General features: G+C 30.7%; 1 protein-coding gene across 1 annotated transcript; it reads left to right on the top strand.

Annotated features, from left to right (window-relative positions):
* Window positions 1–2,639: 2,639 nt before the first annotated feature.
* LOC122851980 (GAS2-like protein pickled eggs) lies at window positions 2,640–60,249 on the top strand. The gene is given in 7 exon segments (XM_044151521.1): window positions 2,640–2,833; window positions 2,960–3,114; window positions 3,116–3,476; window positions 3,591–3,792; window positions 4,039–4,117; window positions 48,562–49,018; window positions 56,227–60,249. Coding segments are annotated over 7 exon segments (1,563 nt in total). The 5' UTR covers window positions 2,640–2,662; the 3' UTR covers window positions 56,365–60,249.
* Window positions 60,250–72,089: the final 11,840 nt, after the last annotated feature.

A 72,089-nucleotide genomic window follows, 5' to 3' on the forward strand; every position in this document is an offset into this window, starting at 1 on the left:
CGTGTGAGGCTTGGTAAAACGGGCTTGACACAAGGCTCGTGTGAGGCCGGGGAAAACAAAAAAAACAGGCTTGACACCGGCTTGGACTATTGAAGCCTGTGTGAGGCCGGTTGAAAACAACGGGGACAGTCTTGTGTCAAGCCTGTGTTAACAAGGCTCGTGTGAGGCCGGGGAAACAAAAACACAGGCTTGACACCGGCTTGAATTATTGAGGCCTGTGTGAGGCCGGTTGAAAACAACGGGGACAGTCTTGTGTCAAGCCTGTGTTAACAAGGCTCGTGTGAGGCCGGGGAAAACAAAAAACACAGGCTTGACACCGGCTTGAATTATTGAGGCCTGTGTGAGGCCGGTTGAAAACAACGGGGACAGTCTTGTGTCAAGCCTGTGTTAACAAGGCTCGTGTGAGGCCGGGGAAAACAAAAAACACAGGCTTGACACCGGCTTGAATTATTGAGGCCTGTGTGAGGCCGGTTAAAGACAACGGGGACAGTCTTGTGTCAAGCCTGTGTTATCGAGGCTCGTGTGAGGCCGGGGAAAACAAAAAACACAGGCTTGACACCGGCTTGAATTATTGAGGCCTGTGTGAGGCCGGTTAAAGACAACGGGGACAGTCTTGTGTCAAGCCTGTGTTAACGAGGCTCGTGTAAGGCCGGAGAAAACAATGGGCACAAGCTTGTGTCAAGCCTGTGCTCCCCAGGCTCGATACACGACCCTCGCACAAGCCTGGCACAGTTGTTCAAGCCCGAGAACTCCTACCTGGGATTTATTCGATCAATGTAAAATCATGTTATTAATTTTTTCTATAAGTGAATGTTTCAATAAATTCATTGCTGATAGAATTGTTAAACCACATCTGGTAAGTGGCTGATGAATTAACTAAGCCTACAACACAATTCATTTAGTTTCATTTTTTTTTTCAATTATATTTACCATAACAAATGAAATCAATACTGGCAAATGTATAAGATATCGATGAAACTAAATACATTGCATTGTCATATTTATGAAGTACTAAGGCATTTGCTATAATTATCTTAATTTATAACAATATAAAAGCTATATGTACGCTTCTAACATAACGATCATCCAAGTAAAATAAAAATTGTTTCTTGTCAAGTTGTGTTCGTGGTTAAATCGATTAAAGCACGGTGTTGGGAATACGTAGAATTAGGTAGCGTTTAGAGTTTAGGGGTTCGATTCTCGGCCGATGTCAGTAGTCATACAAAAAAAAAACAAAAAAGAGAAAATATCACGTGCTATTGTCTCGATTATATTTTGCTTTTTGAACATTCAAAAACTGTAATTTTTACTTATTAGAGTAACACAAACTTCACATATAAAAAATGTAAATTTTACATTTTTTCGGAGTAACACAACTTGAACGCGTCGGAAGGGGAATTTAACTTTTTGTTCTCTGTAAATTTTACATTTTTCATCGGCATTAGGACATCAAGATGTCATGTATTCTTATAAATGTAAATTTTACATTTTTTCGCTATCATACCTAAAACTACAGAAAAAAAATGTAAAATAAACTTTTTATACTGTAATATCTACAGTATTTTTTTCTCCGTGTATGCGGGAATAAAGAAATAATGATACCAGTAAAGGCTAATATAAAATTCGAAGACGATGAGGAAAATGAAAATATAATAAAGAATAATTTCGAATTGAAAAAATACAAGAAATCATCTACCAAATAATTCATCTGCAGGTAAAATTATTTTAGCAAAAAAAAAAAAAAAAGAAAATCTTTCAATGCTGATAATGTTATTATATAGATATCACCGCAGTCATAATAGCAATAAATGAAGTAGAATTTATATATGCAATGACAGGACGGTTATTAAAAAAAAAAAACAATAACATTAGCAGACGACAGTGATTATGAAGTAAAATAAAATTTGAATAAAAAAAATTTCATAAACCAATTAAAGACACTAAATTTACTAAAGAAAATATGGAAGGAACAAACAAAATAGATGAATATCTTTTAGTTGTAACAGTAATCATTTTAACAATAGAGAATAAAATAAATTTGTAATCACGAATTTCAATAAAGAAATTAAAATTCCCTCTGCAGGGCAGGCACAGTTGCTTCAGCAACTGCTTCATCATTTTTTTAGTTTTGTCAAAAGAAGTTTATGTAAAAATATTATTATTATTATTATTGTTGTTCTTAATAAATTATTGCCTAAAAGTTATCTGTTCATTCATTTGATTTTTATACGGCGTCTTAAAGTTGTCAACTTTGACATCAATTATCTAGAAAAAGTTACATACAAAAATTTGGAAAAACTATTAATGAATGAAAATTATTAAGGGCTGCGTGTTAAAGTTGTCAGCTTTGACATCAATTATTTAGAAAAAGGTACATACAATAATTCGAAGAAACTATTGAAAAAATAGATAATTATTCTAGCTTTTATATAGGATCGAAAAATCAAAAATCGTATAGTTTGAAATTCTATTTACTTTCAACTATAATCCGTAGTTTGTGATCCGTTCTTTTTTTTCTCTTGTATAATTTTCTATTTATATCTTGCAGTGTTTATCAAATTAAAATTAAAAAATTTATAAAAAGTTCATAAATTCAATTCTGAAATAATTATATAATCATGTTTTGATTTCAGAAAAAGTGAGAAAATTACTTACAAATTAAATGGCTGTGCTACTTGAAGCGAGGCCTTACAGGCCCTTCAAATCATCTGAAGAATATTCAATTGCTATGAAAGAAGATCTTGCTGAATGGCTCAACTCACTTTATCCAGAGCTCAGACTGACACTCGAAAATTTCATGGACAAACTTGACACCGGAGTTGTTCTTTGTAAGGTAAATGTGACTTTACAATACATCCAAAACACAATTACTATTTTTGAGTGAAAATTGTTCTAGTTGCAATTTCAAGTCTGCCTACTAACCTATTTAATGAAAGATAATTAAAATGATTTTTTATAGCATGCAAATAACGTTAGAAAAGCAGCAGCAGAATATGTGGCTCGTAGGCAAGCTAGAAAAATGATGACACGTTCAATAACATCATCTTTAGCAATGCCAATAAGTGAGCTGAATGATGTTGCTTTTTTGCCAAACGCAAAAGCAAATACATTTTTCACGTGATAATGTATCAAATTTTATAAGTTGGTGTCGCAATAGTCTTGGAATTATTGATTGTTTATTATTTGAAAGTGACGATTTGATAATGCGAAAAAACGAAAGACATGTTATATTATGTTTACTTGAAGTTGCTAGACGTGGTGCTAAATTTGGGATGCTTGCACCAATGCTGGTGCAAATGGAGCGACAAATCGATCGAGAAATCGCTGCTGATAACAAAATAATAATTGGTGATGTTCATGATGGAAATGATGATAGTGATGATGAATATGAAGAAAGGCCCGAAGATAAACCATGCTTGATTTATGGACCTCAACCACAAATCGTAACGAATGATCTGAAGAGTCTTGATGATATGGTAGTTATGCTATTTTAAAATTTTTTTTTTCTCATTAAAATTTTTACTTGATCACTAATGTCATCACTATTTTTTTACTTGAGTAAATAAATTACAAACCATTTGTTCTTATAGGTTCGTGACTTGGTTGAAAATTGTACTTGTCCAAGTCAGTTTCCAATGATACGTGTTTCAGAAGGCAAATATCGAATTGGTGATACGAAGGTTTTAATTTTTGTGCGGATATTAAGGAGTCATGTTATGGTTCGTGTAGGCGGAGGCTGGGACACACTCAGTCATTATCTCGACAAGCACGATCCTTGTCGATGTCGTACATGTGCGTTTCTTTTAAAAAGATTTTTTTTTTTTGTATATAAGTAACAAGTTTGATTGTAACTTTATATATTTATTTATTCATTTATTTATTTATTTATTTATTCATTTATTTATTTATTTTTTTGATTATTTATTTATTTATTTATTTATTCAAATTCATAGATGATTTTTCACTTAATGTTAATATTACTGTAATTGTATTCTTGAGTTGAAATTAGAAAAATTGAAGTTTCATTTGTCTTTCCAGCACATCGATCAATGATATCTGCAAAACTAATACCAAAAACTGGTGGAAACATTGACAACTCTCAAGTTTATTACGAGCGGTAAGTTAACAATCATACGCATCAAATACTTCTCATCAGTTGTTGATTTAATGTTGAATTATATTGTTTTAAATTCATAAAAAGTTTATTGCAAAAAAAAAATAGGTCAAATGGATATACAAATTATGTAAGCAACTGGTTTCAAATATCAATTTTACGTAGGCGAAACCTATAGTATTGAATTCACTATATGAATTTATTAAAATGGTCATATCTCCTAAAATAATATAGTTAGAAAGTTCGTATTAGAACCAAATTGAAGGTTGTGAAAAATGCTATAATTCGGTATATGATATAAATTATTATAATTATTTATTTATTAGTTATCAACAGAGCCGGGAGTGTCTGTTCATAGTTGTAATATATAACATGGTGAAATATAGTTTAAAAAAAAGACGATCTGAACCTCGTACATGGAAAAAATGGCCTCAAAAAATGGCCTTTTTTTTTGGCCTCTTAAAAATGGCTTTAAAAAATAGCCTTATGTTTTTGGCCTCTTTTGGCCATTTTTTAAGGCCATTCTTAAAAGGCCAAAAATATAAGGCCATTTTTAAGAGGCCAAAAAAAATAAGGCCATTTTTTGAGGCCATTTTTTCCATGTACGAGGTTCAGATCGTCTTTTTTTTTAACTATATTTCACCATGTTGCCATGGTATTTACGGCAAGCTGAAATAACAGACGAACTTCCCGGCTCTGGTTATCAACAAAAGAAGAATTTCCAAAAATTTTGAACAGAGAATATTAAGAAAACTATAAAAACAAATCGTGGATGCGATTTTTTGCCTAGACATTTAAAATTGCAAAATCTATATAATTGAGAGGTAGTTTTTTTTTTGCTATTGTTAGAAATTTGTTAATTAACAAAAAAACAAAATTTGCGTTTTTTTATACCTCGCATAGCTTTTTAAAAAATTAACTTATATACTTCCATTTGATCTCAAATTGTTGGCCTTTTAAATACCGAGAGCCACACTGTCTTGATAAAAAACGCTCCGAACTCGCGTTAATTAGTTATCAACAATTGTTTATAATAATAAGTAGTGTCTGGTATGTTCTAATAAAGAAATATCCATGAAGGATTGCTCTCAACGATTTTTTAGAAGAGGGTGTGGCTCTCAGAAATTTAATCAGGAATTTTTTGGGCTTTACAAAATTTTTTTATGTTCATTTGTTCATAAGTTATTGAAAGTATAAAACAACTAACAATTTAAATTTCAACACTGTTTTTTGACAAAAAAGGGATGCGCGCATGCGTAAAAGTTTTTTTGCTGTTGTTATAATTTGCTTGATCGATAAAATAGTTAATTAAATTATCACGTTATTAAAAGAAAAAAAAAAAATTGCTATACGGAACAATTTTTATAAATAAAAGTATTAAACAAAATGATTTGAAAAAAAAATTTGTTTAGTTAAAAAAAAAGTAAATTGAACGATTTATTTTTTTAATATTTGTATTGATTTATTTCTTGAACAAATCTAATAGAATCATTGATATTGATACCTCCATGAAGTATAACCTCAAATTTGTATTATCTGTATTTTGATTTGTGTACATAATTTGACAGCGCACGTCAGGGCAAAAAAAAAAAAAATTCAATTATACATATAATTTAAAATTGTAAAAAAAATTAAACTGTAACGAATTTCGAATAATCGAGATAAACCACACAGGCTTTCGCCGGAGTTTTGAAAATTTTCAATTTTCAATAGAACGAATTCGTTACTAAAAATTTTTAACATATCATTTTTTGATCAAATTGGAAAAAACTGTTTTTTTGTTATGACCAAAAATATAAAAAAATAAAAAAAAGTCCTCATGCATGAAATGTTAAATCCCTTAAAAAGTTACTGTGTTTAGAATCAATTATCTCTAAAACGAGATGAGACATAATTGTAAAGTTAAAATCATTGGATGGATGAGAATTTCAAGATTCATGTAACAAAATTCCAGAGAATAGGTACACTGAGAACAAAAAACAACAAAAATTGTTGTGACAGCACAACAAACTTGAGGCGAAATTCTATCCTGTCACTTTTTGTTGTGCTGCAACAAAAATTGTTGTATCGTTTAACGAAATTTGTTGTGCTGCAACAAATTTTATTGTATCGTTGAACAAATTTAATTTAGCTGCACAACAATTTTTACCATCCAATAATATTTGTTGTGTTGCTCAATAATATTTGTTCGGCTGCTCAATAAATATTGTCCAGTTTCAAGGCAAATTTTGCCGTGCTGCACAACAATGTCGATGTCGGTATTGGCACATTATATGGATGACCCGTACAATTAACGTAAATATACAGGCGTAAGTTACCGAGAGATAAGAAATGCGGGAGTAATTTACCAATCCCGAGCTAAAAAATCTCAGTCTTAAAAATGTCGAAGTCTTAAAACAGTCTTTATTTGCCTAACTAGAAAGACTTCGGAAGACTTCCAATTAAAGACCTCAGGCTCACGAAGTCTTCCATTTGAAGACTTCGTAAGCCTGAGGTCTTTCAGAGGAAGTCTTCCATTTCAAGACCGTAGGCTTCCGAAGTCTTCCGTTTTTTTATTTTTTTTTTATTTTTAGCCGTAAAAAAAGCAAAAAAAAAAAATCTACGAAGGAACGATCGTAGGTCTCCGGTGTGAAAGTCAGATAGGCTAACCTTTCAGCCATTTGTTCAATTGATATTGATAGAGATTATTTACATTATAAACTTTTGACTTCTAATTTTTGTTATTTGAATCAATTTTATATTATAAATACTTGAATAAATATTCAAAGTAGAATTTAATACTAGATCTATTAAAATTAAAAGAGCTTAATTTTTTTATCTTAAAAAAGATATATAAATTTTAAAAAATTATGTAATAAAATGAATTAGGTGATAAGAGCAATATCTTAGTACGAATTTACGAGATATAGTTGTTTTTAGATATAAATTAATTAGAAACTTGATAACTTTATATCGGGTAGTTTGAAATTTTTCTAAGTTCCTTAATTTTTGTTAAAATAAATTTACAAGTCTTTAATTTCAAGATCGCAGGCTTTCGAAGTCGTTTTTCTTTAAAATTTATTTTATTTTATTTTAATTTGAGGGTGGACCCGAAAATGAATCCCGCTGTGATATTAAAAAATTTTAGAAAACCTGGAGGCTTCCGAAGTCTTTCAAATCAAGCGTTAACGCAGCTTTGAAAATTATCAAAAAAAATTGTAATTTACTAATTTTATGTGAAAGATTTCGGAACACTAATAAAGCGCGTTTTAAGATTTGGAAGACAGTTTAAGTTCAATAAAGCGCGTTTTAGGACTTGGAAGACCTTGGAAGACTGCGATTGTTAACTCGGGTTAACTTACTATTTTGTAAGGTTTTACACGGAGAGAAATCCGCAGCAAACAATGCTGTAGAGTATCAAACAAATTTTACTGTAGTCTACTGGAAATTGAGAAGTTGCGTAGGGAGGCCACCAGGATCGACTAGAATTTCCTACTACACTACAGTAATTTTAATCAAAACAAAACAAAAAAATTACACAAGAAATTAAATAAAACCTTATTGTTTAAACATCAAAATAAAAATGTAACGTGTTTATTCATTTTTAAAAAATGAACCATTTTATAATTTTCATGTGTTTCACCGCATTTTTATTTAGATTCATGAATAAAATAAAAACAATAAACTTTTCTAGAAGAGGTTAGGAACACACTTGATTTCCAATAAATATTGTAACGATTCTCGTTGCCTTAAAGGCTAAGCCACATAGACAATGGTTCGACTCTTCAACTAGCGACATCATCAACATCAAGTCACATTAGAGTAGGGCAAATCCCCCCTTTTCGATTTGTAAAATTGAGTAAAATAATTAGTGAGTGAAAACTCGCTCTCTTGTCTTTGAGACGTCAGACTGACTGGACCTTTGTTTTAACCAGTCGTCTGGCGACGGTGAGTTTGAGGTTATTTTTCTGTATGTTGGACATGGTGGATCAACCACCATGTGCTACCTTTTGTTTAACTTTGATTTTATGACCAACTCAAGGCGGATCCTTGAGTTGATTATGATACTTTTGATACTTTTGATTATTAGATTTAGCTTCTTAATTATTAAATAATTAATATTTTGTTGGACGCGGTCCCCTTTAGATTAGGATTTTTGAGATATTATTGGATTAGTTATTTTGTATTTGAGTTACGTTGGCTATTTGAGTTTGTTTGTTAAATAAATATAAAGTAAATGAATTAATTGTGTTTCTTTTGTTATTATTTTTGGGGTGTTTATTAATTATTATTTTCAGAATTTAATTATTATAACAGCTTTATCCGGCCCTTCTACCAAAACCCACACACTGAGCGACCCTGTGACTTTCCTCTAGATTGCTTGTTTCGGTTGTTTTATTCATTGTTTGATTATATTATTGTCCAGGTATGAATGTGTTCTGAGCGCGAGATTGTGTTAGGTCTTTTTCCGGTTTTAAGGTGATTTGAAAACCCCTGATTTTAATTATTACGTTTTTGGATACAAATTATTATTATTATTATATTGGATTTATTGGATTTTAGTTTGGTTTGTTAAAATGAACAATTTTTAGGTAAAATGACGGTAACAAACGGTCCGAGAAGATAACTGGCAGAAATGTCATGTTACAATATTCGTGTCATCTGGCGGAAAAACCTGCTGTACACTTCAGTAATTTCTGGCGTAAAGTATACCATTAACTCAAGACTTCCAAAAATTCCGGTAGACTACAGTAAAAAACTTAGATGAAATAAAGTAATAATAATTATAATAAGTGGAAATTAGTCGCTTTAATGACGTCAGCTATGATTTTTACGATACCACTACGGTAATATATGCTGCGGATTTCTCTCCGTGTACCCGTAGTTTTTTAAATTTCCCTTTGTTAAATATTTCCTTCCACTGTCATTGCATATCTTGCAAAGTTAAAATACGGAATTAAACAAGTCCAAGGGCCAATCGCACGTTTAATTTAAATAATATTTTCAAGATATTGAAAAGCATCTGGATTAAAAAATTGATGTAATTTTTTCAGTAAGTAGTTACTGACACTTTTACTAGCAATTGCATCAGAAACATTGTCTTTCAAGTAATTTATATCATTGATTGTTATAACATATTCACGATTTGAAATATTTTCTACTATATGTTCTTCCAATGTAATCTATTGTAAAAATTGTCTCATTTTACAACCTAATTTTTTTTTTTTTGAGAATTTATGTGCATAGAAAGTTTATGAAAGAGAATTTATGTGCAAAGGCAATTTATGTGCATAAGAAAGACCAATTGGTTTAATATTGATAAACCTTGTGGAAGTCCTTTTGTTTTTAGTGGAATGACTTCTAAATTCTGTATCGAATTACTAGGTGATGCATCATGATATCAAAGTTGAATTATCATCAGATATATAGTTGTGACAACTATTTTATTTTTATCAACATTACTTGCAATTAAATTTTATGCAATACTTATTTCTTGGATTGGAATTATCTTATCCTAGTATATATGTATATTGAGTTTTATTTATTATTGATTCATTTCCATTATTCTCAACATCACTTGTTATTGAACTGTTGTCGTCTTTTAAGTTTACATTTACTTGATTATTTGCAGATTAATGACAACTATTTAAGGGTATTTCGTATTCATTTGTAATTTCAATATTACTAAGTACCGATGTATCATTTTCAGCGGATGAATTATTTTCTTGTGCAATGAACTCATTTGTAATTTTAACATTGATCAGTACCAATTTATTATTATCAGTTTCAGCTGATGAATTATTATCAAAAATCATGAGGGGCCAGAAGTAAGTACACATATGCGAAATGAATATAATAATAATTGTCTCAACAGTTTTAAAATTGAAAAGATCATACGTAGGGCTTTTCGGGTGTTATCGGTAAGACTCGGTCTAGGTCGTGTGCCTCCCCTAGCGAATCCGTCGACACCTATTCGATCGGGATTTGACTCTCCAATGTAGCACTCAGTCGACAGCGATTTGACAGCTATTTGACAGCATATATGAAACGTGATTCACGAGCGCCGAATAATCGATATGACTTGGAAAAATAGAAAAGTCATGTAAGAATATAATCACAACAACTTAAACTGAAGAAACTCTTGACTAGTATATGTATTAAAATATTAATTAAGAGTTTAAATCATACATAGTAGAGAGGTTAGGTTGACATGATTCACATATCTACTGGATTCAGAAAGCTGTCGAGCCTCAGACCATTCATCGGTAATTGACTCGGTCATTATTACCGAGATATTTTGTCACTGAATCAACAGACTTTCGACACCGAATTGAGAGGTGCTTAATTTATTTATTTTTCATTGTTTTAAATTGTTACAACATCATATTGAGCTTTATTTATGATAGATTTGTATTTTTTTAATGAAAATATTAATAAAAAATATAAGAAACTTGTATAAATTGAAAAAAAAAATTTTTTTTTTGTTAATTTTTGAGTCTATTGTTAAAAACAATCGCATAAAAAAAACAAACTCAAACTGTATATGAAAGCATTGAAAGATCAAACAATTGCAAAGAAAAGTTTTTTTTAATTTTATATCACTATATGAGCATTGACGCTGTCTCGACACCGTTTTGATTGCGTTTCGACAGCATTTTGATCAAAAAATTTTTTTTTTCCAATTTTCAGAAGTTTTTTATATTTTTTATTAATATTTTTATTAAAAAATACAAATATATCATTAATAAAGTTATATTATGATGTTTAAACATTTTAAAACAATGAAAAATCAATCAATTGAACATCCTCTCAATTCGGTGTCAAAAGTCTGTCGAAAAGCGGTCGAAATGCTGTCGAAACGCGATCAAAACGGTGTCGAGATAGAGTCAATGCTCATATAGTGATATAAAATTGAAAAAAGTTGTTTTTGCTATCGTTTGATCTTTTAATGCTTTTATATACTGTTTAATTCTGTTTTTTTTGATGCCATTGTTATTAACAATAGATTTGAAAATTATTGACCAAAAAAAAGATTTTTTTTTCAATATTTACACGTTTTTTATAATTTTTGTTAATATTTTTATTTAAGAAATACAAATCTATTATAAATAAAGCTTATCATGATGTTTCAACAATTCAAAACAATGAAAAATGAATAAATTAAGCACCTCTCAATTCGGTGTCGAAAGTCTTTTGTCAAAAGATTCAGTGACAAAATATCTCAGTAATAATGACCGAGTCAATTACCGATGAATAGTCTGAAGCTCGACAGCTTCGTGCAGAATTTTATTATTTTGATAAACGGCTGTAAAGGTAATCTAAGCTACGTATTCATTGATTTGGAAACATTCTTTCCTTAGATACATTTCCCATAATTAATTAATAAAAAAAGCTATTGGCAAATGGTTCTCGGGGAAAAATGTTTCTAAATAAATTAATTTGCAGTCTAGATTATTTTTACAGCCATTTGACACAATAACTTTTTTTCAAATAGATGATAAAGCCGTCAAGATAATCTAGACTGCAAATTAATTTATTTAGCACCATTCTGTCCTGAGAAACATTTGTCATAATTGATTAATTAAATGGCTATCGGCAAATGTTTCTAATAAAAGAATGTTGCTAAATAAAATAATTCGTAGACTAAATTATTTCTACAGCTATCTGACACAATGTTTCTTTTCAATGGAAAATAATGCTGTGAAAAAATCTGGACTCCAAAATAATTTATTCGGCAACATTTCTTTCTTAGAAACATTTGCCAATAGCTATTTGATTAATTAACTATGGCAAATGTTTCTAAGAAAAGAATGTTGGCAAATAAATTAATTTGCAGTCTAGAATATCTTGATAGCATTATTTTCTATTGAAGAAAAATTATTGTGACAAATGGCTGTAAAAATAATCGAGACTGCGAATTAATTCAATTGGCAACATTCTTTCCTTAGACCCATTTGTCGGTAACTTTTCCATTAATTAATTATGGCAAATGTATCTAAGGAAAGAATGTAAGGTAAGGAATTGAGGTTGCCAAAAAATTATGTTTCAAGGAAATAATGTTGCTCATGTATTTTTCTTATAAAATAAATCGAAATCCCGAGGAAAAGCAATAGCTAAGAAAAAGATGTAGCTAAGAAACTGATGTTGCCAAAAAATTATGTTTTAAGAAATGAATGTTGCTCAAAACATAATTTTTCAGTGACCTTAAGGGAGTACCTCCATCGATTAGTTTTCTTACAATTTTCCTAATTTTTGGATATATAAATCTTGAAATTCCCCTGCATCTAATGATCTTAATTTTGTAATCATGAACAATCTAGTATTAGAGATAATTGAGTCTAAACAGGTGAACTTTTTACGTGGTTTAACATTGCAGGTATAGGATTTTTTTTTATTTTTTTATATTTTTAGTTCTAGCAAAAAAACGGTACTTACAAATTTAAAAAAAATAAATATGTCAAAATTAATATAATTTAGAAAATTTTGAAAAAAAAATTAAATGCTTGAACTTTCTATAATCAGAGATATTGTTAATTGAAGTTTGCAAAATTTATTAATATTTGACATGAACGTGAGGCTGAGTGGCAATATGCGTCGCGCGCAGCTTTACACCTATCATATATATCACACACATTCATACATACATCCTGAAAAATAAACTTATCTATGAAAATAAATTGAAATTTTTTAAATCAAATTTTCCTATTTTTAAACACATTAATTATTTTAACGAATTTATTTTTAATATTTTTAAACGTTTATTGAAGTCAAATTCGACAGCTGTCACTACACAATCATCATACATTTGCACCCACACAAGTATATATTCAAACGGTCTTGGCTGTGATTGGCTGGGATTGGTACAGTATTAGGCAAAAACTTTAATTTACAATATAGACTTTTTGTTTCAATTATCACTAAGCTGTGAACAAAACTTTCTATTCCGATTCTCGCTGAGGTACTACCTTAATTCCTTAGCTACATCTTTTCCTTAGCTACTGCTTCTCCTTGGGATTTTTATTTATTTTATCAATGAAATACATGTAAATTTATTTCTTAAATAAAATACATGTGAATTTATTTTTTAACAATAAAAATGTCCAAGGAAAAACAGTAACTAAGTTGCTCATGTATTTTATTTATATAACAAATAAAGATCCCAAGGAAGATCAGTAGCTAAGAAAGAGATGTATCTAAGAAACTAATCTTGCCAAAAAATTATGTTTAAAGAAATGAATGTTGCTCAAAACATAATTTTTTGGCAACCTTAATTCCTTAGCTACATCTTTTTCTGAGCTATTGCTTTTCCTTGGGATATTCATTTACTTTATAAATAAAATACATATAAATTTTTTAAGTGAAACTTCTTCAGAATGGGCAGTAAATAAAAAAAAACAAAAGATGGATGCAACGAAAGTAACGGTATGAAGGTAAGCAATTTTAAATTATTTTTTATTTTGTTTTATTTATTTATTCCCTTGACAACGATACGAAAAAATTTGTTTCAAAATTTTAGTTTCATGAAAAATTTAAGAGACAAAGGTGAATATTAAGGTTAAAACTTTTATTATATACAATATATAATTTATTATATTATTTTTTAATATAATGTGTGTTTAAAATTATTCTGTTAAATAAACAAATAATACACAAGATAATGGTTATTCAAGTGCTTGATATAATACGACAGCAACATCATAATCACAATACCAAACGACAATAAATAATATGTGGATGAAATGTGGTACCACGTGAACGTAAAGATAGCAAAGATGGTAATTTAGATTGTATAGGATTCCAAGAGACAATTAATGACATTGAAATATTATTAGAAACATGTGATGAATGTACTGGTAATCCTAAATCAGTAAAATTTAAAATACGACTAGATCCTATACCAATGTCTGGTAATTTTCATGAGACTTGTACTGGTAGTTGTAATAATATTTTTAATCGAATAATGAGTATCGAAAATGAATTTGTCAAATAAACAAATAAAACCCAAGATAGTGGTTATTCAAGTGCTTGATATAATACGACAGCAACATCATAATCACAATACCAATAACAGCAATAAATGATATGTGGATGAAATGTGGTACCACGTAAACGTAAAGATAGTAAAGATGGTATTTTAGATTGTATAGGATTTCAAGAAACAATTAATGACATTGAAATATTATCAGAAAAATGTGACAAATGTACTGGTAATCCTAAATCAGTAAAAATTAAAATACGACCAGGTGCTATACCAATGTCTGATAATTTTGATGAGACTTGTACTGGTGGTTATAATAATATTTTTGAACAAATAATAAGTATCTAAAATAAATCTGTTAAATAAACAATTAATACACAAGATAGTAGTTATTTAAGTGCTTGACATACACGGAGAAAAATTTACATTTTTTTTTAATATAATACCATAGCAATTTTTGCGTTGTGTTACAGTAAGCTGGAACCATAAGAGCATCATATTAAATTTTGAGACAGGCCATAGCAATTTTCATTGAAAAACGCCACTTATTGGCCGTACGACCTTTCGCGATGTACCATAGTAATTCTTGCGATGGGCAAACGCAAAATTTATTATGTTTATAAACGCTCGTAAAAAAATATTGTAAAAAAACATTTTCAAGCCTAGGATTTGAACCCCATATCATCGGGATGCAAATCCTACGAGTTATCCGCTGCGCCACAACAACGTATCTGTAAGGGAAATATTATTTGTTTTACATTAACAATTTGAGAATAAGCAAAGTCACGCCTGCGCAGTCGACTAAAAAGTGGGGCAGTTGACATTTCTGAGTCCTTCATCAATTTTGCTATGGCCCATTGTAATTTTAAATATGTTGCTTTGTATTTGTTAGTGACACCTACAGGAAATCCAAGAAAGTTATTAAAATTACTATGGTACATTGTAAATTTTCAGAGGATCATTTTAATCTTGTCCATAACAACAAAGTAAAATTTAGAAATAAACAAAGCAAAAAAAGAAAAAAATATTTTTTGCTATGGTGCAATGTAATTTTTAGACTGGATTATTTTAAATTTTAAATTTGGTTTCTGTAAAAATTTCTTTATGCGTTGTAATTTTTTCATCAGGGAATAGCAAAAAAAAAACATGACAAAATCGCTATGGTACATTTTAATTTTTCAAGACTACAATTGTTTTTTTTCGTTGAAATGACAGTAAATTTTTTAATAATCATAATATGGTTCTATGGTAATGTGGCACCATAGTAATATTGAGTGAAAATTTTTCTCCGTGTAATACAACAGCAACATCATAATCACAATACCAAACAACAATAAATAATATATGTGGATAAAATGTAGGTATATAATAAATGTGGATAAAATATATGTAGATAATATAGTAAAGATAGTAAAGATCGTATTTTAGATTGTATAGGATTTGAAGAAACAATTAATGACACTGAAATATTATCAAAAACATCTGATAAATGTACTGGTAATCCTAAATCAGTAAAATTTAAAATACGACCAGGTGCTATACCAATGTCTGGTAATTTTCATGAGGCTTGTACTGGTAGTTGTAATAATATTTTAAATCAAATAATGAGTATTTGAAATGAATCTGTCCACTAAACAAATAATACACAAGATAGTGGTTATTCAAGTGCTTGTGCTTGTTATGATCGTGCTTGTCATAATCGAAATAAATTCAAGATCTTGAATGAATTTGTTAAGGACAAAAAAATGGAACAGATGATTAAATATTAGATCATTCAATGAAACAACAACAACAGGAGTAAATAATAAATAAATAAATGATGTACCAAGTGGAAATCAAAATAACAACAACAATATTGATCATATATAAACAACAGCAATCATAATAGAACAAATACAGGGTGGTGGTGGTGGTGGCAGCGGCGGCAATGATGCACCATCATGTGTTTGTGGTTAATTCGCTCATAAAAAAGATGTTGAAAAAATCGATCAATGCTTGACATTAAATTTTTTTAACATCAAATAGTTCGTTTTGTTTTTTTTTTTTATTCAAATCTTGAGGAGATAGCTACTAAATTAAAATCAAATTTATTTCCATTATAATTTGTATTAATTTTATTCATATTTTTCAGGCTATAACATGTCAGATTACGAGGCTGGAATTGACTCAATATTCAATAATATTGGAAGCTTAAGTCATCTAAAGTTGATATATCGGGAAAATATTAAAAGATATCATCAAACAAAATCCTGAAGATAAAAGAGCAACTGAAAAAACTCAGTATTTCATAAATATATATGAAAAGAGATATTTCTCAATTGGTAATTGATATTTTAATACAATAATCTCGACATTTGAAGATATAAATTTTATAGTGTTTTCTTTTATTCCAGTATAATAGTTGAAGAACAACAACAGCAACAACAACAGCAACAGCAACAACATCAGGAACACCAGGAACAGCAACAGCAACAACAAGATTATTTATATGACCCTTTCAATATTGATTCCGATGTTCAAATAATTTACGAGTCATACGATCAACAACAACAACAACAACATGATGATTTATATGACATTTTCGATATTGATTCTGATGTTGAAATAATTTGTCAGTCACACAATCAACAACAACAACAACAACAACAACAACAACAACAACAACAACAACAAAAACAAACACACGTGTATCGTCTTCATCAGCAAATCAGAAGACTTAAAAAAAAATTCGACGTCAATATTCAGAAATACAACGACAGCAAGATAAAATAAATAAATATAAACAATTAAAAAAAAAAAACATTTATATACAACATGAAACTTAAATTGAATTCAATATTATAATTTGATAATTTGCTATTAAATCATAAATTATTTATCTTATTTTTCACAAATTGTTTGACATAAATCTTTATAAAAAAAATAATGATGCTGTTTTATTCATATCCTTCTCCAGATATCACGAAAGCTTCTACAATTTATCTTAATACCTGTGATTTTTATTTTTTCTGCCTGAAAAAATGAAACGACGAATAGAAAAGACGTCAGTATTAACTTAGAAAATAAGTAGCAAGTCCAAATCGAGACGTTTGCCTAGTAAGCAAAAGACCTGGGTTCGATTCCGGCGGGGAACTTCTTTATTTTTCTAAGTTTCTGTATTTTCATTTCATGTTCATTTCATATTCAGAGATAAAATTTAGCCGGTTGAGATACTAAAATACTTACATATTGTCCTATACTTGAATCTTTCTTGAATATCGAGAATATATATATATAAAAGTAATATATAATGAAAAGATCATACAAAGAAAACAGGATAAGAATAATACTGACACTAAAATTGATAAACAGTCAAAAGAGAAAAATTCATATGAATTGCTTATAATATTATAAAAAAAATTTTGTCGATTACTTATTCAGAGTATTAAATATGATCAAATAGAAATTATAGAGTATGACAAGAATTCTCATTCAATAAAAAGGTATTTTTCGTTGTTCAAAGTAAGAGATTTTTAGAGAACTACTTTATTGTTCTTGCAGAAGTAATCACTTTATTGAAAATGATCGATGAAAGTATCCGTAATGATTTTTATATGTAAAAAAAAGAAAATTTAAACAATCTGGACAGAAAAAAATTAAAAAGAAAAAGAAAAAGTATACATAAAATAGTAATAGAATTGTTCAGCTGACTAGTTGTTCAATAAATAAATATTTATATAAATTATTCTGTGTTAAGTTTTTAAATTAGAATTTCATTTACATACACTCAGAGAAGGATATGTTAACAGTTAACATACCAATATGTTTACATTAAACATACAAAAGTTTAATGTTAAGATATATATATTAACAATAAACATAGATATCTTAATACTGTTAACATACGTATCTTTACGCGGCCAAATATTTTGATGCGCTAGTCTACTTCTTGTAATCTTTTTTTTTTGACATTATATTGTGATACTATTCTAATAAATTGTAATATAATATGTACTCGTGTTGTCATAAATTTATTTAAATTTAGTTTTTTTGTAAATTCATTCTTAAATTTACATTAAATTTTCATATTTACATACGTAAATGTCTTCAACTATCAACCTGACCTTCAAATTGTGTCAATTACAGATATCTTAATAGTTAACATACATATTAATTAAAGTTACATTGTATGTTTTAATGTTAATATATATATATCTTTGATGTAAACTTATCAGCCACCACCATTTAAACATGGCATATGTTAAGGTTGCTTACAAAGGTTATAGTGTACTATTATTTAGGCTTGGAGGACTCGTATACCACTACGTTTATTTTGTGGCCCTCTTTAAAATTTTGTTACGCTTTTGCCTTTAAAATCGTAGTGTGTGTGTAAACAAATAGGCACCAACACTATTCCACAAGCAAAATGGAAATCGTGAGACACTGTATTTTTTATATATACTACCACTACTATAGTGCATCATTGTAATATGTCACGTTGGTGTATAACATCCCGCTTTCGGCAAGTGAAAAGTAACAAGGAGAAGAGTGTTGCGGATCGCAATACTCTCATGTCCTTTCGTTGCGAGAAGACGAAAATTTCAAAATTTAACATTAAATATCTTTAAAATCAACGTCAGAAAAATTCAAATTCTTTATCGTATTCGTCTTGTCGAGCACTACAATTTGATAGTAATTTGAAAATTTTAGTGAAAAAGAACTCGTTAAAACAAAATGTACGGTATATCAACTTATAGTCCTATCCTCGCGTATAAAAGTTGTCAACAGGCATTAATTATCTCAAAAAACGACGTCAGAATTGAAAAAATTGAGGTATTAATTTATTTCATTTTGAAAATGAGCAAAAAAAAAAAATTGAGTGACGATTTAATTATTTATAAGCAACCTTAACATTAAACAGGATATGGTAACTGTTAACATATCATTCTCTGAAAGTATGAAGATATAATATTATAACTAATCAATAAATTCAAAAATTTCTATCATAATTATTAATGACTGAATGAACATAATAGTTCACTCGGAAGAAGAGCGAAAAAGACAACTAGTCAAAATATATTAATGCAACAGAGATCTTTTAATTACTATTTATTAGAATTACAAAGAAGTTTCACTTCCCTGTGCGTGCACAATAACACACATCTTTTTTTTTTTCAATAAAATACATGTCAATTTATTTTATAATAATAAAATCAAAAGGAAAAACATGTAGGTAAGAATTAAGGTTGTCAATAATTATGTTTCAAATGGAAATAATGTTGCTCAGATATTTTATTCATAAAACAAATAAAAAACCCAACAAAAAACAATCCAAATTCCTTAGTTACTGCTCTTCTTCGGGATTTTATTTATTTTTAAATAAAATACATGTAAATCTTATTTTAACAATAAAATGTCAGGAAAAGCAGTAGCTAAGGAGAAGATGCAACTTAGGAATTGAATTTATAAAAATTATGTTTTGAGGAAGATAAATGACTAAAATAAAAGTTTGAACACAACTTTTAAACGGTTGTGCCCGTAAAATTATTGTGTTTTGTACGTATTTATAAAATCCGAATTTCTATCCGAGCGTAAACTTTTTTTTTTTAACCCACGAAAAAACAAACTGGAATGAAACGACAATACCGTATTTATACGAGAAAGTTTTTAGTGGCTACTCCGTAGTTATAAAAATTTTAACTTAAAAATATTTCGAAAATTCTCTCAGTGTAGCTTAGATTATTTTTACAGCCATTTGACACAATAATTTTTTCTTCAAGAAAATAATGCGGTTAGAATTAATCTACACTGCAATCAACTTATTTGGCTCATCCTTTTCCTTAGATATTTTTAGCATGATAAATTAATTTTATTATTTTATTTTAATCTATTTCAAAAGTTATTGAAAATACTTGCAATGAAAGCACGGTTAGACACTATGCTCCTTGATTCATATTTTAAATACCTGCGCTTTGTGTACACGCCGTATACGCAGTTTAAATAGTCAGATAGAAATTTATAGACGTGACACGAAGTCAGCAATGCTGACTACACGGTGTGTGCACGATAGATGGCTAAAGTCAACTGAGCGAATGTTACTATTTAGCATGGAGGTGTATAAGGAGGGTAATCTCCTATGTTAAAGCATAGGCTGTTGGTGAAGCTCACGGAATGGAGCAAGTCAGTACCTTTTTTTGGCGATGGTGGCGCTTTTACTACAACAGTTCTATGGTCACATGGTATTTTTGTTTACATTTTGGCAATCTCATATACATGACAATGTGACACATCAAAGTATATGATCATTAAAAATTAAAATTACCGGTGTTTACATTCAATTTTTTTTTATTTAGTTCGAATGAATCATTATGGTCTACAGTCTGAGTTGACGCATGTATCATATATATGATGATTTAGTTGGTACATGAACATTACATTGCATTGGTACATATAATTGTACTCATCTGGTACATGAACATCAAGTCATTTGTTCATGAAATTACATTGCATTGGTACATTAAATTCATGCTCATCTGGTACATTAACACCAGGTTTAATTGATACATGAACATAAGGATTAATGATGCATCAACGATTAGTTATTTGGTACTTCATCATTCGCTTTTATTGCCTCGTTATCACCCTTGAATATTGTATTATCTGAAGATGAACAGACGTCTACAAAGATATAGGGACAGCAGAGTTTCAATCGTTTTACTACGAGGATATATCCACGTTTCTGAAGGTAATTTTGATAAACTGTGATATTATATCACTTGGATGAAAAATGTTTTCAAACCAAACTTGATACACTCATGGGAAATTCCTAACTTTGGGAGATTTGATTTCCAAGCATCAAAGTTTAGGATCCTTAAATTGTTAAGAAAATACAAATTAGTATGAAAAATAATATATATGTAGGTATATAAATATATATTTCATTAAATAATACCTTTGGTACAGAAAAAATAGAAATACCATTTTATTTGCCTTTAATGTTTGCATTCGAAAACAATACATTTTTGTACCATTTTCGTGCTAAAAAAGAACACCAGTGATAATAAAAATAATTTTAAATATTAGTTATAACTGTAATTAAAAATAATATTCGAATATTTTAACATTAAAAACTACAGAAAAACAAAAGTTGAGATATCTATACTTATATCTTATTATAAAAAATAAGAACTAACTTACTTTTTTAAATGCAGACTTATTGATAGTTTTATCAATTTTATTATATTATGATCATAGTTTAAATCGTCACATTAATTAATAACAATTAATAAATAATTATCTTTTAACTTGTCAATATCATGAAAAAATATAAACAAAAATAACATGTGACCATAGAACTGTTGTAAAAAGCGTCATCACCGGCAGAAAAACGCTGACTTGCTCCATTCTGAGCTTCAGTAAATTTCGAGATTACCCTCTTATTCACCTCCATGCTATTTATTAAGGAATGAGCCTTCAATACTCTTCCTTAAAACATTTGATGTAGGTAAGGTCTCCCAAAGTAACATTCGCTTCTCGTATCTTACATTCAGTGCATGCACTGGCGTGTACAATAGTGCCTGCACCTTTGGCTATTTGGGAATACTATAGTAAAATTGTTTGGAATGCACCATATTGCCTCACAGATAAGCTTTCACACAATAAATGTGTGCGTGAGCGACCAAAGTCCGCCCATAAGTCAGATCCTTATAGTTAGAGAGCCCATCAGGCTTTCACTTGACTCATCGCATACCGATTAGAAACACGTTTATTAGATGTATTTTGGTAAGTACAAAAAGCGGCTATGGTGGCTGGCCATTTTGGTAGACGCCAAGGGGTGGTGTATAGTCAAAGTGGGTGGTGGATGCGGTGAGTGAACTTACCCCATCGCATAACGATTTGAAAAAGGCTCAATCTTATTTGGATAGGAACATTTTGATGGCAGACAGACAAACTACAAATATTAATAAAAAAATGATAAAAATGAGGTAAGTCAACTGACCTCATCGCATAATAATTTTAAATGGGCCCATTCTCTTAGGAATCGTTCTGATGTATACTATAATAGCCTTGACTTGGTAATCTATTGGAAAAAAATATATACTTTAGTATCACACGTTGTTTATTTCATCAAGAAAAATAAATAAGTAGAATAAAATTTTTTCTTTTTTTTTCTACAATGACTTGAAATTTATTGCGTAGCCAAAAAAGGAATTTTTAATTAATTAATGCTACACTGAGAAAAAAAAACCACAAAAATTGTTGTGAGAGCACAACAAACTAGAGGCGGAATCCTATCCTGTCACTTTTTGTTGTGCTGCAACAAAAATTGTTCTATCGTTAAACAAAATTTGTTGTGCTACAACAAATTTTATTTTATCGTTGAACAAATTTTATTTAGCTGCACAACAATTTTTACCATCCAATAATATTTATTGTGTTGCTCAATAATATTTGTTCGGCTGCTCAATAAATATTATCCAGTTTCAAGGCAAATATTGCCGTGCTGCACAACAATTTGATTTTCGGGTGTTATCGGTAAGACTCGGTCTTGTTCGTGTGCCTCAGTATATCTACATGGCATTGTGTGGAATTGTCTAAGTCAGTCTATGTTGAGATCAGCTTTTGTGTGACTGACGTTTTAAAAATAAATTAATTAATCCCAAGATGTCAGGTTGCAATAACATTTTAATAATTGAATTATAGACTAAAATATTTGTGAGCAATTAGATAAATAACAAAACTTGATATTTAACAAATCACATCAACAATAAAGTATGAAATTATATGAAAATGACAAACATAACCTGCATCTGTCATTTTAATGCAGAGATTTTCTATTATAATCTTCAATAATTATTGTTAGAAATATATATTAAAAGGTTAATTTCCACTGTTCATAGGTATGACACAAATAATAATGGCGCTACGGTCATATAACTACTTGTGTAATATACACCTTTATATCTTTATCTTTTTTTTCTATGTATTATGTCTTCTCTCTCTAACTACTTCTTGAGTCTAAAGTTACTCCAATAAATCTGTTTATTATAAACATTTAAAACCTGAGTATTGTGTCAATTATTAATTAATCTATAAAACCTTAATTAATCATATAATAAAACTCAACAGGTTATGGGCCCAGTTACTTATTCCAATTACTGCGAATAATTATTAATAAAGCGGTATAATCTAGTATCACAAGATTATAACCAAAAAGAGAAAGGCCACGTGTAAGAAAGAAAATTTATTATGGAAGACATACAAATAACCTCTTCAAAGCTGAAGTTAAGAGGAGCAGAGAACTGGGAAATGTGGAAATTCCAGACAAAAATTAAATTGACAGCAATGGAAGCTTATGGTGTTGTAACTGGAGATAAATTAAAACCAGTTGCACCAGCTGCAACAACAACTGCAGCAGCTGGAACATCAGATTATGCAGAGCAATTGCGTAGTTGGGAGAAACTGGAAGGTAAAGCACAAGTTGAAATAGCAACCTCAGTCAGTGAAGAGGTAATAACTCATATTTGGAGATGCAATACTGCAAAAGAAATGTGGGACAAACTGTTAGAATTGTATGAAGGGAAAAATGAAGCAACAACATATCTCATTAATCAAGAATGGAGTATGCTACAAAAGAACAACACAGAAAGCATTACATCATATATTTGTCGTGTACAAGATCTAGCACATAAGCTACGATCAATTGGTCAACAAACAGATGACTTGACAATTATCATGAAGATTATAATGACATTGCCAAAAAGTCTCAAGCATTTTTTCTCATCGTGGCAAGCAACAGCTGCTGCTGATAGAACACTTGCTAACTTGGTTGCAAGGTTGGAGCTTGAAGAAAAAATGTTGAATGTTAATAAAGAAAGTAGTGATGGTGAAGCATTATTAGCTAAAAGAACAAAAAATAAACCAGGCAAATGTTTTTCATGTGGAAAGCCAGGGCACTGGGAGAGAGAATGTAGAAACAAAAATAACATGCAAAGTAATAGAAAAGAAAGGGTAGATGTTTCAACAGATAAACATAAACCAATGTATCAACAAGATTCTACACAAAGAAAAAGATATAATCAGAATATCCAACATAATCAAGATGGTGCTGAAAACAGTGGGAGCAGACGCAATAGAGCTGCACTAGTGACACAAATGATACTTGCAACTCAACCAAATGTGTCAGTGTCAAGTGACAATGATTGGTACCTGGATTCAGGTTGTACACAACATATGACATATAAAAAGGAATGGTTTAATGAATTAAAACCGTTAAAAACAAGAGTTGAAATTAAAGTAGGAGATGGAAAGATATTAAAGTCAGAACAATATGGTACAATTGATATACTTGCATATGATGGCAAGAATTGGGTCAACAAATATCTTGACAATGTGTTGTTTATACCAGAATTAAAATTCAACTTGTTTTCGATATCATCAGTAATGGAAAGAGACCCATTGAATACAAAAATTGAATGGACAAACGATGAATGTTTAATTAAACGACATGGTAAAATTATTGCAACAGCAACAAAAAAAGAAAGAATGTACCTCATGGATATTCAAGTCCAAGTAAATAAAAACAAAGGTAGTAATGAAACTATAAAAAAAATCACAAATAATGCATTAGTCAGTCAAGAGATGAGTTTGTTGCAATGGCACAAGAGGTTAGGACATCAGAACATGGAACATGTCAAAAACTTGCTGAAAATAAAAAATATTAAAGTGAAAGAAGATAGTGTACAATGTGAATCATGCATTGTTGGTAAAATGCATAGAAAATCATATAAACCAAGTGAAACCAGAGCAACAAAAATTGGTGAAGTAGTACACACTGATGTGTGTGGGTACATGGACACAACATCAATTGGTGGCTCAAGGTTTTTCTTATTGTTCAAGGATGATTATTCATCATACCGAAAAATATATTTTTTAAAAGCAAAAAGTGAAGTTGCAACCTGCTTCAACAATTATATAAAAAGATTAAAGAAGGAAACAGGTGAAGAAGTGAATGTGTTAAGATCAGACAATGGAAAAGAGTTCGTGAATAATGAAATGAAAAAAATAATGAATATAAATGGAATTGATCATCAAAGGTCAGTCATTTATACACCTCAACAGAATGGACGAGCTGAGAGGGAAAACAGGACTGTTGTAGAAGCAGCACGAACATTGTTACATAGTGCTGGTCTACCTGAGACATTGTGGGCAGAGGCAGTCAACACAGCTGTGTACATCCTGAATGCAACTGGAAAAAGCAGTGTACCAAATGTAACACCATACGAGTTGTGGCACAAAAAAGAAACAGACCTAAATAAATTTAAAATATTTGGTTCAAAAGTATGGGTAAAAATACCTGATGAAAAGAGAACAAAGTGGAATAAGAAAGCACGAGAAGCCATATTTGTTGGTTATGGAATTGGTGTAAAAGGTTATCGAGTTTGGTATAAAGATGTAAATAAAATAGAAACAGCAGCAGATGTAGTGTTTCAAGAAAATAAAATAAATATTATTAATGTCATGAACCAAGATAGTGATGATAATGAACAGAGTGATACAGAAAACAACACAAATAATCAAGTAAATCAAGTGGAAAGCAGAGGTGAAGAGAACAATGAAAATGACAATCATCAGAGTGGACCAACAAGTCCAAAAAGTCAACCTGAAGAAGATGATGAAGAATGTGCATCAATAAATTGTGTAAATCCTGAAGGAAAACGTGTAAATTGGATACAATGTGATGGACAGTGTAACCAGTGGTTCCACATGATTTGTGAAAATGTAAATCCAAAAGACCACGTAGATGAAGCTACTAAGTGGCAGTGTTCAAACTGTGTAACTGAACATCAACAACAACTAGCAACTGTAACACAAGAAATATGTGCAATGGCCATGCTTGAAGAACCACTGAGTGTTCATGAAATTGAAAAACGTCAAGATAAAGAACAATGGTTAGAAGCAATGAATGAAGAAATAAGAGCTTTTGAGAAAAATAAAACTTGGGAATTAACAAAAGTACCAAGTGGTACAAAAATACTTACAAATAAATGGGTATTCAAGATAAAACCAAGTAATGATGGAAAAATTGACAGATATCGTGCAAGATTAGTGGTAAAAGGTTGTCAGCAGAGGGTTGGACTGGATTACAAAGAAACATTTAGCCCAGTGGTCAAAACAGACTCACTGAGAATGTTACTGGCAATTGCAGCATCAAATAAACTTCAAACTCAACAGTTTGATGTAAAGACAGCCTTCTTGTATGGTGAGCTGTCAGAAGAGCTTTACATGCATCAACCTGAAGGCTTTGAAGATAAAACAAATAGAGTATGTAAATTAAAAAAGAGTCTATATGGATTGAAGCAAGCACCTCGGTGCTGGAACCAAAAATTCATTGAGTGCTTAAACAAGTTTAACATGAAAAGTATAGACAGTGACACCTGTGTATTTAAATCACCAGGTGACATTAATGATTCAATCTTTCTTGCTATATACGTAGATGATGGATTAGTAATGTCTAAAGAAGAATTAAAAATAAATAAATTGTTGGAACACTTACGTGTTGAACTAGAAATAACAAATACAAAATTAAGTTTGTTTCTGGGCATGGAGCTGAAACAAAATAATGATGGCTCAATTGAAGCACGACAAACAAAATATACAAAGAAAATAATTGATAAATTTAAAATGACAAATGCTAACCAAGTCAGTACACCATCTGACAATAACCAACAATTAACAATGATGAGTGGGAGTGATCATAAACGTGTACCAACTGTTCCTTATCGAGAAGCAGTTGGGAGTCTGTTGTTTTTGTCACTCATGACACGACCAGACATATCATTCTCAGTAAATAACGTAAGCCAGTTCTGCTCAGATCCAAGTAAAGCCCAATGGGATGGAGTAAAAAGAATTTTTAAGTATCTAAAAGGTACAGTTGATTGTGGTATCAAATTTAATTCAAATGGTAAAATACAAGGTATTAATACACTAATACAAGGTTACTCAGATGCTGATCATGCTGGTGACAAAGCAAGTAGAAAATCAGTATCAGGTTACATCATCAAGCTGGCAGATTCACCAGTAATTTGGGGCTCCAAGAAGCAACTGTCAGTTGCATTATCAACTGCTGAAGCAGAATTTGTTGCTGCTTGTTGTTGTACAACAAATTTAATTTGGGTAAATAAATTTATAAATGAACTTGTTGGTAATACTGTCAAACCACCAACATTATTCATAGATAATCAGTGTGCAATAAAGTGGATCAAAAATGGCCAGTTTGAAAACAAGTCAAAGCACATTGATGTAAGGTATAAATTCATGTTGGATGAATATAAAAAGGGTAATATTAATCCATGTTATCTAAATACCAAGTCACAAATTGCTGATATATTCACAAAACCTTTGGCAAAAGAAAGGTTTGAACAGCTGAGAGAATTAATTTGTATTTAACTTAATTAAATAATTAATTTAAATATAACAATAACATTGTTATAAACATTTAAAAAAAAAAAAAAAAAATTAATAATAATAATAACAATAATTAAATATATTAATTAAATAAAATAAACAAGGGTGTAAATTAAAGTGGGAGTGTTAGAAATATATATTAAAAGGTTAATTTCCACTGTTCATAGGTATGACACAAATAATAATGGCGCTACGGTCATATAACTACTTGTGTAATATACACCTTTATATCTTTATCTTTTTTTTCTATGTATTATGTCTTCTCTCTCTAACTACTTCTTGAGTCTAAAGTTACTCCAATAAATCTGTTTATTATAAACATTTAAAACCTGAGTATTGTGTCAATTATTAATTAATCTATAAAACCTTAATTAATCATATAATAAAACTCAACAATTATAAATATGAAAAATAAATCAAAGCATCGTAATTTGAATTAATTTGTTCCTCAATTACTTTCCTTCTTATTTTTAATTATCATAATGAAAATTTATTCCGTAATTTTGAAAAAAAAAAATTTAATATGGTTTTAGAATTTTTGTTATCTGGAATAATAAAAATTATTAAACTGAATACAAAAATTGTTGTATGTTCAACAGTTTTTGTTTGGAGCATAACAAATTTTGTTGTATGTCTATTAATTTTTGTTTGGAGTATGACAAATTTTGTTAAACAGCACGGCAATTATTACTCTGCCAGATGAACAAAAACTGTACTACCGGCAGAACAAATATTATAGAGTTTCAACTTCGCCTCTACTTTGTTGTGCGGCACGACAATTTTTGTCCTGTTTTCTCAACAATATTTGTCGTTTTTTTTTCTCCGTGTAGATATGTATATCATAAAAGTTCTGTGTAATAATATGACTAAGAGACGGATGTGAAAGCAATTACGTTGCATTGCCGATGCAATTTCTATTCAATTTTTATTTTTTTTTATGTTAAAATCAATCAATTATATAAAAATATAAATAAATTCTGAATAATGTTAATTTATGAATTTTGTTTTTTTGTAATTTTGTCTTTATTTATTTTTGTTTTTGTAATTTTGTCGTTATTTATTTTGGATTTTGCACGGAGGAAAATTTACATTTTTTTTAAATATAATACCATAGCAATTTTTGCGTTGTGTTACAGTAAGCTGGAACCATAAGAGCATCATATTAAATGTTAAGATAGACCATAGCAATTGTCATTGAAAAACGCCACCTATACTGGCCGTGCGACCTTCCGTGGTGTGCCGTAGTAATTCTTGCGTTGGGCAAATGCAAAATTTACTCTGTTTATAAACGCTCGTAAAAAAATAATATAAAAAAATGTTTTTTTTATAAAGAATAATTCTACATTTTACATCAACAATTTGAGAATAAGCAAAGTTACGCCTGCGCAGTCGATAAAAAAGTGGGGGGCAGTTTACATTTCTGAGTCCGTCATCAATTTTGCTATGGCCCATTGTAATTTTAAATATGTTGCTTTGTATTTGTTAGTGACACCTACCGGATTTCCAAGGAAATCAAATATTTACTATGGTACATTGTAAATTTTCAGAGGATCATTTTAATTTTGTCAACAACAACAAAGTAAAATTTTATATAAAATATTGTTGAGCAGTATATCAAGAAAGTTTGTACAAATTTTTAGATATTTGTCTTAATTATTTACTGAGTTATTAATTTAACAACAACATTGTCACTGACACGTTACTCAATTTTTAAATTTCTCCGACTTTTTTTTCATTCAAAGTTAGACAAATTGAATTTTTCCTCGACAATAAACAATCATATAATAAAAATTAAACTTTTTTAACTTTTTTTTTGTTTTTTGTCATTTATACATATCAGTCATTTTAATACATATTTTATCATTTTAATTAATCACATATATTTTAATAACTAGTTATGTATCAAAAATCGTAATACTTTTTTGTCAAATATTAAGTTTTTTTTTTTTATTTTTTTTTAAACTTCATAATAAATATAACGAAAGTTTAATTAATATATAAATATTATCATTTATATCTGTATTATTATTACTTGTACTTCTTTTTTTTGTACTTGTAACATTTTTAATTAAAATACTTATCATATCACTTTTTTCCAAATACATATTATCATTTTTTTTAAACTTTGTTTTAAACGGTTTAATAATTGTAATGAAAGTTAAATTAATATATAAATATTATTATTTATATTTGTTTATTATTTGTACTTTTTGAAATATTTTTATTAATATTAATATTTTGTATTAATATTTGCACTTTCTTAAATATTTTTACTTTTTTTTTCATTCATAAAGTACCTTTAATGTATCTGAAAATATACCACTAATAAATGAATCTGATTCATAAAACAGTAGCTTGTAAATAGAGAAGAGAATTAATTTGCCGTTATAGACGAAGGAGAAATGAGTCGGAGAGTGGGAGTATAGGTCTACCGAAAAATTTCCTCTTCTTTTACTCATTGACTATCTTATAAAAAGAGTCTACTGTATTATTTTTTTTTTTCTGTTGTATTATTACGCAGAAGATTTTTTTTATTTTTTTTTATTTTAGACACACGCTGACCGGGGATCGAACCGACGAAGTATAGATCGACGTGGTAACGGGTACGCTAAGACGTCTAAGTACCGCTCAGCTACGGAGAGAAACGGAAATTAAGAGAAAATTGACCCTTTTCTTTTGTATTTCGTCTTTCCGAATACCTTGCCATGTGAACATAGTAAATTTCACTTAAAAGTTTGTAATTGATATAAACCCACAATAAAAATTAAATCGTGAATCGTATTTTTTTAAAATCGATGAGTAGTACAATTAGTATTTTCAGAACTTGCGTACTGAGTGATTATTTAAACGAGCGCTTATTGTCAATTCTACTATGTTAACATAATGAACATTAATTTACACATAGCACTTTGTAGCTAAGATTTATTGAAAAAAAAAGATTTTATCAGTACTTTTGACTATCTCTACAGTAAAAAAAATCTTGCTGCAGAGTTAAATTGGATATGATTGAATTTACTATGTGCCTTTATTGAAATATATCGTGTAAATAATAAAAAATAGATTAAATTAAATGACATTAAAAATCCGAACACATCCACCTGTACCATAATAGCATAGTAAAACGTAATATTTTTTTCTCTCAGTGTAATGTGTGAAATTTATAATTGAATAAAAAGCTATAGGAAAAGTAGTAGCTCAGGAAAGGAAGTTGTTTACCTGTTAATTCATAAAGAATTAATTAAGCCAAAGAAGTTAACACCTAGTCAACTTCATTTCCTTAGCTACCATTTTTCCTATAGCTTTTTATTTAATTAAAAAAATAAAAAGCTATGGAGAAAATGGTAGCTAAGCAAAGGAAGTTGTTTACCTGTGAATTTACAAAGAATTATATAAGTCAAAGAAATTAACACATTAAAACCAGTGAATGCCGGCATTTGTTGCCACTCTTCGGCTGGCTCTCGCAGCTTCCTGATTTTACCGGGACTGAAGACAAGTGGTGGTTGGCTTCTGGTGAAGCTGGCTGATTCTTTGCTAGTTTTTTGGTGATGTCAACATGTTTTTAGGGTTGATGTCACGAGCTGATGTCACTGATGAAGCTGCAGACCATGCTACCGATGTATGGTACATGCTCTTGTAGGTGATGTAAGATGTCGTTACTCTACCATAGATAGGACATCGTACGTTGCTCTCTCTCTCGCACTAGTGCGGCTGCCGGCTGTCAGGGTAATCTATAACTGGGTGGTTGGGTGAGCAAGGTGATTCAACGCAAGACCATGCGTGGCTACGAGTTGATCTTGCATTCGACTACTTGGTGCACTGGAGTGAGATAGTAACCCGGAAGATATTTGATAAAGCCTTGCGAGGAACAATATCTTCGTTCTCGTATTGACTTAGATACAGATCCTATTATTTCTATAGCCTTGCTCCAAGTTTATCTTTGCAATAACAATGCTAACACCTCTGTCTGAAAGACTGTGCAGACTTCTCCAAGGCAACGCTAGTTCTCTTAGTCGATCTTCGAAGCCAAATCCCTGCCCCGGTGCCATTCTCGGCCTTAGATCCGTCTGTAAGCCAGATGAGCTCATGTTCCGAGGTCGGTCTCAGTTCAGTCGTCCACTCCTCCCGATTGGAGTACTTTTACCTCTTTGTACGTCTTTTTGAAGCAGTATCTTTTTCCTAGGTAGTCCTGCCAAGCTTCTACCACGAGATTTGTTGCAGAGTTGCCAGATGCTCGAGCAGTGAAAGAGCCACCGAGTGGCGCTGAAGGGGCCAACAAGGGCCATCTTTAAAATCAAAAGAGCCATAAAAAGAGCCAAAATTCAAATTTCAAGAAATAATATAGAAGAAATATTTTTTTGGTTTTATTTTTATTATAATTAATGACAATCTTTAATATATTTATTTATATAATATTTAAGCTAATTTGTTGATCTTTTTTATTATAAAAAACTTTTAATATTAATATAGAATATATATATTTTTTTAACTTTAAATATTTATATAAATTTATCACATGGATATATTTTACTCATCAGCCTCATCATTAATTGTATCATCAGTATCTTCACCAACATTTTGGTCAAAGAAATCAAAACTTTCCAGCAGTTTCACATTATCATCAACTGTTTTTGATACTGCTGGTGATGATTTTGTATCATATATGTTCTTATTGAAACGTGTAAACATGTCTGCTGTTGGCTCATATTTGCTGCAGCACTGTCCAGAAACACTCATATGTATTCTTATCCGAATAAGAGCAACAAGCATACTCATTTGCATACGATTGCGGACCTTGGTTTTAACAGCAGCCATGATGCTAAAAACTCTCTCAACCCCTGCATTGCTGATTGGCAATGACAGACAAATCAAAGCAAATTGAGCCAAATCTTGAAATGATCTTTCACCATTGTTATTTTTCATTTCCCAAACTGCTGCCCAGAATTCAGCAGCTTCAACAGATTCATTTAAATCTGGTGAAATATCATCAAGTCTCAATGCTTGTAAACGTCGTAATTGTGATTCAACCTTATTTTTATTTATATATTCACCAACTAAATTCCACGGTAAATCATTTACAGATATTTGAGTCATTGAAAGACACATTTGTGGTGAAAAAAATTTTATTTTTTCAAATACACCAACATTTTGTGGCAACCTTGATTGTAGTTCATCACACAAACGAACAATAAAATTTGCACAACGTTCTTTTATTGTTTGTAATGCATTTTTATCAATTTTACAATGGGATATGCTTTCAATGAATTTACTTCCAAAGTCAATTGAGTCAAGTGATAGACGAGAATTGCCAAATTGATTATTTGCTTTATTAACAGCTCGTCTAACTGCCTCAAGATCTGCTTGATTCAGCATACTTGAAGTAACTTTATCATTGGTTGTGGTGTTTAACAATGGTCGTAAATAACTTGGCTGAAAAATACGTTTAGCAGTTGACACAAGCAATATTCGAATATCTGTATACAACTTGGTAATATCAGCATTTTCTTTTTGAAATGCTAAGTTTAAATTATATAAATCCTCAAGCATCTCATTCAAAAAAATCATATATAAATAATTTTTGTCATCTTTAAACATTTCTGCTAGCAATTTAGTTGCATAACATTTTTTAAACAATGCTTCTGGTGATTCAGTAATAGTGATAAAAAACCCTCTCAATATTTCCCATTGATCCAAAATGATTGCATTGGCTGAATAGACAACCAGCCAACGAGTTGTTGATAATGATAATAATTTTCGAGGGGTTTTCCCTTCTGTACGACTGGCATAAAACTCTTGGTACATTACTAAACGTGAAGTGCTGTGTGCAAACCAATTGTTAGTGTTTTTTAACAAATATGTTAGTATGGAAGGCAGTTCTTCAGTTGCATAATTAGCACACTTGTCAATCGAGTGACAAGTGCACTTAACAAGTTGCAAATTTGGTACATCTTTTTTTAATAACATATATAAACTTTGTTTTGATCCACATAGATTTGGTGCACCATCAGTACCAATGCCAATGAGGTTGTCTAGTTTAAGACCAGTTTCATTGAAAAAATCTTTAAATACATTATACAAATCAGCTGCTGATGTTTGAACCACTGAGCTGAATCCAAGAAAGTTGACAATGATCTTTTTGTGCTTGACACTGAAGTATCTCACACAATACGCCATAAATTTAGTTGTTGATACATCTGTTGACTCATCTAATATGATTGAAAATTTTTGTTCACTAATATCATCTATCAATTCTTTTAAGAAAGATGGAGCAACAACATTTTGAATTATTTTTGAAGCTTTTGTTCTGTGAAGACGTAGCTTTTCAAATAAACTACCTTTGGCATTTTTTTTTAACATTTCACCCAAATGGTCAATACTTTTTAAAGTGCCATGAATTGCAGCATAAATCACCAGTTGAATATCAAGTCTTTTCATTTCATTAGAACCACTTGAAACTCCTGTTGAGTAATATATGAGAATGAATAAGTATATTTTAAATAATAAAAAAAAATAAACAAATATTTGATGCTTACCACAATCAACAAGAGTTTTTTGGGTTTTGGAAACACGTGATGATGCTGCATCTTTATGAATTAATGTTTCACCATGACGAACAATAGTGCTTTTGTGACATCTTAAAACATGTTTGCACCATTGACAATACGCTTGTTCTTCATCATTTCTTGTACGTTTACTCTCAGGACACTTGCTGAGCCAACCTAGACAATTCAGTCAAAAATAAATTATCATAACCATTATATTATATTACATATATATATTTTAGGCTGAGTGTATATATTACACGAAGATAAAATTAAATAAAAAGAATATTACAAAAATATTATCAATAAAAAATGTCAATATTGATATAAAATACATAAAAATATTTACCTTTACAGCTTTTTTCTTTTTCCCACTCTTTTTTGTACGTTCGATCGACACTTGTTTTTTTTGTTTTCATTATTTATATTATTATATATTATTATATATATATATATATATTATATATTTATTATATATATTAGTAAATTACTTTTAAATTTTAAAACTGATTTTGTTTTATTGAAAACTTAGGAAAATTACATTTAATTATATAAACAGATTGCTTTTAGTCCATCATCTGGTCTTTTAGTGTCCTGTTGTTGTTTTTGTTTTTTTTTTTTTTCATATATATACAAGTCAAACACAGAGCTGCTGTTTTGTATTGTATTTGCTATAGTTCAACGTTATTTTTCCCTATACTATACTATATCATAAGTTAACTGTGGACTCTGCCCTCTAGTGGACTCGAAAACCGGCCCCTAATGTTTACATCATACCCTCTATACTTGAATTAAAAAAATATTTCATATATGCATTGTATCGACTACCGGTCAAAGAGCCACATGGCCCCTTGGGGCCAAACAGAAAATAGAGAGGGCCAAAATGGTTCTCAAGGGGCCAATTTGGCTCTAAAGAGCCACATCTGGCAACTCTGATTTGTTGTGCTTTCAGCTCACTCAGAATGGTGCGACGTCCGGTATCGTCTCCACTATTGCTTATTTCTCATGAGTCTCGATTCCTCAATGCAGCCATTATTCATCATCTTCATTATTAGATGGAGCGGAAGCAGGTCTAATTATGCTCCTAGCGAACTTATAGGAGTTGACCTACTGGCCCCTGTGATACCTCTCAGCGCTAAGCTTCTGACCTGTTCTGAAAGACTCCTAACCCCTCCTTGCCTGGTTCTCTTCCACCAGACGATAGCTCTGGATAGATTCTGGTAAATTCTGCAAGATTCGACAAAAAATGACAAAATCTGGCAGATTTTGCCAGCCAAATACTCGACTTTTATCTGTCTGCCAGATTCTGTCAGCTACATATTCGACTTCAAATAGTCTGCCAGGTTCTGTCAGATTCCGCCAGCCACATATTAGACTTCCAACAGTCTGTCAGATTTTGCCAGATTCTGCCAGCCGAATACTCGGCTTCCAAAAGTCTGCTAGATTCTGTCAGATTCTGCCAGTTCAATTTATAAATATTGTTTTTTTTTAATAAATTGATTTTTTTTGAATTAATACAATTGATTAGGAGACATCAAGTCGTCATCGAATTATTAGTCTGTTATAATTCATTCTTTTATAGCTCATTTATCATTATTTAACGTTAGTTCTTATTCAACGATTCTCACATGTGCTCTCGTCAGAGTTGATTCACATATATAGGAACTGAGATTATGATACTTATAAAAATTTAAAAAACATACTTAAGTTTAGAAAATCTGCAACGCTTCGAGATTGAAGTTTCTCGATCCCTTACCGTGATGTTTATAATAACTACAGCAATTCGTCCAGGATTTTTTTTTTTTTTTTTTCTTTTGGAACTTCTTGGTGAAAATAGTCTGGCAGGTTCTCACAGATTCTGGCAGATTATGACAGATTCTTACAGATTATCACAGATTCTGGCAGATTCTTACAGATTTCGACCAGTTTTTGGAACAACTGCCAGATTTTGCCAATTTTTGAAGTGAAACTTCTTTTCGCAGGGTAGTGAAAAAGAAAACAGTGTGTCGGCCATATAACGCTCGGAGCGAGCCAACGGCCGGGCGAGCCAACGCTCGAAACGAGCGAACGTGTAGACCGAGCGAGCGTTGGCCCATATAACTAATGAAAGTGAATGAGTGAGTGGCTACGAGCGAGAAAAGAGATATGCTGAGAATGAAAAAAACAATTTGTGTGTGTGCGCGTTGACAATAATGTAGCTGATCGGTTTGCAGCGTTTACAAAAAATAATGAATAAAAAAGAAATGATGAAACAGTTGCTGAAGCAACTGTGCCCGCCCTGCGGGGGGAATTTTAATTTCTTTATTGAAATTCGTGATTACAAATTTATTTGGTTTATTAAATTTTTTTTATTCAAATTTTATTTTACTTCATAACCCTAGCGGATGCATCGACACCTATTCGATCGGGATTCCACTCTCCAATGTAGCACTCAGTCGACAGCGATTTGACAGCCATTTGACAGCATATATAAAACGTAATTCACGAGCGCCGGATAATCAAAATGAATTGGAAAAATATAAAATAAATATAAGATTATAATGACAACAACTTAAACTGAAGAAAACCTTGACTAGTATATGTATTTAATATTAAATAAGAGTTTAAATTACATACGGTAGAGAGGTTAGGTTGACATGATTCGAATATCTACTGGAGTCAAAAAGCTGTCGAGCCGCAGACCATTCATCGGTAATTGATTCAGTTATTATTACCGAGATATTTTGTCACTGAATCGACAGGCTTTCAACACCAAATTGAGAGGTGTCTAATTTGCTCATTTTTTATTGTTTTAAATTGTTTAAACATTATAATGGACTTCATTAATGATACATTTGTATTTTTTTTATAAAAAAAAATAGAAAATAAAAACAAACTTGTAAAAATTTATACAAAAAAATTTTTGAAGTGAAACTTCTTTAGAATGGGTAGTTAAAAAAAAAAACAAAAGATGGGTGCAACGAAAGTAACACGATGAAGGTAGTCAATTATAATTAATTAATTGATTTATTTATTTATTTATCTTTTGTTTTTTTCTATTAACTGTTTATTTCCTTGACTACGATATATTGAATTATCTCATTGAACATCAGACAAATATACAGGTGAGCAATACTTCTCTTTTACTGTGAATTATTTTGATTAAAACATTATAGATTCGGTTGAAAATAATTATTTATCACAATTAAATATTAATGAAAGATAAATTGAAACTATCAAAAAAAAATTAATCAATAAGTTAAATATGATGAGAAAACAATGTACACAAGCACAAGAATATACTGGACAATTTCCATCACCAATATCATTAGTGATGGATTTGGTATTAGCAATACCAAAAAAACTAAATGCTCTACACCAAAAATATCGTGCATCATTAGAAAAATATATTAGCTGGTTATTATCTATCAGATCCATATTGATTGCCAAGATTACGTGAATTGATTGAAAAACTTATAGGTTCATTCCGTGATCTGAGTTTACCACTTCTTGAGCTACAAAAAGTTATATCAACAATACCAATATCAGTTGAAAAAAAATACGTAAATTATTAACACTTTATAAAAGAAAGTGTTCACAAAATGAAGATGAGCTAATATTACGTAGTATTAGACGTGTTACATGTGCTGAATTACAAAAACGTCAATTTCAAAAATTCTTTACATTTCGGCAAGGAAATGGTTTTATTGAACATAAAATATATCGTCATTTAGAACCAGGCTGTCCATTTCAACTCAAATTAAATCGTATGAAAGCATATGATCTTGAGGCATTACTAACGTCAAATCAAAAAATGCATTTATATCTTGGACAAACTAGTTTTGATTATTTACATAATAAAGATGCACGTGTATTACTTAAAGCAATAGATGAATCAGAAAACACGTAAAAATATATTAACACCAATGTATCATCAGATGCTGCACTCGTGGTTTCTGGCGAATGCCACTATACTTCATAGTTGCAGTCACTATACGTATAGTGACTGCAACTATACTCCTGTGACTGAACTGTCTACAGTGGCATTCGCTAGAAATTTTTTCGAGTGTGACAATATATTGTATTTAGAAAAAAACGATGTCATCTGTTGTGTTTTCTGGTTTCAGTTATGGTACTGAAAGAAAGGAAAACCAGATAAACAATTAGTACTTGAAGATTTTACAATCGCACATGTACTTTTTAAAGCTGGTTGTTCAGCACTTGAACTTGAAGTACTTTCGAAATTACCGAATAAAGTTATTGATACAAGTGTACATAATTCACCAAGTTGTTACAATGAGAGTGTACATATGTTTAAAAAAATTGTTTTATCCAGTACAGAAGTAGTATTTGAAATCAATCAAATTTGTTTGGTGTATACATACGTGAACTATTTGTTATGAACCATGATTTACATTACAATTATATAAATATAATTAGTATTGCTCCTGTTACGGTTTAGTTGTTCTAGCAGTCATTGATAAACCAAATGGAAAGAAATTAGTGTGCTCCATCAAAATTTGTATTATATTTATTTATATTTTTAGGCTCCAACATATCGCATTATGATTTTAGAAACGATATAAGAGCATTGTTCAACAACGTCAGAAGCTTGATGGATCTAAAAATGATATATAGAGAAAATATCAAGCATTTTCATCCGGATAAAAATCTTAATGATCCTCAAGTGACTGAAAAGACACGATATTCTTCTAAATATTTATCAGAAATTAGAGAAATATTTCTCAAATGGTAATTATTATTTTTCCTTTAATTACAACAAATTAATAACAAATTTTATAATATAAATATTATATTGATTTCTTTTATTAGTTGAAGATCAAAAACAGCAATAACAGCAGCAGCAATAACAACAACAACAACAACGACGACAGAATTATGATTTATATGACTCATTTGACGATGATTCTGATGTTAACATAATTTATGATACTTTTCATCAACAACAACAATAACAACAGCAAAACTATGATTTGTATGATCCTTCCGAGTCTGATGTCGAAATCATTTATGATTCATTTCATCATCATCAACAACAATGAAAACAATAACAATTTAGTATTAGAATTAATTAAAATTATTAGTTTTTAATGGTTATTTTCCATTTAATATTATATTTCCGAGTTATGTTAATGAAAAAAACAGGTTGTGTTCAATTGAAAAGAGAAAAATTTGTTCTATTACTATAATCATGTTCTATTAATATAAATATTTATGAAAGAATATTATACTGTTTTATTTATAATTTACTAGGGCATACCCGCGATTTGCGCGGTTTTTTCCGTGAGTTTTTTTTTAACCAAAAATTATAGTCAAAATAATACTAAAAATAATGATATACAGATAATTTGTTCAATTTGTTAATAAATAAATTGAGAGAATTCACAGAAAACCTTATTACCTCGTGAATTCAAATACTGATGATAGCTGAATACAGGCAGGGGTGAATAAGAGGTCTCTGGGGGCCTAGGTTTTTTGGTCACTGAATTTTATAGAATGTTGATTTACTTAGAAAACAATAAGAAATAATTATTTTGTATTAATATTTCATAGCATGAACTAATTTTATAAGGTTTTTTAATAAAGCAATACGTATGAGGCTATTTAAAATAGATAGATAAAATTTACTTGTATTGCGGAGCACCGTCAACTTATTAGAGTGTGATTAACTTAGGAAACAATAAGAAATAATTATTTTGTAAGCCGCATATGTATTGCTTTAATTTTTTCCGCCCCATACGTATTGCTTTATTTTTTTTTTTAGCCCCATCCCTCTTGCTTTAAATATTGCTTTTATTTTTTTCAGGCCCATACGTGTTGCTTCGAGTATTCTAAGCCTCATACGGACTACTTTACGTAAAAAAAAAAAAAAATTTAAACTTGACCCCACCTGATGTAACATATATGTCTTAAATACTAAAATCTTATTTAGGAAAAACCTGGTGGGGTCAAGTTTAAATTTTTTTAATAGTTTAGACTTAATTACATGCGTCAAAAATATATATTTCTTTCTTGAATTTTGTATTCATATCTAAATTAATATACTTACAACTACATAGTATAGTGACAATTTCGAACACTTGACCATTTTGTTGTGTAAAATACTAAATAAAGATCATCAAGAAATAAATTTAATTTGACCAATTGAGAAAATAGAAATTAACAAATTAAAAAAAAAAAATTAAAAAATCACTCTATCCCAGCTAATTTCACAATAAACAAAAAAAATAATAACAAAATAAAAACCTTTTAGTGTGATTTTTTTTTATTCAAATTTTATTTTACTCCATAACCCTAGCGGATGCGTCGACACCTATTCGATCGGGATTTGACTCTCCGATTAACAATGAATATTGCATTTCTTTTAACTCAAAAATTACGTATCGATTGTACTGAACAACAAACAAAAAAAAATATAAAGAATATAAAAATAATAAATAAATCAAGTTTAATGATATTTTGCTATATTTTTCTATATTTTCCTTTATGTTTTGATGATTCATTTCATCGTGTTTAGATTAATTAAGAAACTTTTGCGGGATTCTTTTTATTCAAATTTTATTTTACTCCATAACCCTAGCGGATGCGTCGACACCTATTCGATCGGGATTTGACTCTCCGATTAACAATGAATATTGCATTTCTTTTAACTCAAAAATTACGTATCGATTGTACTGAACAACAAACAAAAAAAAATATATAAAATGAATATAAATTAATAATAAATAAATCAAGTTTAATGATATTTTGCTATATTTTTCTATATTTTCCTTTATGTTTACTGATGTTTCCCCGATATTTTCCGATTTCATCGTGTTTAGATTAATTAAGAAACTTTTGCGGGATCTACTATGGTTGGAGAGGGGGAGAGGAACTTAATTGATATGTTCCTATATTTATCGTAATTTTCCTTATATTTACTGATTTTTCTTTGATATTGACATATTTCTTTCTACATTTTCCTTAATATTTGCTGATATTTTTCTATATATATCGTATTTTTCTTTATATTCAGTGATTTTTCTTTCATATTCACTGATAATTTCCATATTTATCGTATTTTTCTTTATATTCAGTGAGTTTTCTTTGATATTTACTGATATTTTCCCATATTTATCGTTTTTTCTTTATATTCCCTGATTTTTCTTTGATATTTTCGTATTTTTGTCTACATTTTCCTTTATATTTACTGATATTTTCCTATATGTATCGTATTTTTCTCCATATTCAGTAAGTTTTCATTGATATTTACACATATTTCCCTGATATTTTCCCATAATTATCGGATTTTCCTTTATATTTAGCGATTTTTCTTTATATTCAGTAATTTTTCCTTTATATTTGCTGATATTTTCGTATATTTATCGTTTTTTTCTTTATATTCACTGATTTTTTTTCGATATTTTTCTATTTTTTTCTACATTTTTTTTTACATTCACTGATATTTTCCCATATGTATAGTTTTTTTCTTCATATTCAGTGATTTTTTCTTCATATTTACTGATATTTTTTATATTTATCGTATTTTTCTTTATATTCAGTAAGTTTTCCTTGATATTGACTGATATTTCCCTGATATTTTCCTATAATTATGAGAGTTTTCTTTATATTTAGCGCTTTTTTCTTCATATTTACTAATATCTTTCTATATTTATCGGTTTTTTCTTTATATTCAGTGATTTTTCCTTCATATTTACACGGATAGATTTTTTCGTTTTTTTTCACTGAAAGAACACCGCGATTTTTACTATGGCCCACAGCAACTCAGAAACGTGGGGGAATTGTATTGAATTTCAATATGGGCCATAGCAATTTTTCTCGATGAGCGCCACCTAACGGCAATTTGAATTTTTAGCATTGTACCATAGTATTTTTCGAAATGGCCATATGAAAAATTTATAAAGGCAATACTAAATATTGGAAATTGACGATGTAAATTTTGAAAAAGTGAATATTATTATTTAACAAGGCAAACAGCAAATTTTGCAATAGTTATAAATTTTTTTACCCTGCACCGTGCTCTCTCCCCCCTTCATGGAGAGGGGGGGGGCACAGTGCAGGGTAAATAGATAGTAATTATAATGGAATAGAAATCAAATGAATGCACAGATAACTTTTAGGCAATAATTTAATAACAGCAACAGCAATAATAATAATAATAATCATATTTTGACATGAACTTATTTTGACAAAACTTGACCTCAAAACTTGCAAAAAATAGATTAAAAAAAAAATACTGCAAGTTAAAAAAGTTACATATAATATACAAAATCAAAAATATAATTTTTGTAAAAAACAAACTCGTTAAAGTTGTTCTTTACGTTAGCTTAGGACTACTGTATATACTAAATTTTTATTCAATTTAACAAAAAAAATAAAAAATTCAAACAAACGATGATAAATAAGTTAGGAGAATTAAAGCTGCCTGTGTTTGAAAAATAAAATCGAAATAAAAAAAGATCACGTTTTATCCTTATTACACAAACAAACTTTAACGCCGCGGTTTTCTTCACAATTCCAAGATCAGGTTGACAGACAGCTAAGACTTAATATAATTTCATGATATGTCCATTCAAAATAATCGACAATACTTTTATCTAAGACTCGATATTGTATCACATGCGAATAAATAATTTTTCAATAGAAACGTCAAATTATTCGAAAACAGATATCGTATGCACGCCCTGGTAGAAATATTTCTTCAACTTTTTCCAACTTTCTCCACCTTTTTACAAAAATGACCCATGGTTGGAGAAAAGTTGGAAAGAAGTTGAAAAAAAGTTGGAGTAAATTTCAGGTTGAAGAAATGGCGGAAAAAAGTTGGAGAAGAGTTGGGAAAAAATGGAGTAAATTTTTGGCTGGAAAAAGGTTGGAGAAATTTGTCCGCCATTTCTCCAACTATGGGTCATTTTCGTAAAGAGGTGGCGGAGAGAAAAGTTGGAAAAAGTTGGAGAAACGTCGGAGAAATATTTCTACCAGGGCGTATTTGACAAAAATTTTTTTTGATTATTAATCAGGTACAGCTGACAAATTTTTTCTTTAAGAGGACTCAAATATGTGATGTAACTCCAAAATAGCCTATTTTAAATTGAAAATGAAGAAATTAAAAAATCTTTTCTTTATGCCTATCCCAGGTAAACAAGAATATTTGTCGTTTGCATTGATTGATTTATTGATTGTTATTCATCAGCAACTCAATTACAGCTGTACTAGTGTTGTGATAACTATAATGAAAGGTAGAGTTATCAAAAAAATACAGAAAAACAGAAATATAATTTACGTTTCCAAAAAAATTTATATGAAATACCCTGCAAATACCAAAAAATCTAATATCAAGCTCATCTAAAGACAAGCTGAAAAGTTAATCCAATAACAAGATATATGCAAAATAGTGAGATTGTTGATCATCAAATTGCATCTTTGCTGGAAAGTTTTCGTCTGAAAAACCTAATCTTGGAATTGTGAAGAAAACCGCGGCGTTAAAGTTTGTTTGTGTAATAAGGATAAAACGTGATCTTTTTTTATTTCTTTTAACACAGGCAGCTTTAATTCTCCTAACTTATTTATCATCGTTTGTTTTGAATTTTTATTTTTTGTTAAATTGAATAAAAATTTAGTATATACAGTAGTACTAAGCTAACGTAAAGAACAACTTTATCGAGTTTGTTTTTACAAAATTATATTTTTGATTTTGTATATTATTCCACTTCTTTTGTTTAAACATTCAGCTTAAAAGTAAAAATAATAAATCAATTTATGAATGATTGTATTACCAAAAAAAAAAAAAATAAAAAAATAATTTTAAAAATATAAGTGAAATAAAAAAATAAAAAATCCATTAGAAATTTATATAGTTCAGAGTGATACCGATTTTAGTGGCAAGGCCGTTAATTTACCATTACGAAGGTATCTTTTTAAAAAATTTATCAACAAACGGCGCACGCAGGTGTTTTACGCCATCTATCAATAGTCACTTTACTGCGATCTAAAATACTGTCTGAAGCTAGGTTTTTCGGTATATACACCAATTATTTTCTTGCTGCGGTCTTTAATCTTTTATCAATTAGAGGCACTAGAAGCTCTATATATGGTTATCATCAATGAATATTATTCCAACAATAGCTACAAATTTAATATAACTAGTTGATTGGTAAATAATTTTTGTCACACTATGATCTGAAATACTGACTGGAGATTCTTGGAAGTATTTCAGATCGCTTCGGGATCCAACTTGGTATAAATTAGGGTCACTAAAAGCTCTATATATTACTATCATCAATAAACATTATCATTTCTCAATTATTTTATCAATGTTATTCCAACAATAGCTAGAATTTTATCAACTAGTTGATTGGTGAATAATTTTCGTCACACTATGATCTGAAATACCGACTGGGGATTCGTAGAAGTATTTCAGATCGCATCGAGATTTAACTTGGTATAAATTAGGGGCACTAAAAGCTCTATATATTACTATCATCAATAAATATTATTATTTTATAATTAACTTGGTAAAAAGTACAGACACTGAAAGCTAATACACTATGTATCAATAATATTCTTATAAAATACTGTTATTTATGTATTATGTATTATTATTGTATATGTATTATTTCAACAATGATTACAAATACTGACAATTGAAGAGTTCAAAATTCGTTGATTGGTTTTTTTCTTTAATAAAATATGGCAACTTCGTAGTAGCACACACACAACAATAAAATATAGCAATATCCAAACGTTTTACCGCAATATTTTGAGGCAGTGTTCAGCGTTAGATAGTTTGACGATAATGTCTGACAATGTCATACGTTTAATACCATATATGTAATACTACTATATTGCTAATTTTTTTCAGAGCAGTAAAAAATGAGAAAGAATAGGGAGCGTAGGGAGGGTTCGGATTAAGTCGACTACTCACCAACACAATGTATACATATGTATATGTATATTGTATACATATGTATAAATACCTATATATTTGAATGTACGAATAATTATATTATTTGAATAATAAATATTGAATAAAGTAAAATAATTTTTTTCATTCATTTTTTTTTTTCATTTAGTTATTTCAATTATTTTAAAATATTTTTTTTTTTTTATTAATATACGTGAGAAAGTAAAAATAGTGTTGGTCAGTTAGTGAGTTGTCGAGTTAATCCGAACCCTCCCTACGCTCCCTACTCTTTCTCATTTTTTACTGCTCTGAAAAGAGAAGGACATATCGTCGACGCTCTTGCCTCCAGAGAAGCTCCACTTATTGGGAAGATAGGATGTTAGCAATATAGTGATTCAAAAATATTGGCAATACAATCCTGCGCAATACAATCCTGCGCAATAACCAGCGTACGCAACCACATTTGTGCTTGCCAATGTTAATTTGTTAACTAATGTACTTACAATCTTTAACATGAGTCGTTTCATACAACTATTATTTTGATTAGTAATAATAATGAGAGGCCCTAGAAATCACAGGAAATGATAAAAAACAAGGTATGGTGCGCGCAGCATCGCTACGCCATTTTTAAACTTTCGCTGCCATATGACATACTGCTAATCAGATAGAGCAGGATGAGCAACCAATATTCTGGGGCGAATTTATCAGATACAGGACGCCAACTTGGTAAAAACTTCAAATATCGACAAAATCGACAGAAATTTATTTTTTACAAAAAAACGGGGGGCCGGTTTATCATATATTTATATCTTTTTAAATAAGGCACCGAAAAATCCGATAATAGGCTCATTTGAAAGAGGAACCTCGATTTATATAGTCAAACTGTTGTTATTTTTTTTTTTCGATTGCTAAATCAAAAGATATGGACTTGACTATAAATAAATGACGCCACACACACGAACTTAAAAGACATATATCCCCGGCAGTCTCTCGTTTTTGAACAACTTTAACGACCTACCGGGTCTCATGATATCATTAAGTTTTTTTTTTTTTTATCAAAATTTCACCTATAAACTAAAATAACTTTACTTTTTAAATCCCATGAAAACTTCAATGGAAGTATAACACTACTGACTTTGAATAAAACACATTAAACATTTCGCCATTGAAATTTATTATACCACGTCTGTGCACGTCTGACAGAAAGTGTCGATTATCGACAAATGCAGACAACAAAAAAACATCTGGATCTTCCGATGCGCAGATTCAACTGACGCGCAGTTATTTGATTTTTTTTTTTTACTATGGCCCATTTCAATTTTCACTGAACACATTGGAATATTGACTTTTAAATACTGCAGTCGATAACAACGATCATCGCGACAAGTAGCAGATAAAAAATTGCTATGGTGCACTGTAATTTTTAAATAAAGACATTTGAATTTTTTCAACATATCTATTGTAAAAAATACATTATGCACAGCAAGTTGAATGATGTGATCAAGAAAAAATTAGAAACTTATAAAAATTACTATGGTACATTGTAGTATTTAAAAAGATGCATTATAATTTTTTCAACTTGAATTTGTAAAGATTTCATGTTGCGTTGCAGTTTTTATTTTATACAAAGTAAAAAATCGAAATCTTAAACATTGCTATGGTCCATTGCAATTTTTTAATCATCACATTGTCATTTTTCGTAATATTTAATGTAAAAAAATATATTAGTTGACCGATGTTTCTCGAATACTGTGGTACCATAGTAAAATCTACGGTAAATTTTTTTCCGTGTACTGATATTCTCCCATATTTATCGATTTTTTCTTTATATTCATTGATTTTTCTATATTTTCTTTTATATTTACTGATATAAAATCTATAAAATTTCATATCTATCGTATTGAGATTAACTTAGAAAATTTTTTAGGGCGGGTGTCTACCATGGTTCGGGGAGGGGGGGGGGGGGTCCAGAAGAAAGCAAAAACAATAGGAAATTAAAATTCCCTAAAAAAATAAAAATGAATACACTGAAAAAAAAAGTTCAGATAGAACTTTTGTTCCAGGAAATTTTTAGATTTGAGAAAAGAAAAAAAGTTCTTGTTATGAATAGAAAACTTCTGGTTAAAAGACAAAAAACTTCTTGAAACATGACAGATTTAGATTTGAAATGAACCTAAAACAGATTTGAAAAAAGAAAAATTATCTTTGTAATGATAATAAAACTTCTTGAAATAAATGCTAAAAAAGTCTTGAATTGAGATGCATTCTTCTTAAAAAAAATCTTTTTGTTCTCACTTCATGAACAACAGTTCTAAATTTTAGAACAAGGCTTCTTGGAAATAATCCAAATCGGCCTTGAATTTAGACGCATACTTCTTTAAAAAAATCTTTTTGTTCTCACTTCAAGAACACCAGTTCTAAATTTTAGAACAGGGCTTCTTGGAAATAATCAAGTTGTGTCTTGAATTGAGAACCAAAAGATTTCTATCAAGTCAAAATTAGATTCAGTTCAAAAAGTAAATTACTACTGATTTAAATAAATAAAAAAATTATTTAATTACAAAAAAAATGAATTGACGCATAGAAGGACGTCGGAGTTAACTTGATGAAACTTAGAAAAAATAAGAAGCCCTGTGGTCTAGTGGTCAAGGCGTTTGCCCGGAAAGCAAAAGACCCGGGTTCGATTCCCGGCGGGGGAACTTCGTTATTTTTTCTAAGTTTCTGGTTTTTTTCAAAAAAATGAATTGACGCATAGAAGGACGTCGGAGTTAACTTGATGAAACTTAGAAAAAATAAGAAGCCCTGTGGTCTAGTGGTCAAGGCGTTTGCCCGGAAAGCAAAAGACCCGGGTTCGATTCCCGGCGGGGGAACTTCGTTATTTTTTCTAAGTTTCTGGTTTTTTTCACAGTTTTTTTCACATTTACAGTGCAACTTTACATTGTAAACCATATTTTTTTTTCCTAAACTAATTGCCTATGAGGGGAACCGAACCCTTGACCGACGCAAACCACGATATCTTAAACCTAACGACTTTCCCAACGAGCCACGAGCGCATGTACATGACGGGACGAAAATTTCTGTTCTCATAAAGCACGACTGTTAATTATTTTTTAGTCTCATAATAAAGTGAATATATAATTAGATTTCAAGTCACAGTGTTTGGATTCATTTGAAGTGTTATTTCTATTCTGTCAACTCACAACCTATTGTCCTACATCCTTTGATAGCCCTGTATCAAACATAAGGCCATACAACCCTCGTTAAATTATCGTGGTAAATTCGGATATGTGGTATGATACAAATGCTATAAGTGATCACTTTCTTGATCGCATTTTTTGTTGGTTACATTCTAATTTGATTGATTAATGCAAATTATTTTATGATTTTATTTGTGTTTACTGTGTAATCACTTTTCGAATCACTTTTTTGACTCCATTTTTTATTGAGTGATCACAAAGATAATCACAGACAAAATCATACAAAATTGCGATCTACAACATGTAAAAGCTCATGACTTAGCTGGATCTAAAACATAATTTATTTTTTTCTATCAATAGTTTTCCTTTAAAGATTAGTCTAGTTGATTGTTATGTAAAAATTTCAGATCACCACCAAGAACACGCAGAAGTTCAATCTCAAATTTGCCGTATAACGGCATTTATCAATCACTTCAAAATCAACAACAGTACAATAATTCTATACCAACACCGAGAAAAATCATTAACGATTATTCGCCTTCGCCACTATCTCATCATGTGAATCAACATATCAATGGCAAAGAACGTCAGCATTGTGATACACCCTCTCAGAGCCCTTTATGTCAAACCAAGTTTATATCAAGTCCACTGCGGCAAAGGAGTGATCTTGGTTTTACATCAAGATCAAAATCACCAACTATTAAAACAACGTTTTCATCAACTGCCGGCTCGTTCAACAAATTTGAATTGAATAAGTCACGCGTAACAACATCTGATGGAAAAAGTAAAAATGGTGATTATAATAAAACGATGAAATCCGATGGTCGTTCACGAATTGATCATATCCACGACAACAATATTCAGGTAACAGAATAAATAATTTCATTATTTTCTATTTTCTTATAAATCAAATTTTTCTTTAAAGTGCAATGTTTGTAAGCTCCCCAACTTAAGAATGTTATGAAATTTTCCGCATGTGTCATGTCACAACTACTTCTTATATATATATAATACACTGAGAGAATACGTGGAATATCATTAAAAATAACTTTATAATCACGGGGTAACATCGCCAGAAAGCGCTCTAACGTCTACCACTTCATATTCACGTGGTAGTATGTTAACTTCACAGGGATGAGGGAAGTTTATTTTTTTTTCATTTATTCGTCCATGTACCATATATGTGTATCATAAACAAACAAATTTATTAACAAGGCCAACCGTTGGTGAGTTCGATGGGTCGTCTCGGCTCAGTTTCGTCTCACTAAAGGCGCTTCAATTGTACGTTCAATTGGAGAACTAAAAGTAATGCCCCAATCAGTTTTTTCTATTACCTGTAGTTCTCCAACTAACCGTACGACAAAAGTGCTATAAGTGAGACGGAACCAAGAAGACTAGAAATATACTAAGTATTTCTAGCCTTCTTGGACGGAACTGAGCCAAGACGACCCATCAAACATACCTAATAATTGTTGTATTTTTTTAATGTTGTAACTGTATCGAAAAAAACGAGAGGAGTTAGCAGATCTGTGCAGCACGCAGCTCTTTCAGCATAGTCCTCGGCGGCCATTTTTTAGTACTTTTCTCGAGATATAAAGTGATATATGGCATGGCACTTGGTTGAAAAACTATGCTAATGGCCCTCCTGCCTTCAGATATTCCGGCGTTTTCCAATAAACTCTGGGACGCACCGGAATTCAGGCCCGTGGCACCCATGGTGCTCTCCATGGCGGCTTATTGTGTATTATTGCCTTTTCTACTATTCGTATTTTTATTTTATTTTATCTACTTTTGGCTCCAAAATAAGTGACTTAGTTTTTTTTCGTGAAATTTGCTGGACTTAGAAAAAATGTAGCTAAGTAAAATAATGTAGATATTGATTGTTTAGCTACAACTACAGCTAAATAAAAAATTGAGCTAAGCAAAAAATCTAGCTAAGGAAAAGATGTAGATATTGATTGTTTGGCTACAATTACAGCTAAGTAAAAAATCTCGCGGATAAGTAAAAAATTTTGCTCTTCACGGAAAAAAAGTCTCAAGTCTTCAAGTAAAATGTGAAGGGAAATTCCATAGTTAAACTTAGTTTTTTTCCTAATTCCAGAAAGTTCACGAAAAAAAACTAAGTCCCTTATTTTGAAGCCAAAACTGCATAAAATAAAAAAAAATTACGAATAGTAGAAAAATCTATAACCGCCAATAAGCCGCCATGGGGGGCACCTCGGGGTGCCACGGGCCTGAATTCCGATACTTCCAAACTCTGGAAACCTCAAATCTCGGAATATGGCATAATAAGGAGTATTATGACATAACTCGCCAAATTTTATATCATATTATGACATAATATACCATACTATTTTCACCAGGGTTGAGATTAGCTAAATGAAAAATGGACCGATATTATAGCAATAATTTCGTTCGAAGAGATTATCAAGAACACAACGTGCCCAGCCCTAGGTGTCACCACATTTTTTAGCCCATATCCAACTTTTTTCCTCGTCTATTCCTCATCGTCTCGGTCCACATTCTTCATATCGTTCACAGTGGGATAGACTCTAGGGGTTGAGGGTTCAACGCGCTTAGACTTGGGTGGGCTTTTCTAATCTCTTCGAACGAAGATTAACGCGGCGGCTCGTTCGATTGGTCCATTGTAGCTCAAGTCTCGTTCTTGAGATTATCGAGAACACAACGTAGATCTTCAGACAAAAAACCAAATATTTTTCCATTTTCTTTTTTTTTTTTTTTGTTATTTATTTACTTGTTTACACTTTACTTTGTCCCTAATATTACTTTGAATAATCTTTATTAACAAACTTACATCTATAAGTAAATAATAGCATAATAAAAGAGCTAAATAGGTCTTAAATAATAATACAAAGAAAATAAAAGGCTTTCTTTTTAACCTAAAACAGCTTTGCTAAATTCACTTCTATCTTTGATAATAGGTCTGTTATAAAACCTATTAAATACATTTGACTTTTCAGACACCATGCACCTGCATGTCTCAGACTATGTGGTGCAAACGTCTTGCATATACCTGCTTTGTTCAGCATTAATCTCATCCAACGACTAATTGTATCTTTTGATGCTTTTTTATGTAGTCTGACAGTTGTTATTAATAACTCTTTAACACAGCCTCTTAAATCTTTAGTTACTTTAAATATCCTCTCAATGTCTTAACAACACATAATTTCTTGTTCTGGTTAAATTCAGTCAGTATCAACAATGGGTGTACAACACCTGGTCTTGTTGTTTTGACTGCATCTGTTATTTTTATTTTATAACCCCCTTTTACTTCTGTTATATTATCTAACTTAATTAATGACAACGTTTGTTTACGGTGAGCTGTAACTAATGCTAAAAGTATTACTAATTTGTATGTTATATCTGACAAACTTAACAATTCAACAGGATATAAGTCTTCTATTACATTTAACAATGGCTCTAAGTCAAATACTTCTTTATATCTAGGTTTTGGTGGTCTAGCTTTAAATATACCCCTCATGAATCTCGTTAAGTACTTATCTTTAATAGTTTTATCCTTCAAAATTAATGACAATGCAGCTTTATATGTGTTAATTGTACCATATTGTTTACCTTCTTCAACTTTACTAACTAAAAAACAACAATAACTCTGCTCGTTTTGGCTTTAACTGGTTCACTTGATTGGTGTCACAGTATACCATCCACTCTTTCAATGGTCTTGCATACTGCTTCCACGTACCATTCGTAATTGATGATAATAAAAAAGGTACAACTTGCTCTGGTATCTTTGCTTTTATCAGGATCTGCCTGACAAGATCCCTGCCATCATCTTCAGCTTTTCTGCCAGTGGATGAGGTATATTGTTGTCTCTAATAAATATGGTGTTGGTTCAAATATTGTCGATTCACCAACTAGCATCTTTTGCCATAGTGGATACCATGGTTGACCTGGCCAATTAAGTGCCACGACAATCCCCAATGCTTTATCAGCTTGAATTTTCTTCAATACTTTTAACATTAATGCAAACGGTGGGAATGCATAAAAATAAAATTGCCCCCAATGACAATTGAAAGCGTCTATTTCATAGGCTTTCATGTCTCTTGACCAAGAACAATAACGTTTACATTTAGTATTATATCTTGACGCAAACAAGTCTATTTCAGGTAGCCCAAAAAGTCTTTCAATCTCTATAAATGCATCTGTCGCAATTTCCCACTCAGTATCCAAATTATTAAATCTTGAACCTTGCTCTGCCTCAACATTATCACTAGATGTTATATAAGAGGCATAAATTCAAATACCTCGCATCTCACACCAACCCCAAATTTGTTTGGTTATTTTATTTAAGTAAGGGTATTGTACACCACCCATTTTATTAATATATGATATTGCAGTTGTGTTGTCTATTTTTAATAATATCTCACAACCAGCCAGTTTGTCGGCAAACGATTTCAAACCCCAATATGCTGCCTCTAACTCTAGTTGGTTAATGTGAGCTTGTTTTAAATCATCACCCCATGAACCAAACACTTCATCACTTCATGATCACAAGCTGCACCCCAACCAGTCAATGATGCGTCAGTTGATATTACTTTTGCATAATTACCTAGTTTACGATGGTTTGTTGTACCTTTAATATTAACATCCCACCACTCGAAGTTTGGTGATAATTTACGTGATATTTTCATCTGTACATCATAATTGCCCTTGCTTCTTAACAATGCCAAATACTTTTGTCTTTCAAAGTCTTTTACGTACAACCAACCATATGGAACAGCTTGGCTTGCTGCTGTCAACACACCCACAAACTTTGCAAAATCACGTACTTTGCATTCTTTCTTGATTTTATATTCTTTAATTAACTGAACTATTTTTGTCTCTTTGTCTTTTGGTAATTGTAATGCAGGTGGATTTAAATTTATTAAAAAACCTAAAAATTGACAACATTGACTTGGTTCTAATTGACTCTTCTTGTAATTTATTAAAAAACCTAGTGCTTCTAATAAATTTTTAGTAACCAATACATTCTCTTTACATTCTGTAAAAGTATCACCTGTACAAAATATATCGTCTAAATAAACTACTGATGTTAACCCTTGACCACGTAAGTGACTAACCACTGGTTTCATCAACTTCGTAAATACCAACGGAGCTGTTGCCAAACCAAATACTAATACTTGAAATTCAAATAATTTGTCATCCCAATTAAATCTCAAATCCTTTTTACTCTTGTGGTGCATTGGCATCTTGATAGGCATCTTGAAGGTCCAAAACTGCCATATACGACCCATGGTCAATCAATTTTATGGCTGATCTAACATCCTCCATTTTGAAATGGTCAGTTTTTATAAATTTATTTGACTTCTTTAAATTTAAAACAAACCTCCATCTCCCATCTGACTTTGGCACCAAAAAATAGGTTGACAAAAATTGGTTGTCTATCTTTTGACATTGTCTAACAACACCCAATCCTACCATGTAATCAACAGCTTCTCTCATATTTATCTTATCTAAATCTTTTAATATTGGCTCACGTGGCACTTCCTTTTGGTAAGGATTTGTCACAAATTGTATTTCATAACCTCTGACGCATGATAATATGAATTTATCAGCTGTCAACTTAGCCCAACTATCTACAAAATATCTTAATCTGCCGTTGTTTTACTTACTGGGTTAATTACTTGTTGTTGATGTTGTTGTTGGTGTTGGATGATTGGTGACTGGATGACTTGGTGTTGTCTCGGCTGAACGCTGACTTGTTCTTGGGGTATGCTGACTGTTGGTTGTATTAAGTTGATCGATATCTCGACTGGTGTTTTAACTTGTCGCCCGCCTGCCCTTGGAATCTCCTTGCTGACGGGCCTGACAAGTTTCCCGAATTTTGGTAATTGTTTTGATACATGTTTTTATGTCTTTTCTCTATTTGAGATACACCTTTTAAAGTCTCTGCTACTTTAACCATTTGCGTGGTTGTCTTGACTTGTTAAGACACCTCCGAACCGAACAAATATTCATTTGTCACTGTTTTTTCCAATGTTTCTTTAAATTTTTTTCCAACGGCTAGATAAATGAAGGCTTTTCTAGCCTTAGACAAATGATAAAACAAATCACAAACAAGTCTACTTGCTACTTTAATATCTTCAAGTAGTTCTTTTTTGTTTTCTTGCCAGCCAGGCTAAGATAATTTTACAAGACCTTGTGCTATCGCCACCATGGCCGAACCACAAATCTCCTGGTCTCGAACAAAATATTTATCTCTTTTTTTAACACTCTCGTGTTGAGCTAACATTAACGAAACTTCTTGGTTTAAGAGTGGAACATCAATTGGTAAATTACCTTTTCTCGAATATTTTTTTATGTACTCATCCCTTTTCTCTTTAGGTAAACCCTTTGCCAGAATATTTTTCCATACTGATGTAAAATGAGGATTAAATGCAAATTGTTCAACTTTTGTTGTGACATCATCCTCCATAACCTCAGCTACATCTGGGTCCAATTCAGGAAATGATTTTTCCTCAGGCTCAGTCTCATTTTTCTTTGGAACATCAGTCTTTACAACACCATTTGTTACTTTATCAACCTTAACTGGTTCATCATCATCATAAGCAAGTGGCGACTCTTCCAAATTTTGTATTGATGATACATCTATACATAATGGAAAGAAAAAGATCTACGTTAATTATTTATTATTATTTCTATTTTTTTTTTTTTACCCAGGTTATCTATGTTTGGTTAAGTGTCACCTCTCGTTTGACATCACCATCATTATTATTATTATTTTTTTTTTTTTGCTTAACCAAAATGGCTGACAAACTAACTCATGCGCCCACGCTCAAAACGTGGTGACGCTAAACTTTTTTTTTTTCATCTATTCATTTATATACATTATTATTTTTTTTTTTTTACTTACCTTGTTTATCACCAGATGAATCATTATTTGATAATTCCTCTTCATTCCAAGATGTATCTAAATTTTCTTTGTCAGACTCATCAGAAAGTTCTGGATGTTTTTATGAATAACCTCTTTTAACTAATTAGTCATATTTTTCTGACATTCTTTTTAACTCAAGTCTGAGTTTCTTATACTTTTCATCTTTCCTTTCACTAGAAAGACTTCTTTTCTTCAAACTTGACATTTTTCTCTCATCGTAATCTATTATATTCTATTTTTTTTTTTTTTGATCACTTTTTGATGTGGTTTACTAGCGCACAAAAAGCGTTATGAAGAGAGTGGACCGAGACGATGGGGAATAGACGAGGAAAAAAGTTGGATATGGGCTAAATAATGTGGTGACACCTAGGGCTGGGAAGGCGGTACTACGTTGTGTTCTCGATAATCTCGAGAACGGGATTTGAGCTATAATTAATGCATCTTACTGTACTGTTAGAATTATAGGTTATTTTTTAATAAATTTTTAAAGTAGGCTTATTTTACAGAAATTATACTTGACTTTTATGGAAGTTTCGTCTAGTTTTGCCAAGTTCAAAATAATGGACTTAAAAAAAAAAAAAATTTTACAAAAAAAAAAAACTAAGTCCCTTAAAAAAAAAAAACTTAGCTAAATTTTTTACTTAGCTGTAATTGTAGCCAAACAATCAATATTTACATTATTTTACTTAGCTAGATTTTTCACTTAGCTAGATTTTCTACTTAGCTGTAATTGTAGCCAAACAATCAATATCTACATTATTTTACTTAGCTAGATCGTTCACTTAGCTAGATCTTATACTTAGCTTCGATTAAAGCCAAACAATTGATATCTACATTATTTTACTTAGCTAGATTTTTTACTTATATGGTCGTATATTCAATTTCTGTCCGGAAAAACGCTCTCAACTAAAATTTTTCATTTGTTTCGGAATAAGTTAATTCATGTCATCGCAGACAAGCAGCCATTGGGCCCATATTGTTCAGTAAGACTTATACAACACGAAATAAATATTGGCTCACCTGTGAAAAGATAATCCCTTTTCTTCTAAATACTTTTTGAAAGTATTCTCTTGATATGATGCCCTTTCTGCGATGACATAACTTCTTGCGCGATGGGGGCTATAATTATTATGATAATAAATTGCAATTAAATTTACAGAATACTCACACAGGCAATCCATTACAAAAAAACAAATCATTAGAAGTTGTGACTCCTAAAGGCCATATCAACAAGGGCTATCAATCTAGGAATACTAGTCCAGAATGTGACATAATAAGCAATAACAACAAAAATTAACAATCATATTTTATTACTCAACAATAAAATTTACAAATTTGGGTATGCATTAGAAAATTTTTACACTCTAGCTAATATTTTTAATTGAAGCTATCTATACTTTTCAGAATGATCACTCACATCATAACTAGTCATCGAGTCAAATAGCTTCATCTGGAAGAGTAGACCCGTAAAAAAAAAATTGAAAGAATTAGTTGAATCCAGTCGAGAAAAAGATCTGGCAACGTTTGTCGGGGCTTGATGCCCGTGTTACGGGTTGCAAATTAAAAACTTTCAATACTTCGGCAAGGGCCGTCTTTATATATTTCCGATTTTTCAAATCCTAAAAATTAATCGAAAAAAAAATTTCATATCAAAAAGTTTTTTGCTTTTATTTAAACGTGATGATCACGAACATGTGACAATTCATCTCTTTTGCATGTTTTTTATAGTTTTTTTTTCTCTAATGTTTGAATTTTCTCGTTAGATCTATAATTAATTATAGGACTGAAATACGACCTTATTTTTTTATGTTTATTTTTTTTTTTAATTTCTAGGTTTCCTTTTTTCTTCAGAAACTATTGTTCATAACAGAAAAAGTCCATAAAGCGGGCGATCGAGTTTCCGAAGATGGATTTCTTAATCCTAATTTTATTTTTGTTGCCATTTTTTCCTTTTTTACGGACTGCCATATTTTTGGATGTGATTAACAAAAATACTTCGTATGAGGCTTGAAAAAAGCACTATTTAGTCCAGTCGAAAGTTAGTTGAGGTTATTTTCAAGGTTTATGGAAGGGTTTAGGATATATAAGGGTTTTAAAATTATTTGGGTTCGTTCGATTGGGGTTCGAGGGGAAATAGATGGCGTAGAAAAGCAGGAGGTGGTCTCCGTTTTGTTCTGTCGTTCGTCGCAGTTTGTCCTTCAAGTTTGCGGGCGCACATAAAATAATAATTACTAAAATATAAAATAATCTAAAATAAAATAAAGAGATATTTTAATTTCGGGATTTTTTAATTTACAGAATATTTTATTATCGAGAGGCACGGTAGTACTTCGTGCCAAGTATGAGAAAAAAAATATAATAATACCGAAAAAAAAAAAAAATGAAAGCCCAAAAACACTACCGAGCCTTATATACACTGAATAGAGGTAACCTCATCCCTCGCTAATTTTTAAAAATTTATTCAAAATATGATGATGACGATAAAAATGAATGATTTTTATAATTTAAAATTCTATTGTATCAAGCTTTGCTATAAAAAAAAAACCAAATTGTTTAATACTTTATTTTATTTTTTATAATTTGTTATGTCAAGAATATGCTCCTTGAACATAAGCAAATTATTGGTTGAATTATTATATTAAAAATATAATAACTCGACCGTCGTATCGGGATATGCTCCCTGATACTACTATATTCAAAGTAAACTTGTTAATTCCAGATTATGCACCTGGAATTAATTTATTACTGCTTCGTTTTGATCCAGTCCTTTTCAGGTAAAGATCGGGTGAAGCTCGTACATTTATATGACTGTAGGGTTGTAGTTAAATAAAATATACCAATGCATGTAACTTAAAATTATATTTATTGTTGAAAACCAAAATAAGGTAAATGAAATTATTACTATGATCATTCAATATATGATCTTACATCAATCGAAATATATAGAAAAGATGAAGATTATTAATAGTAAATTATTCTTACGTTGTTGGTATGCGTGCGGTACGGATTGGTTAGCGTGAGCTTGTAAGTCAATTGATTCTTACTATTATTTTAGAATGCTATTTGATTTCTGTAGAAAACAGCGATCTGAGGTCTGGACAAGACTAATTAATTAACACAAAAGAACCAGATTATACATAGTATTATACATAGTATTATACAAGTATAATCTTCCAATCCCCATCTCAGATTCTAATTTATTGATTTTTATTACCCAAAAATCCTCGTGACAACAATTATATATATAAAATTCTTAGAACAGCTATAAAGTAAATCGAAGGAAATATACAATGATATCCGGGTCCAATATATTATGGGCAAACTGACATTAGAATTTCAGTTTTACGACTTTTTTATGGGCGTCAAACTTTCTGGATTCTCAGTAACTTAAATTGTATTATATTGTCTAGTTGATCTTAAAGGTCGAGGACGTCCATTGATGACTTCACCCTCGCGAATAGAATTAATGCATAATAGAATTAATGCACGGTAGTTGCGTACGTGACCCAGGGGGAACGCTAAACCGGTTCCTCCATCGCATTGACACTTGACCTAATATTTACGTATACCAACATGTTAATTTTTATACTTATATATTTATTTCCATATTATATACCCGAGACGAAATTTTAGTTCTCAATTTGGCCTTAGAAAACTAAATTTAGTTCTAAGAGGAAGTAATGAGTACTTATTTAAAAAAAAAAAAAAAGTTTTCTATTCAACTTTAGACCTCAAATAGGCCTGGAAGAGCCGAATAGTGTCGTTTTAGGCGTTGCAGGACTAAATGAGGATTAACTATAATTCAAAATAGAATGTGAGTTTACAGGAAAATTAAAAAAAAAAAACCTACACTGTGGAAGCAGTTGTGCAAGCACATGTACTTGAATTTCTTTGAATGTATGGAAAACATTTCAACTACTGCACTTTAAATTTAAGGTAAAATGCTATGATTTTAATGTACAGTACTTGAAAATCTTTTCCAGTCAAAATTTGATGCACGGGACTGCACTGTAAAAAAAGATTTTATATTTACGGATTTCGGAATTATCCAAAAAAATTTGTAGAAATTCGAATATTGATTGATCAAATTATCTTCAGATTTTACGTAACCGATTTTGAGATTTTCTAATCTTATCGAAATGACTCTAAGGGGACTCGAACCTACGTACTGAACTACCTAACCGATTGCTAAACCGAACGCTCTACCGCTGCGCCATCGGGGTGACATGTGAATTGGTTTCTCTTAAAATGTTTGTCATGCTTTTTTTTTTTTTTTTTTGTTAAAAGATTAAAGAAACTTAACAAACAAAATTTCTACTACTGAAAGTAATTTTAAAGTAAGATGCTAGGATTTTAATGAAATGATTTTTAGTACAGTGCATTAAATTTCTATAGCATCTTACCTCAAAATTACAGTACATAGTTGAAATTATATAATATATTTATTTCTCGTCAATGTTATATTCATTTATCCTGAATAAAACGGATAGTAATATTAAAAATAAATTAATAACTTTTATTTGCAAAATCATATACATATATTTATTATTATATATTTATTTTTAAATTAAATTTTTCTAAGAACATATTTTTTTCCAATACTTAAAAAATTTCCAGTATAAGGCTTTTCAGGCCAAAATGAGGTTTTTTTTTTTTTTTTTATTTCAGAAAAATTTTAAAAATAAAAAAAAACACAAAACAACTCACATTTTGTCCTCTTCGTTCTAACATAAGGTGAAGAAGGCCAAATTGAGGACTATTATTTAAAATTTTAACTTGAGAACAATAGAAGCAGTCCTATAAGGTCAAATTGAGAACTTAAATTTCGTCTCGGGTACTCAATTGATATGAAAAAATTTTGTAAAGTTATAACAAATTAAATAAATTTTTGGACTGTGCGTTTTTACGTTAAAGAACAAAAAAATTTTTATCACTCCCATACTTTCTTATTATTCGCTATATATCTCTCTCTACTTCTTTATATTTTATTAATATCGAGAGATTCTTTTTTTTTTTTTTTGGTAACAACTTTTTGTGAAGTATGTGTCATACTCAAAAAAAATTTGTAAATGTGTCAAATTTACAAAACAATAATCTTGAGGCTGGATTTAGTAATTCTGATAATGATTTCACAAAAAAATGTGATATCGCAACAAAAAAAAAAAAAACGAAGTTTTTTTTTATAAAAGAGAGTCAACTATTCAAATCTTCCACTATAATTGTAAGTATATTAATCTAGATATGACACTAGAAATTCAAGAAAGAAATATATATTTTTGACGCATGTAATTAAGTCTGAACTATGAAAAAAAAAAATTTTAACATTGGCCCCACCTGGTTTTACCCAAATAAAATTCCAGTATTAAAGACATATATTTTACATCAGGTGAGGTCAAGTTTAAAATTTTTTTTTCAATAGTTCAGAGTTAATTACATGCGTCAAAAATATATATTTTTTTCTTGAATTTCTAGTGTCATATCTAAATTAATATACCTACAATTTTAGTGACAATTTCGAATACTTGACTCTTTTTTGTAAAAAAAAACTTCGTTTTTTTTTTTTCGTTGCTATTTAAGTATTACATTGTTTATAATTATATTGATTGTTACTAAAAAAATTTATAAATAGTAAAATAATTTAAAAAAAAAATTGACAATAAAATAAAAAAAATTTTTTTTTTTCGATATAAACAATTATATTATGATAATGACGCTTATGTATAAAATATTTTTAAAAAATTAATCGAACGGCAAGAAAAAAAAATAAAAAAAAATCCTACGGAACACTTAGGGTGCAACTTGGAGCACTTGACTATATTTTTTCTTAAAATTATTTTAATATTTATAAATTTTGTTAGTAACAATGAATATAATTATAAACAATATATTATTTAAATAATAAAATATTCTGTAATTTAAAGAATCCCGAAATTGAAATATCACTTTATTTTATTTTATATTACTTTATATTTTAGTTATTATTATTCTATTTGCGCCCGCAAACGAACTGGGACGAACGACAGAACAAAACGGAAACCATCTCCCTCTTTTCTACGTCATCTATTTTTCCTTGAACCCCAATCGAACGCACCCAAATAATTTTAAAACCCTTATATATCCTTAACCTTTCCATAAACCTTGAAAATGACCTACAATAAAATTTAGCTAGATTTTTTTTTCTACAACTTTCTCCAACACAATTTTTTCGTCAGCCCTTTATCCTACCCACTATTCAAAATAAAAAAAAATTTTTTTTTTCCCCCTTCAAGAATTTTTTCGCGATTTTTCCTCTATCCCAATTGATTATCCACCCTCTTATCTGTACCCATGATTTTTTTTTAAGGTGGTATGTAAATCTCAGGGTAGGACAATTCTTTGTGTTTAAAGAGGCACCCTTATAACCATAGTTTAAAAAAATAATAAGTGCCCTCGAATGTCTTTATTTTTACTTTACTGCCGCGTCTTTAGAAGCATGAGTGAGGGCGGTATGTATTCTCACACACTAATACTACTTCAGCAGATTTTCAATTAGCAGTCAATTGCATTTTGACGGTTTTCAACCCTTAATTTTCATCTCAAATAATTAATAACTTTTAAAATCCGTGGTAGAACTCGATGATTTTTTTTTATTATTTTCGTAATTCAGAGAAGTATGTAGTAAAATAAAGGTTTTCTGTGCGAGCGTTTTTTTAATGGAAATAAAAACGTGCCGATGCTTCCTATGCTTGTGTGATGAAGTGTTAAAATGTTGTCAACTTTAACCCTAATTATCTCGGTTAATTTGTGGTAGAAAATTACAAAAAAAATTTGATAAAATAGATCTTTATTTCACTCTCACAAAAATGAGTCTACTTTGATGAAAATCTGTGAGAAGGATTTTTTTTCAATATTTTGACATACTGCCATATAGTTTACACACAAGTGAGCAAACTCAACCAACTTCCAGCTGGACCAATCTGGGTTTTCAGTGCTTTCTATATAAACTTTTTTTCTTTAATTCATATTTTCTGAGAAAATAAGAAAAATGTCTTTTTTTTTTCCAATTTTGAGATATTTTTTTCTCAAAAGCTATTGTTCATAGCAGAAAACTCGCATATTTGAAATTTACCAGTTCATGTAATACTTTATATGTTGACGGTTGAAAAAGAAGTTTTTTTCTTTTTTTAAAGGTTTTTTTTTCTCGGGATTTACAAAACCAACAAAAAAAACCATGTTGCAGGCAATAGGGTTTTCCAAGACGTTAAGTTATTCATTGCGCTGTTTTTCAGTTTTTTTTTCGGTGAGCTATAACTTTTGTTATAGGGTTCTGACCTATTACCATGGCATTTGGTGGCACACAGTGAGCTATTTCCAAATTATCAAGAGGCATAGTAGTGCCTCGTGCAAGAAGACTAGAAATGAATAGTATTTATATTTAGTATTAATATACTATTTATTTCTAGTCTTCTTGGCCTCGTGTCAATTTTGAGAACAAAAATATAATAATACCGAGTTCGTAAGTTATGAACGTTTATTTTTTTTGTCGATCAAGTCAATACTGTTGCCGAGCTCATGGCTCCAAGCTTCCGTAACATCATATTTCAAATACCTGAATTACACACAACTGAGAAACAGAAGAAAACAAATGGATATTTATTTATGAAAGTCTTCCTTAACAAGTTACTAATATGAAATAATTGACAAATAGTCGACAAAAAGGTACTAAAACTCAAATAATATCAAATAACAAGGATTTTTATTCCTTACATAATTCAATATATATAGAGTATGCTTGATTAAAAAATATTAAAAGTAAATAATTTTGTAAGTCATATAAAGCTTTTTGTAAGTCATTCATAAAACCAAGTTAAATATAGATAAAGTCACATCAGCCATTATTATCAAAAATTCTTCGAGGTTATAATTACTTGCTTGGCGTTATTTCCAAGAAGATATAGCGGCTACATATAAAAAATAATATCAGTAATTCCAATAATGAACAACATTTCGAATAGTCAATCTACACTTAAAATCCTTAATACTATTGAGAAATATTTTTCCAATGATAATACAATATGTATAATCTGTTTCAAATCATTTTTCTCGATTTGTCAAAAAATTGAAATACATTTCAAGACTGTTAATCAAACGAAACAAAAATTGATAGTAATATGACATAGTTAATTATTAAAAGATTGGATCTTAGGCTTAGTAATTGCATAATAATAATAAATATTCAATTAAGAATCTTGGTGCAATAAACAGAAAAACAAATCAGTGATAGCAATAGTTTTATAGTTAAAAATTTTAAATGGTGATAAAAATGATAATGTAGTATCGTAACGTTCGTTAATGAATTATAATTTTTCGTTCAAATAAATGAATGATATTGTTCAAAATAAAAAAAAATTTACAATATAAAAATAATATGAATTTTGATATAAAATTGGGTGAAGTTTTTATTTTACTCATCGAATTTAAAGAATAAATTTTTTCGAAAAACTATCAATTCTCAAATGAACCAACTTTTTTCTAGTTACTTATGGGATTCTATTGAAATGCGTTGGTTTCTTTTTCAACTTATAAAACTTGAGCAATCGAAAAAACATTCAATGACTTGAAATTTGCAAATAAGCGATTTAAGGGAGTTCAAAGGAGAATCCAAAATCAACAAAATTGCCACAAGGACACCTCAAGGACTCTCGAACGAGCGACAACATTGATATACCCTAGTATAGTATTTTTTGACACTCTGTTTGTAAAAGACGCCATTACGCACCAATATATAGTGCGTAAAGTAATACTTTTAGGCACGAATTTTTAACAAGAAATCGTGCGTCAAAGTATCTCCTTACGCACTATATTGGCGCAAAATGACGTCCCCATTACAAACCTCGTGTCAAAATAGTATATTTCGTTACAAGTGCCCAGGCAGAGAGTGTGCTCTCAACGAGTTTGGAGGAGCAAGCACGAGCCTTGGCAAATGAGTTGTGAGCGGGCTTTCTGAAAGAACTAGCTATTCAACCATTAAGTTCAAGATTAACTCCAATATCTAAAATATTCAAACCACCTTGTGATAGATCGCATTTGAGTGAAACCTATCAAGAAACGGTATCAAAATGTAATCATCATGGTATATCATGGGAACAAGGTTGTGAGGAATATAACGACCTTTCACCAATTTTAAATCAATCAATAAATGGAAAACTCGAATATTTATTTGTAAAAGGAGAAGAGAAGAAGAAATGGTTAAAATTTGTTTTACGTGAAATTCAAACAACAATTTTCAATTTGGATGATTTAAATTGTCCAGACATAAAAACTCTGGAAGAACAACATCCAGCTATAAGACACTCAAGAATTCACATCAATTGTTCAACTTACAAATGTTCAGTTGAAAACGTTCAACGTTTTCGATCATGGTATATTAAAACCTTTTCAACCAGGCCAAGTTTAAATAAATCGATTATCCATTATTGTGCTGTTGAAAATATAAATGATTTGGCTAAAGCAGAAATTAGTTCACTTCCAATCATGGCAATAATAAAATTTGGGGCAAATCAAATAGATCAAATCTGGGATAAATTATCAGAGAAACAACAAATGAATAAAACAATTTTAGGACTAAGTAAATGTAAGCAGCATCCTTTACAAAATGATTATGAAGATGAAATTGGTCTTTTTTTACGGGTACCAGTAAAAGATTGTGTAAATTGTAAGGAATCAAGTTTGAATGAACATTGTAATATGTAAAATGAAATATAAATATAAAATAAATTGCATAAATAAATAAATTGATAAATAAATAATTTTTTCAAACCCAAAAAAAAAAAAAATTTCCTGTAAAAATAATTAAATAAAATTTTTTTTTTTTGTTATAATTTTCTCGGGAAAAATATAAAGCATTTTCACCATTAAAAAAATTCAATCTATTTCTTTTAAAATTTGTAATGCTCCAAAAACATGCTGTGAGTTACATACTGTGAATTCACAGTTTGCAAACATTGGGATTAAATAGAGCATTCAGTTGACAAAGAAAATTTTTCTTTTTCGCAATTTTTTAACTTATTTCCCTGAAAAAATTTTTTTTCTTCTTTTTGTTACATATTTTTCTTTATTTTTTAATGTGGGAAATATTTAATCGACCAACATCTGGAACAAGAGCTATAGCTATATATATATGATTTATATATATTTATATATATTTGTTGAATGGCTACTTTGGTGACTTTTTTTTTTTTTTTCTGAAATCATTGAAGGACATCACAATGAATAGTGTCTTTTCGAAAAAAATTAAATATACTCATTTTTATTAGAGATACGGGCAATAAAGCATAATGTGTCTACTTTGGTGACACTAGTCAGTAAGTGGTGTGGCTACTTTTGTAACATTTTCTATGTCACCAATCAAGCCAATTCTCCTATTACATATACATACTGATGTCACGAAAGAAGCCACATGTTATATAATAATGAGTTTATACGAATAAATATATTAATTGTCTAGATTCGTGACTTTTTTTATACAAAACATCAAAGTCCACGAAATTATGTTCAGATTTATATAATTAAAGTTTAGGTGAATGAATTTTACTAGTATTGATTTGAAAAACGTTAAAACTAGTGTTTGACGAAAAATACGTATTATCTTCAAATTTTGTCTTGTATTTGTCGTATGTTTTCCGTAGTAACGTACGAGTTTCCGAACATCTATTTTCTATGGTTTTTTACTTTTTTTCTCAATTATTGCATGGGTCAGGGTCAGATAATGTTAAAACCAGTGTCTCGGAACGAATCTAAGCAGTTTTGAAGCTTATTCATGTGATTTCAGTTTTTCTACTGTCACCAATCTATCCACTTAACAGGAATTTTTAGTTTCGTCTCGTCAAACTGAAAAATAGAAACTTTCTCATAACTAACTGTCCGAGAGACTTAAAGATTCCAGACAGGTTACATTCGAATCGAGCGTATGGAATATGACCGAGAATATCTAATTCGAGTCAATAACTGTGGTGTAGTCTTCGTTTTTGTCGTAAGTTTTTTATAGTAACGTACGAACTTCTGAAACGTTATTTTTCCATAGTTTCTGATTTTTTTTCTCAATTATTGCGCGAGTCACGGTCAAGAAATGTTAAGACCAGTGACTTAGAAAGAATCTAAGCAGCTTTTAAGCTGATTGACGTGGTTCCTGTTTTTTCACTGTCACCAATCTAGCCACTTGACAGGATTTTTAAGTTTCGTCAAGTCAATCTGTAAAACAGAAGCTTCCTAATAACTAACGGTCTCAAAAACTTAATGCTTCCAAGTAAGTTATATACGGATCTGTCGTATGAAATATGATAGAAAACATCTAGTTCTAGTCAACGAACGTCGTGTAATTTTTGTTTTCGTCGTATGTTTTCCATAGTAACGTACGGATTTCCGAAACGTTAATTTCCCATAGTTTCACGTTTATTTTCTCAATTATTGCTCGGGTAAGGGTCAAGAAATGTTAAAATCAGTGAATTAGAAAGAATCTCAGCAGTTTTTCAGCTGATTGACGCGATTCCGGTTTTTTCACTGTCACCAATCCAGCCACTTGACAGGATTTTTAAGTTTCGTCCAGTCGAACTAAAAAACAGAAACCACCTGATTACTGACTGTCTACGTAACGGCAAGCTTTTAGACAAGTTGTATTCAGATCAGGCGTATAGAATCAGACATAAAATATCTAATTCTAGTCAATGAACGTCTTGTATTCTTGGTTTTCGTCGTATGTTTTCCATAGTAACGTACGAATTTCCGAAACGTTAATTTTCCATAGTATCGCGTTTTTTTTTCTCAATTATTGCTCAGGTCAGGGTCAAGAAATGTCAAGATCAGTGACTTGGAAAGAATGTCAGCAGTTTTTCAGCTGATTGACGCGATTCCTGTTTATTCAATGTCACCAATCCAGCCACTTGACAGGATTTTTAAGTTTCGTCCAGTCAAACTAAAAAACAGAATCCACCTGATTACTAACTGTCGACGAAACGTAAAGCTTCTAGACGAGTTGTTTTCGGATCAGGCGTATGGAATCAGATATAAAATAAATAATTCTAGTCAATGAACGTCTTGTATTCTTTGTTCTCGTCGTATGTTTTCCATAGTAACGTACGAATTTCCAAAACGTCAATTTTCCATAGTTTCTGAATTTTTTTCTCAATTATTGGTCAGGTCAGGGTCAAAAAATGTTGAGACCAGTGACTTAGGAAGAATCTCAGCAGTTTTTAAGCTGATTGACGCGATTCCTGTTTTTTCACTGTCACCAATCCAGCCACTTGACAGGATTTTTAAGTTTCGTCCAGTCGAACTAAAAAACAGAAACCACCTGATTACTAACTGTCCACGTAACGTAAAGCTTTTAGACAAGTTGTATTCGGATCAGGCGTATGGAATCAGACATAAAATATCTAATTCTAGTCATTGAACGTCTCGTATTCTTTGTTTTCGTCGTATGTTTTCCATAGTAACGTACGAATTTCCGAAACGTTAATTTTCCATAGTTTCTGGTTTTTTTTCTCAATTATTGCTCAGGTCGGGGTCAAGAAATGTTAAGACCAGTGACTTGGAAAGAATCTCAGCAGTTTTTCAGCTGATTGACGCGATTCTTGTTTTTTCACTGTCACCGATCCAGCCACTTGACTGGATTTTTAAGTTTCGTCCAGTCGAACTAAAAAACAGAATCCACCTGATTACTAACTGTCCAAGAAACGGAAAGCTTCCAGACAAGTTATATTCGGATCAGGCGTATGGAATATGACAGAAGCTGTCTAGTTCTAGTCAATGAACGTCGCTTATTTTTTGTTATTGTCGTATGTTGTCCATAGTAACGTACGAATTTCCGAAATGTTGATTTTCCATAGTTTCTGGTTTTTTTTCTCAATTATTGGTCAGGTCAGGGTCAAGAAATGTTGAGACCAGTGACTTAGGAAGAATCTCAGCAGTTTTTCAGCTGATCCACGCGATTCCTGTTTTTTCACTGTCACCAATCCAGCCATTTGACTGGATTTTTAAGTTTCGTCCAGTCAAACTAAAAAACAGAATCCACCTGATTACTAACTGTCCAAGAAACGTAAAGCTTCTAGACAAGTTATATTCGGATCAGGCGTATGGAATATGACAGAAAATGTCTAGTTCTAGTCAATGAACGTCGCTTATTTTTTGTTATTGTCGTATGTTGTCCATAGTAACGTACGAATTTCCGAAACGTTGATTTTCCACAGTTTATGGTTTTTTTTCTCAATTATTGGTCAGGTCAGGGTCAAGAAATGTTGAGACCAGTGACTTAGGAAGAATCTCAGCAGTTTTCAAGCTGATTTACGCGATTCCTGTTTTTTCACTGTCACCAATCCAGCCATTTGACTGGATTTTTGAGTTTCGTCCAGTGGAACTAAAAAACAGAATCCACCTGATTACTAACTGTCCAAGAAACGTAAAGCTTCTAGACAAGTTATATTCGGATCAGGCGTATGGAATCAGACATAAAATATCTAATTCTAGCCATTGAACGTTTCGTATTCTTTGTTTTCGTCGTATGTTTTCCATAGTAACGTACGAATTTCCGAAACTTTAATTTTCCATAGTTTCTGGTTTTTTTTCTCAATTATTGCTCAGTTCGGGGTCAAGAAATGTTAAGACCAGTGACTTGGAAAGAATCTCAGCAGTTTTTCAGCTGATTGACGCGATTCCTGTTTTTTTACTGTCACCAATCCAGCCACTTGACAGGATTTTTAAGTTTCGTCCAGTCGAACTAAAAAACAGAAATCACCTGATTACTAACTGTCCACGTAACGTCAAGCTTTTAGACAAGTTGTATTCGGATCAGGCGTATAGAATCAGACATAAAATATCTACTTCTAGTCAATGAACGTCTTGTATTCTTGGTTTTCGTCGTATGTTTTCCATAGTAACGTACGAATTTCCGAAACGTTAATTTTCCATAGTATCGCGTTTTTTCTTCTCAATTATTGCTCAGGTCAGGGTCAAGAAATGTCAAGATCAGTGAACTAGAAAGATTGTCAGCAGTTTTTCAGCTGATTGACGCGATTCCTGTTTATTCAATGTCACCAATCCAGCCACTTGACCGGATTTTTAAGTTTCGTCCAGTCAAACTAAAAAACAGAATCCACCTGATTACTAACTGTCAAAGAAACGTAAAGCTTCTAGACAAGTTGTTTTCGGATCAGGCGTATGAAATCAGATATAAAATAAATAATAATAGTCAATGAACGTCTTGTATTCTTTGTTCTCGTCGTATGTTTTCCATAGTAACGTGCGAATTTCCAAAACGTCGATTCTCCATAGTTTCTGAATTTTTTTCTCAATTATTGGTCAGGTCAGGGTCAAAAAATGTTGAGAACAGTGACTTAGCAAGAATCTCAGCAGTTTTTAAGCTGATTGACGCGATTCCTGTTTTTTCACTGTCACCAATCCAGCCACTTGACAGGATTTTTGAGTTTCGTCCAGTCGAACTAAAAAACAGAAACCACCTGATTACTAACTGTCCAAGTAACGTAAAGCTTTTAGACAAGTTGTATTCGGATCAGGCGTATGGAATATGACAGAAAATGTCTAGTTCTAGTCAATGAACGTCGCTTATTTTTTGTTATTGTCGTATGTTGTCCATAGTAACGTACGAATTTCCGAAACGTTGATTTTCCATAGTTTCTGGTTTTTTTTCTCAATTATTGCTCAGGTCGGGGTCAAGAAATGTTAAGACCAGTAACTTGGAAAGAATCTCAGCAGTTTTTCAGCTGATTGACGCGATTCTTGTTTTTTCACTGTCACCGATCCAGCCACTTGACAGGATTTTTAAGTTTCGTCCAGTCAAACTACAAAACAGAAACCACCTGATTACTAACTGTCCAAGAAACGTAAAGCTTCTAGACAAGTTATATTCGGATCAGGCGTATGGAATATGACAGAAAATGTCTAGTTCTAGTCAATGAACGTCGCTTATTTTTTGTTATTGTCGTATGTTGTCCATAGTAACGTACGAATTTCCGAAACGTTGATTTTCCATAGTTTATGGTTTTTTTTCTCAATTACTGCTCAGGTCGGGGTTAAGAAAAGTAAAGACCAGTGACTTGGAAAGAATCTCAGCAGTTTTTCAGCTGATCCACGCGATTCCTGTTTTTTCACTGTCACCAATCTAGCCACTTGACTGGATTTTTAAGTTTCGTCCAGTCGAACTAAAAAACAGAAACCACCTGATTACTAACTGTCCACGTAACGTAAAGCTTCTAGACAAGTTGTATTCGGATCAGGCGTATGGAATATGACAGAAAATGTCTAGTTCTAGTCAATGAACGTCGCTTATTCTTTGTTATTGTCGTATGTTGTCCATAGTAACGTACGAATTTCCGAAACGTTAATTTTCCACAGTTTCTGAATTTTTTCTCAATTATTGCTCAGGACGGGGTCAAGAAATGTTAAGACCAGTGACTTGGAAAAAATCTAAGCAGTTTTTAAGCTGATTGACGTGTTTCTTGTTCTTCCACTGTCACCAATCTAGCCACTTGACATGATTTTTAAGTTTCGTCCAGTCAAACTGTGAAACAGAAACTCCCTAATAACTAACTGTCTATAAGAAAATTAAAGCTTCTAGACAAGTTATATTCGGATCAGGCGTATGGAATATGACAGATAATGTCTAGTTCCAGTCAATGAACGTCGCTTATTCTTTGTTATTGTCGTATGTTGTCCATAGTAACGTACGAATTTCCAAAACGTCAATTTTCCATAGTTTCTGAATTTTTTTCTCAATTATTGGTCAGGTCAGGGTCAAGAAATGTTGAGACCAGTGACTTAGGAAGAATCTCAGCAGTTTTTAAGCTGATTGACGCGATTCTTGTTTTTTCACTGTTACCAATCCAGCCACTTGACTGGATTTTTAAGTTTCGTCCAGTCAAACTGTGAAACAGAAACTCTCTAATAACTAACTGTCCAAGAAACGTAAAGCTTCTAGACAAGTTATATTCGGATCAGCCGTATGGAAAATGACATAAAATATCTAATTCTAGTCATTGAATGTCTCTATTCTATGTTTTCGTCGTATGTTTTCCATAGTAACGTACGAATTTCCGAAACGTTAATTTTCCATAGTTTCTGATTCTTTTTCTCAATTATTGCGCAGGTCAGGGTCAAGAAATGTTGAGACCTGTGACTTAGAAAAAATCTAAGCAGTTTTCAAGCTGATTGACGTGATTCTTATTTTTTCACTGTCACCAATCTAGCCACTTGACAGGATTTTTAAGTTTCGTCTAGTCAAACTGTGAAACAGAAACTCTCTAATAACTAACGGTCTAAGAAACTTAATGCTTCCAGGCAAATTATATTCGGATCTGTCGTATGATATATGAAAAAAAACATCTCGTTCTAGTCAACGAACGTCGTTTATTCTCAGTTTTAGTTGTAAGTTTTTCATAGTAACGTACGAATATCCGAAACTTCAGTTTTTCATAGTTTTTGACTTTTTTTTCAATTATTGCTCGGGTTAGTGTCAAAAAATCTTAAAACCAGTGTCCAAGAACAAATCTTCGCAGTTTCAAAGCCGATTCACTCGATTTCTGTTTTTTTACTGTCACCAATCTATACAACTCATGGGATTTTCGAATTTCGGTTAGACAATTTGAAAAAAAAAACTCACCGATAATAATCAAAAAACAGAAAGCTTCTAGAAAAGTTGTATTCCGATAAAGCTGGTTAAATTTGACAGAAAATCTTGAGTATTAGGCAACAAAAATCGTGTATTCTTCGTTTTTTTGGTGATTACCGGGATTGTCATAATGTTTCTCTCATCACGAAAATCATTGTTACCATTTAATACACACATCAGTAATTAAATGTTACTAAACTAGCCGGACGGTATATACTGGCTCGTTTCGTAACTGTCACCAAACAGTACAATTGGTCACGAAGTGTACAGTTTCGTGACTTACCTTGTTAACAGCGAATAATTCATAGATATGATGCCTACATAGTATCTTCCGATATACAATACTTCTTGATAATGTTTTTGAT

The sequence above is a fragment of the Aphidius gifuensis genome, linkage group LG3 (assembly GCF_014905175.1).
Source record: "Aphidius gifuensis isolate YNYX2018 linkage group LG3, ASM1490517v1, whole genome shotgun sequence".
Classification (NCBI taxonomy): Eukaryota; Metazoa; Arthropoda; class Insecta; order Hymenoptera; family Braconidae; genus Aphidius; species Aphidius gifuensis.